General features: G+C 46.1%; 2 protein-coding genes across 5 annotated transcripts; both read left to right on the plus strand.

Annotated features, from left to right (window-relative positions):
• Positions 1 to 17,017: 17,017 nt before the first annotated feature.
• On the plus strand, positions 17,018 to 29,244 carry FBL (fibrillarin). The gene is made up of 10 exons (XM_049902461.1): positions 17,018 to 17,089; positions 17,394 to 17,553; positions 24,032 to 24,205; positions 24,312 to 24,416; positions 24,505 to 24,599; positions 25,643 to 25,813; positions 26,481 to 26,613; positions 27,663 to 27,775; positions 28,883 to 29,028; positions 29,118 to 29,244. Exons 1-10 carry the CDS (start codon positions 17,018 to 17,020, stop codon positions 29,140 to 29,142), a joined length of 1,194 nt encoding a protein of 397 aa, XP_049758418.1. The 3' UTR covers positions 29,143 to 29,244.
• Positions 29,245 to 29,520: 276 nt separating this feature from the next.
• On the plus strand, positions 29,521 to 38,654 carry DYRK1B (dual specificity tyrosine phosphorylation regulated kinase 1B). Of its 4 annotated transcripts, XM_049901356.1 has the most exons (12): positions 29,521 to 30,451; positions 31,741 to 31,904; positions 32,930 to 33,049; positions 33,144 to 33,332; positions 33,672 to 33,819; positions 35,031 to 35,317; positions 36,255 to 36,401; positions 36,491 to 36,631; positions 36,923 to 36,958; positions 37,043 to 37,238; positions 37,571 to 37,677; positions 37,773 to 38,654. In XM_049901356.1, exons 1-12 carry the CDS (start codon positions 30,373 to 30,375, stop codon positions 38,142 to 38,144), a joined length of 1,986 nt encoding a protein of 661 aa, XP_049757313.1. In that variant the 5' UTR covers positions 29,521 to 30,372; the 3' UTR covers positions 38,145 to 38,654. The 4 variants fall into 4 exon arrangements, with proteins under 4 accessions (XP_049757313.1, XP_049757312.1, XP_049757314.1 ...); XM_049901355.1 differs by having other exon boundaries at positions 36,923 to 37,238; XM_049901357.1 differs by lacking the exon at positions 36,923 to 36,958.
• Positions 38,655 to 71,168: the final 32,514 nt, after the last annotated feature.

Genomic DNA, 71,168 nt, shown 5'->3' on the forward strand with positions numbered 1-71,168 from the left:
GCTCCTATGGGGCAGTTCTATTCTGTCCTATAGGGTTGCAACGGGCTGATTGGTCTTAGCACCATCAAAACTGCAACGACCAGATATGTTGTCCCTCTTGGTGTGATACACCAGGGAGAACATAGGAGTACCCATGTAATACCCTTGCCTAAAAAAAGTTGAACCCTAATCTATTCAAGCCTCTAGGCTTAACTATCAGTTTATAGGAAATATGAGGGACATGTTAAATGATACCACAAGGAAGAAATCAGCCTATTTAGAATGTGAAAAATTCTATAGAACAAATGATCCAGTTTCTCCTGAAAAATCAATGGCATAACTGTGGAAAAGAGGAGCAACTGTTTAGAATAAAAGAGACAGAATAACCAAATGCCAGGTGTTGACCTTGTTTAGATCCTAATCTGAACAAACAAACTGTAAGAAATCTCCTTTGAGATAATGGGGAAATTTTTAATATGAATTGTAATATTAAGAAATTAGTGTTAATTTTGTTAGGTGTGATAATGGCTTAGTGGTTATGGAATAAGGATAAGGATAAGAAAGAGGAGAAGGAGAAGGAGAAGGGGAATGAAAAGGAGGAGGTCTGAAAGCCTTTATCGAGATGTGGTGGGAACATATCTTGGTTGGTTGTTAGAGCAGCGATGGGAAGAGAACAGAGGCTCTGAAAGAGCGTTCTTGGCCCTTTACAAGATGACCTGGTCTCCAAACACTTAAAATTGCTATGATTCATGCTGGGGGATAGCTTTCATGTCTGTGGCTGTCTTAGTCATCTAGTGCTGCTATAACAGAAATACCGCAAGTGAATGGCTTTAACAAAGAGAAATTTATTCTCTCACAGTCTAGCAGGCTACAAGTCCAGATTCAGGGCGTCGGCTCCAGGGAAAGGCTTTCTCTCTCTGTTGGCTCTGGAGGAAGGTCCTTGTCATTAGTCTTCCCTTGGTCTAGGAGCATCTCAGTGCAGGTACTTCAGGTCCAAAGAACGCATTCTGCTCCCGGCACTGCTTTCTTACTGGTATGAGGTCCCCCGTCTCTCTGCTCGCTTCTCTCTTTTATATCTCAAAGAGATTGGTTTAAGACACTATCTAATCTTGTATATCTCTTCAATATAACTGCCACTAATCCCTCTCATTTCATCATAGTGATAGGATTTACAACACATACGGAAATCACATAAAATGGTGGACAATCACACAATATTGGGACTAATGGCCCAGCCAAGCTGACAGATATTTTTGGGAAACACAATTCAATCCATGACAGTGGTTAACCTTCAGAATTGAAAGTTGAAGTCATCTTTGGATGTTATGTGTGCTCATCCATTCATTGTTTATATGGCAAATATCATTGATGGCATACTATGTGCTAGATACATTTGTAGGCTCTGGGGATACAACAGTGAATAAATCAGATAGAGCTCCTGCCAGTTTTGGCAGCGCTGCCAGTGTGGCTATAACGGAAGTATCACAAGTGGATGGCTTTAGCAAAGAGAATTTTATTCTCTCACAGTTTCGGAGGCTACAAGTCCAAATTCAGGGCACAAACTCCAGGGGAAGGCTTTCTTTCTGTCCACTCTGGGGGAAGGTTCTTGTCGTCAGTCTTCTCCTGATCAAGGAGGTTCTCTGCACAGGAACCCTGGGTCCAAAGGACACACTTTGCTGCCAGCACTGATTTCTTAGTGGTATGAGGTCCCAGAGTCTCTCTGCTCCCTTCTTTCTTTTATATTTTAAAAGAGATTTACTTAAAACACAACCTAATCTTGTGGACTGAGTCCTGCCTCATTAACATAACTGCCTCTAATCCCACCTCATTAACATCATAGAGGCAGAATTTACAACATATAGGAAAATCACATCAGATGACAAAATGGTGGACAATCACACAATACAGGGAATCAGGACCTAGCCAAGTTGACACATATTTGGGGGGGACAGAATTCAATCCATGACACTGCCTCACATTCTAATGGGGAAGACAAGGAATAAACAAGTAGATAAGATACTTTCAGGTTGTGCTAAGTGCTAGCAGGAAAATATAACAGCATGATGAGATAAAGAGTGAGTGTTCAGGCGGAAGTGGCCTCTTTAGGTAGAGTAACGAGGTAAGCCTCTGATGAGGTTACATGACCTAAGTGTTGAGAAGCCACTGGGGGTCTTAGGGAACAGCATTGCTGGGAGAAGGAAGATTAAAGGGAAAGAACGAGATGGAACTTGCTTGGAGTATGAGGAAAGAACATTAAAAATATTAAAAATAATTGTTCCCATTTATTACGAACTTATTTGTGAGCAAAAGGCAATTATTTCACACCGAGGAGGAGCATGGGCTTTCAGCTCTCTCAGACGGCTGGGGGTTTTTAATCCCAGCTCTATCACTTTTTTTTTTTTTTCCCAGCTGTGTGGTCTTGGGCAAGCTACTTAACCTCTCTGTGCCCAGTTTCTTTAGAGTAAAATGAGGATACTAACAGTGCCTACTTCATGGTGCTGTTCTCAAATTAAGTGAGACCTAAAATGCCTAGGATAGTACTTAACAGAGAACAGGTGGTCAATAAATATTTGCTATTATAGTAACAGTCCAGCTTCTCGTATTATTTGCTCAGCATACAACATTCCAGGTTCCGATTATTAATGGATGTTTGCAGCTGTTTCTTCTCATTTTAAGTCGTGCCACATCAGTGAATGAAGGTCCCGAAAGCTTTACTCCATCCACGTCACTAAGGTCGACTCTACTTTTAGGAGGTAGCTCTTTCGCGGTCATCTTTTGAGTGCTTTCCAACCTGGGAGGCTCATCTTCCAGCACTGTATCAGACAATGTTCCACTGCTATTCGTAAGGTTTTCACTGGCTAATGCTTTTCAGAAGTAGACTGCCGGGTGCTTCTTCCTAGTCTGTCTTAGTCTGGAAGCTCAGCTGAAACCTGTCCTCCACGGGTGACCCTGCTGGTATCTGAACACCAGCGGCATAGCTTCCAGCATCACAGTGACATGCAAGCCCCCACAATACGACAAACTGACAGACATACAAGAAGCTGGACTATATGAAAAACGGGGCATCAGGACTGGAGAAAGACTCATTAACAACCTTCGTTATGCAGATGACACAACCTTGCTTGCTGAATGTAAAGAGGACTTGAAGCACTTACTAATGAAGATCAAAGACCACAGCCTTCAGTATGGATTGCACATCAACATAAAGAAAACAAAAATCCTCACAACTGGACCAATGAGCAACATCATGATAAACAGAGAAAAGACTGACGTTGTCAAGGATTTCATTTTACTTGGATCCATAATCAACAGCCATGGAAGCAGCAGGCAAGAAATCAAAAGACGCATTGCATTGGGTAAATCTGCTGCAAAAGACCTCTTTAAAGTGTTGAACAGCAAAGATGTCACCCTGAAGACTAAGGTGCGCCTGACCCAAGCCATGGTATTTTCAACCGCATCATATGCATGTGAAAGCTGGACAATGAATAAGGAAGACCGAAGAAGAATTGATGAGTTTGAATTGTGGTGTTGGCGAAAAATATTGAATATACCATGGACTGCCAAAAGAACGAACAGGTCTGTCTTAGAAGAAGTACAACCAGAATGCTCCTTAGAAGCAAGGATGGCAAGACTGCATCTCACATACTTTGGACATGTTGTCCAGAGGGATCAGTCCCTGGAGAAGGACATCATGCTTGGCAGAGCACAGGGTCAGCGGAAAAGAGGAAGACCCTCAGCGAGGTGGATTGACACAGTGGCTGCAACAATGACTCATTTCATCACATTATGCTAAGCATTTTTATCTGCATGTTTACATTTTATCTTCATAATATCCTGTTGGAGAACTCTGAAGGTTGGCAAGAAGACGACAAGTTTGGGACCCCAGAACAGCACAGTGGTAGGCTGTATTAAGTTCCCTCACCCAACAGAAGGCCATCCAGACCTGGCATTTCCCTGACCTAGCAGCAGAAGGCAGCCAGGCAGGCTTATTCCTCCCCTGGATCAAATGATGTTGCCAAACCCTAGAAGGTAGGTTCTGTCCAGCACGTTGAGACCTGCTAAGTACCTGGACACTGGCCTTTCAGAAAGTAACTTCATTGCGATGTGCAGAGCAAGGAGACAGGAGGAAGTCCCTCAGAGCTGACTCCCTGAGCTATGGGGAAGCAGGGCTTATGTGTGATTTGGGCAGCAAGATGGCAACGGTGCAGGCGTAATGGAGAGGGAATATTCTAGAAGGAAGACGTAGTAGGAATTATGGCAGCCAGGAAACAAGAAGTGACGTGGCTTTTTCAGTCCTCTCACTTCAGAATGGGGTCCAGGTAATGATTTTGCTTCTGATTCATTCCACCTGTTGCTTCATCCTCTGTTGAGGTCAACTCAGTGTCACAGGCCTTCAGCACATGTGGGGTGGTTTGGGCTAGTTTAAGGACTAATGGAAACTTACGGGCATTCCTAGGGTCGGGTTACAATGGGAGTCACTGCAGTAACATCAGGTGAGCTGGCTCCACCTGCAAGAGCAATCAACAGGGATTCCTGCCAAAAATAAGCAGCCAGGGGAAGCACTCTCCTTCCCAGCTGGGCCTGAGACTTCCCTTCTCCACTGAAAGATACTCAGATGAGTGGATGGAGCCAGCAAGAGAGACCCAGATACAGCAAGTGGCCCTGTCCAGGATGCTTCTTTGTCCCAGTAGACCTGAGACTCTCCTCCCCAACCTGTATGTTTCTATAATGATCTCAAATCTCATATGGTATGAGTCACTACTATGCTTTCAAAATGCATTTGTATAAGCATAATTATAAGCTCATAATATGAACTTGGAAATATGTATAGCTTTGTGAGACTCTGTAACATTAACTATAAGTCATCACCCACTGCTCTTGACCCTATAGGATAGAGTAAAACTGCCCCATAGGCTTTCCAAGGCTGTAATCTTTACGGAAGCAGACTGCCACATCTTTCTCCCATGGAGTGGCTGGTGGGTTCAAACCATCAACCTTTCAGTTAGTTGAGTGCTTAACCAGTGTACCACCAAAAAAAAAAAAAGGCAAACCCATCGTGTTACAGTTGATTCAAACTCGTAGAGACCCCATAGTACAGAGTAGAGCTGCCCCGTAGAGTTTCCAAGGAGTGGCTGGTAGATTCGAACTGCTAACTTTTTGGTTAACAGCTGGGCTCCAGTGTGCCACCAGGGCTCCTATGTTATTAGTAACCTGTAAGTCATTTTTTTTTTTTTAAGTCATGAGAAAGTTATTTAGAAAAATTCTGAACTTAGACATGGAAACATAGAAGCACGAGAAGTATGCAAAGAACGTAAACAATCTTTAAGTTCATTTTGACTAGGCATGCTGTGACACAGAAAAACATGACATAAATCTCAACAACCTCCCTGCTGTGTGATTACTTTTGTGTGTGATCTTTCTAGCCATGGTCTTGCAACTCCTACCCAGGTGATTGTGTGATAGGGTAATTGTGCCCTGCCAAGGGGCTTGGTCAGTTTTGCCTTAAAAGAGAGCCAACTCCAGAGCAGAGAGGGAGAGCCCACCACCACAAGGAATGAGAGACCAGCAGAAAAGACCCGGCAGCAGGAGATGGCTCATTGAGCGTCCCAGACCATGGATGAAGAAAGTTGAGTGCTTTTGGGCAGAGACTGAGGGCCAGGGAGAGGTGAGCCTCAGAACACAGCTGGGGAGAGGCTGTCCTAATGAAAGAACTGTATCCTGAGTGTTCCTGAACCTGAATTTTAACTGTTACTTCCCTTATAATAAACCCCATTATTGTGAGTATGGTCTTTGAGTTCTATGTGGCCATTACAATGAATTATCAAATCCAGCAGAGAAGTAGAGAATGCTGTGTGAGGGACAGTTAGAGTCAGAATTAGTAAAGATGGCAAAGAGGAGGTTTGTCCAGCCTCTGCCTCGTGGAAGTCAGCCCTGCGCTGTTGATCCTGGTTCCCCTTTCCGCTTGTGAGATTGTAGGAGGTCAGACGCTGACCCCAAGCTGTTTTCATACTTTCTAGTCTCTAACCTTAAGAAAAGATGTGTCATTCAGCTATCCTCTAACCCTGCAGAAAAGACATAACAATAGTCCTGTGGAGCCAAGGTGGGAAATTCACATAACCCTAAATTTCTGCTCACTGACTGAGAAAAGGCAGAGATGGAATGGAGATTCTATCCACCGCTGCCAACCTTGGACCCTGTCTTTGTTATCTGGTGCTGTTATAACAGAAATACCACAAGTGGATGGCTTAACAAAGAGAAATTTATTCTCTCACAGTCTAGGAGGCTAGAAGTCCGAATTCAGGGTGTCAGCTCCAGGTGAAGGCTTTCTCTCTTGGTCGGCTCTGGGGGAAGGTCCTTGTCATCAATCTTCCCCTGGTGTAGGAACTTCTCCATGCAGGAACCCCAGGTCCAAAGGACATTATCTGCTCTCAGCTCTGCTTTCTTAGTGGTATGAGGTCCCCCAGATCTCTACTCCCTTCCCTTTCTTTTTGTCTTTTGTGAGGTAAAAGGTGATGCAGGCCACACCCCAGGGAAACTCCCTTTACATTGGATCAAGGATGTGACCTGAATAAGGGTATTACATTCCACCCTATCCTCTTTAACATAATCTAATTTGCCTCATTAACCACAGGCAGAGATTAGGATTCATAACACATAGTTATAGCCATGGTGAAGCCTTCCTTCTTAGACTTCTTGTTAAAGGTAAAAGTCTGAAGCCTAAAGATTTGGATTCTAGCCGTTTAACTAACATTGTAATTGTTAATTCTGATTCTCTGGTTCTAAATGAATGTTGTGAGGTCTTACTTGCATGCCTTGCCATGACTACCTTACAGTAAACTAAATAAGTTCATTCATGATAAACCCAAATATCCCTCTATTAATTTTCTAAGATAAAATCCTATACAGCAGTCGACGATGGTAGGGGGATCCTACCACACCCCTCTTCCACCAAGAGACACCGGTGGCCCAGCCTAACAAAATCCATTCTGCCTGCTGAGGCAGCACCAGCAAAGGCCATGGTAGCCCCAGCAGAAACAGATAAGCCAAATAGACTGGATAAACCAAGCAGGCCCAAATAACACCCCAAAGGCTCTAGGAATTTAACTGCCATTGCAACAATAGCCCAGAAAAGTAGGCCAAGACCCTTGTGCAAACCCTAAACAGGGTGACTGCCTGCTAAAAGAAAAGATTTTAATTTGAGCCAGAGTGCTTAACATAATAGACAAAATGTTCAGGATACTATAGGAAATCACTCGTCATACCAACAAAATCATAATTTGAATGAGAAAAGACCATTGACTGATGCCAATACGAAGAGGAATTAGATGTTGGAATAATCTGACAAGGATTTTAAAGCAGCCATTATAAAAATTCTTAAACATTCAATTACAGGTTCTCTTGAAACAGATGACAAAAAAAAAAAGGATTTTTCAAAAAATATCTAATGGAAATTATAGAATTGAAAAATACTATAACAGGAAGGGAGCCCTGGTGATGCAGTGGTTAAGAGCTCAGGCTGCTAACCAAAAGGTGGGCCGTTTGAATCCACCAACTGTTCCTTGGAAACCCTATGGATCAGTTCTACTCTGTCCTGTAGGGTTGCTTTGAGGCAAAATCAACTCTACAGCAATGGGTCTGGTTTGGTTTTGTTTATGATGGAAAAAAACTTGATGGACTCAGTAGTAGAATGGAAATGACAGAGGAGAGATCAGTGAATGTAAGCACAGAACAACAGAATTCTCCCAATCTGCACAACAGAAAAAAAATTACTGATGAAAGCCAACAGAGGCTCCAGGGACCTTTGAGACAACAGCAAAAGATCCAATATTCATATCACTGGACAGTATTATCCTGATTGGAGTCCCAGAAGGAGAGGTGAAAGAGTGGAACTGAAAGAGTATTTGAAGAAACAATGACTAAAAGCTTCCCTAAATTTGGTTCACTAAAAAACTAAAAACACAACACATACACAAGTCAACAGATCCAAGACGATGAATGAACTCCAAACAGGATAAATCCAAGGAAATCCACACCACATTGTACCTAAACTTTTGAAAACTAAAAGAAATAATCTCAAAAGCAGCCATTCAGAAATTATGCATTAGGGGAACAACAATTCTAATGACAATAGATATCTTGCCTGAAATAAAGGAAACCACAGGAAGTGGTGCAACATTTTTCAAATCTTGAGATCAAAAGAATTGCCAACAATGAATTCTAAATCCGGGGAAACTATCTTTCAGAAATGAACGGGCAACAAAAACATTGTCAAACAAAGGAGAACTAAAAGAATTTGTCACTAGATCTACCCTTAAAGATTGGCTAAAGGAAATTCTTCAGATAGAAAGGAAATGATAAAAGAATCTTGGAGCATCAGGAAGCAAGAAGAAACAATGTAAAGAGCAGAAACATGGGTACATATAGTAGACTATCCTTTTCCTTATGGTTTTTATCAATAATCTTTGAGGACTGAACATTATAACACTATCTAATATGTAAAAACCACCAAACCGTAAGACAATGATATTTAAAAGTTGGGAAGGCAAAGGGATCTAAATGCAAGTGAGATTTCTACATTTCACTTGAAGTGATAATAAAATGTTGTTACCAGTAGACTGTTACAAGTCACATACGTATATTGTAATTCCCAGAGCAAGCTTATGAAATCCTAAAAAATGTTCGAGGAACAGGAAAGCAAAAAAAGAGAAACAAAGGAATGAGAGCCAAAAGAAACAAATAGAACACAAATAATAAAATGGAGAGTTGAACACTAACATTTCAATAATTACCTTAAATGTAAATGGTCTAAACAGATCAATCAAACAGCAGAGATTAGAGATTAGCAAAGTAGACTAAAACAATGACCCAAACTATATGCTGCTTATAAGAAACTTGGCTAAATTCAATGACATTTGTAGTTTGAAAGTAAAAGGATGGAAAGGATATACCATGCAAACACTAAAAAAAAAAAAAAGCTGGAGTGGCTATTTTAATATTAAAATCTGCAAAGCAAAGAAAATTACTAGTGACAAAGAGGGATATTATGTAATGATAAAATGAACAATTTCAAATGTGTATGCACCATACAACAGAGATTGAAAATACATGAAGCAAAAACTGATAGAGCTGAAAAGAAATAGACAAATCTATAATGATAGTTGGGGACTACAAACTCCCCATCTGAGAAACTGATAGAACAACTAGAGAGAAAACCAGTAAGGACGTAGAAGAACTGAACGACACAATTAGCCAACAGGATTTGACTGACATATAAAGAACATTCCACTCAGTAACAACAGAATACACATTCTTTTCAAGCACTTGTGAAATATTCACCAAGACAGATTATATCCAGGAGCATAAAACAAACCTCAATAAATTGAAATCATACAGATTGTGTGAAATAAGCTAAAAATCAAGAACAGAAACACAATAGGAAAATCTCTAGACATGTGGAAATTAACACACTTCTAAATAATCTATGAGTCAAAGAGAAGGCCTCAAAGGAGATTAAAAAAAAAAAGTACAAAGAGTTGAATGAAAACAACACAGCATGTAAAACTTATGTGGGGTGCAACTAAAGCAGCATTGCGAGGGAAATTTATAGCACTAAGTATTTACATTAGATACAAGGAAAGGTCTCAAATCAATAATCTAAGTTCCTACCTCAAGAAACTAGAAAAAGAAGATCAAAATTAACCCAAATCAAGGAAGGAAATAATAAAGGCAATTATTTCTTATCTTTAAAAAAAAAAAAAATAGAGAAAATCAATGAAACAAAAAGCTGGTTGTTTGGGGAAAAATCAGTAAAATTGATAAACCTCTGGCAAGGCTGGCAAAGAAAAAAAAAGAGACACAAATCATCAACATCAGGGATGAAATAGGGACTATCACCACAGATGTCGCATCATTAAAAAGGAAGCTCTAAGCCCAGATGGTTTCACTGGTAAATTCTACCACACATTTAGAGAATTAGCACCAATTTTACACAATGTCTTCCAGAAAATAGAAGAGGAGGAAACACTTCCAAACTAATTTTATGAGGACAATATTATCTTGATTGGAGTCCCTGGGTGGTGCAAAAATGGTTAATGTGCTCTGCCGGTAACTGAAAGGTTGGCAGTTCAAGTCCACCCAAATGCTCCTCAGAAGAGAGGCCCGGAGATGTACATCCAAAAAATCAGCCATTGAAAACTCGATGGAGCACAGTTCTGCTCTGGCGCATGGAGTAACCACGAGTTGGAATTGATTCAGTGGCAACTGGTTTGGTTTTGGTTATTATCCTGATCAAGAAAGTACTCAGACAAGAAAACTACAGACCATTATCTCCCATTAACTTAGATGTAAAAATCCTCCACAAAATATTAGCAAACCAAAGCCAATAAAAGGAATTACACATCATGACCAAGTGGGATTTATTCCAGATATGCAACATTTGAAAATTGATTCACTCACCATATCAACAAGCTAAAGAAGAAAAATAATATGATCATATTAACTGATGCAGAAAAACATCTAGCAAAATCTAACACCCATTCATGATAAAAGCTTTCAGCAAGTTAGAAATCAATAAAGAACATCTAAAAAACCCTAAAAAAAAAAAAACCAAACACACTGCCGATGAGTCGATTCCAATTCATAGCGACCCCATAGGGTTCCCAAGGGTGTAAATCTTTAGAGAAGCAGACTGCCACATCTTTCTCCCTCGGAGCAGCTGGTGGGTTCAAACCGCCAACCTTTTGGCTAGCAGCTGAGCACTTTAACAGATGCACCATTAGGGCTCCTTTAAAAAACCCTAGAGCTAATATCATACTTAGTGGTAGAAGGTTGAATGCTTTTCCCTTAAGATTGGGAACAAGGTAAGGATGTCTGTTCTTACCACCACTCTTATTAGACATCATACCAGAAAGTCTAGTCGCTCCAATAAGGCAATAAAAAATAAAAGGCATACTGATTGGAAGAGAAGATCTAAAACTGCCCAATTTGCAGATGACATACATGGTTGTCTAAGTAGAAAACCTCAAGAAATTCACACACACAAAAAACTCCTACGACTATTAAATTCAGCAAAGTCATAGGATACAAGATAAACACACAAAAATCAATTCACATTTCTATATACTAATAATGAACATGCAGCCAAAAATCAAAATACAATACCATTTACAAACTGCTCAAGAGAAAACAGAATACTTACCTGTACACTTAACAAAGCATGTACGGAATCTGTATGCTGAAAATTACAAAGTGCTGATGGAAGAAATTAAAGAAGACCTAAATAAATATAGAGACACACTGTGTTCATGGATTGGAAGACTCAACTAATGTTCTTGTTAGGTACTGTCGAGTTGGTTCTGACTCATAGCAACTGTTATGGATTGAATTGTGTCCCCCCAAAATGTGTGTCAACTTGGCTAGGCCATGATTTCCAGTACTGTGTGATTGTATACCATTTTGTCATCTGATGTGATTTTCCTATGTGTTGTAACACTATGATGGTAATGAGGTGGGATTAGTGGCAGTTATGTTAATGAGGCAGGACTCAATCTACAAGATTGTTGTTGTTGTTGTTAGGTGCCGTTGAGTCGGTTCCAACTCATAGCAATCCTAGGCGCAACAGAACGAAACGGCCCGGTCCTGAGCCATCCTTACAATCGTTGTTATGCTTGAGCTCATCGTCGCAGCCACCGTGTCAGTCCACCTCGTTGAGGGTCTTCCTCTTTTCCGCTGACCCTGTACTCTGCCAAGCATGATGTCCTTCTCCAGGGACTGATCCCTCCGGACAACACGTCCAAAGTATGTAAGACGCAGTCTCGCCATCCTTGTTTCTAAGGAGCATTCTGGTTGCACCTCTTCTAAGACAGATTTGTTCATTGTTTTGGCAGTCCATTGTATATTCAATATTTTTCACCAACGCCACAATTCAAAGGCATCAACTCTTCTTCGGTCTTCCTTATTCATTGTCCAGCTTTCACATGCATATGATGCGATTGAAAATACCATGGCTTGGGTCAGGCGCACCTTAGTCTTCAGGGTGACATCTTTGCTTTTCAACACTTTAAAGAGGTCCTTTGCAAGAGATTTACCCAATGCAATGCATCTTTGGATTTCCTGACTGCTGCTTCCATGGCTGTTGATTGTGGATCCGAGTAAAATGAAATCCTCGACAACTTCAATCTTTTCTGTTTATCATGATGTTGCTCGCGGGTCCAGTTGTGAGGACTTTTGTTTTCTTTATGTTGAGGTGCAATCCATACTGAAGGCTGTGGTCTTTGATCTTCATCAGTAAGTGCTTCAAGTCATCTTCACTTTCAGCAAGCAAGGTTGTGTCATCTGCATAACGCAGGTTAAGAGCCTTCTTCCAATCCTGATGCCCCGTTCTTCTTCATATAGTCCAGCTTCTCATTTAATTTGCTCAGCATACAGATTGAATAGGTATGGTAAAAGAATACAGCACTGACGCACGCCTTTCCTGACTTTAAACCAATCAGTATCCCCTTGTTCTCTCCGAACAACTGACTCTTGATCTATGTAAAGGTTCCTCGGGAGCACAATTAAGTGTTCTGGAATTCCCATTCTTCGCAGTGTATCCATATTTGTTATGATCCACACAGTCGAATGCCTTTGCATAGTCAATAAAACACAGGTAAACATCCTTCTGGTATTCTCTGCTTTCAGCCAGGATCCATCTAACATCATCAGTGGTATCCCTGGTTCCACACCCTCTTCTGAAACCGGCCTGAATTTCTGGCAGTTCCCTGTCAATATACTGCTGCAGCCATTTTCGAATGATCTTTAGCAAAATTTTGGTTGCGTGATATATTATGATACTGTTCTATAATTTCCACATTCGGTCAGATCACCCTTCTTGGGAACAGGCGTAAATATGGATCTCTTCCAGTCAGTTGGCCAGGAAGCTGTCCTCCATATTTCTTGGCATAGACTAGTGATCACCTCCAGCGCTGGATCTGTTTGTTGAAACATCTCAGTTGATATTCCATCAATTCCTGGAGCCTTGTTTTTCACCAATGCCTTCAGAGCAGCTTGGGCTTCTTCTTTCTGTACCATTGGTTCCTGATCACGTGCCATCTCTTGAAATGGTTGAACATTGACTAATTCTTTTTCGTATAATGACTGTATACTCCTTTCATCTTCTTTTGATGCTTCCTGCGTCATTTAGTATTTTCCCATGGAATCCTTCACTATTGAAACTCGAGGCTTGAATTTTTTCTTCAGTTCTTTCAGCTTGAGAAACGCCAAGCGTGTCCTTCCCTTTTGGTTTTCCATCTCCAGCTCTATGCACATGTCATTATAATACTTTGTCTTCTCGAGAGGCCCTTTGAAATCTTGTTAAGTTCTTTTACTTCATCAATTCTTCCTTTTGCTTTAGACGTTCGAGAGCAAGTTTCAGAGTCTCCTCTGACATCCATCTTGGTCTTTCTTTCTTGTCTTTTCAATGACCTCTTGTTTACTTCATGGATGATGTCCGTGATGTTATTCCACAACTCGTCTGGTCTTCAGTCACCAGTGTTCAATGTGTCAAATCTATTCTTCAAATGGTCTCTAAATTCAGGTGGATATACTCAAGGTCATATTTTGGCTCTCGTGGACTTGCTCTGATTTTCTTCAGTTTCAGCTTCAACGTGCATATGAGCAATTGATGGTCTTTTCCAAAGTCGGCCCCTGGCCTTGTTCTAACTGATGATATTGAGCTTTTCCATTGTCTCTTTCCACAGATGTAGTCAATTTGAGTTCTACAAGATTAGGTTGTGTTTTAAGTCAACCTCTTTTGAGATATAAAACACAGAAGTGAGCAAAGAGACAGGGCGACCCCATACCACCAAGAAATAAGAGCCAGGAGATTAGCATGTCCTTTGGACCCAGGGTCCCGGTGCTGAGAAACTCCTGAACCGGGGAAGACTGGTGACAAGGACCTTCCGCCAGAGCCCATGGAGAGAGAGAAAGCCTTCCTCTGTAGCTGGAACCCTGACTTGGGATTTCAAGCCTCTTAGACTGTGAGAGAATAAATTTCTCTTTGTTAAAGCCATCCATTTGTGGTTTTTGTGTTATAGCAGCCCTAGATAACCAAGACGGCAACCTTATATGCAACACAGCGAAACAATGCCCAGTCCTGCACCACTAATAAAACCAAAACCAAACCAAGCCAAACCCGTTGCTGTCAAGTTGATTCTGACTCATAACGACCCTACAGGACAGAGTAAAGCTGCCCTATAGAGTTTCCAAGGAGCACCTGGTGGATGTGAACTGCCAACCTTTTGGTTAGTAGCCGTAGCACTTAACCATTAGACCAGCACGGTTACCGTGGCACTAATAAAGATGTCAATTATCCCCTATCCTATTGCTGTGCAACGAACTGCTTTTATATGGCCTCTTTCTCCATGGTTTTGTGATGCCTACAAAATGATTGTTGTTGTCAGGTGCCGTCCAGTCAGTCCCAACTCGTAGTAACCCAGTGCACAACAGAACAAAACACTGGGTGATCCTGCGCCATCCTCACAATTGTTGCTATGCTTGAGACCATTGTTGTAGCCACTGTGTCAATCCATCTTGTTGAAGGTCTTCCTCTTTTTCAGTGACCCTTTATTTTACCAAGCATGATATCCTTCTCCAGGGACTGATCCCTCTTGATAACATGTCCAAAGTATGTGAGACATAGTCTCGCCATCTTTGTTTCTAAGGAGCATTCAGGTTGTACTTCTTCCAAGATCGATTTGTTAGTTCTTTCAGCAGGCCATGGTATAAGCAATATTCTTCTCTAACACCACAATTCAAAGGCATCAATTCTTCTTTGGTTTTCCTTATTTATTGTCCAGCTTTCGCATGCATATGAGGTGATTGAAAGCACCATGGCTTGGGTCAGGTGCACTTTAGTCCTCAAGGTGATATCTTTAAAACGTTTTTTCAACACTTAAAGTGTAACCTGCTACTTTGCTAATAAAGCCCGTAAGTGTGAGTATGGTCTGTGAGTTCTGTGTGGCCATTGCAATGAATTACTGAAGCCAGCAGAGAAGTAGCGAGCGCCGTGGGAGGGACAGCTGGCGTCAGAATTGGTACAAATGTTGGTGGGTGGAGGCACGTCTGACCTCCACCTCACAGCCCTTGGCTGTTGATGCTGATAATGATTTACCTGCCTCCTTGTGAAGTCAGACGAGGAGATTTGATGCCCGGATGCCATTCTTACACCTATTAAGGTTTTTTTATTTAAAGAAATAGACAAGTTTACTCTAAAATTTATATGGAAAGGCACCAAAATCAAAAAACCTACTGCTGTCACGTCAATGCCAACTGACAGGAACCTGACGTGTTACAGAATAGACCTGCTTCATAGAGTAATCCTCATGGAAGTCACTCACCAGGCCTTTATTCCATGGCACCAATGAGTGGGTTTGAACCACCAACCTTTCAGTTAGTAGTCGAGTGCAAATCATTTGTGCCACCCAGGGACCTCGCATGGAAACCACAGGCCCTAGAATAACTAAAAATAATTTTTCTGAAGAAGAATAAAATGGGAGGAAGCACTGTACCTGATATGAAGGCCACAACAATCAAGGCAATGTGGTGTTGGCAGAGTGACAGACACATAGATCAACGGAACAGAATAGAGACTTCAGAAATAGATGGTACAGATATGCTCAACTGAGTTTTTGCAAAGGTGCAAGAGCGAGTCAATGGAGAAAAGACAGCCTTTTCAACAACTGGTTTTGGAGCAACTGAACAGACATAGGCAAAAAAAAAAAAAAAAATTAACCTTAAACCTCACACCTTATATAAAAATTAACTCAAAATGGATCTTAAGCTTAAACGTAAGATGTAAATACATAAAACTTTTAGGAAAAAACAGAGGAGAAAATCTTTAGAATGTAGGGCTAGGCACAGAGGTCTTACACTTGACACCAAAATTATAATCCATAAAAAGAAAATTTGATAAATAGGACCACATCAAAATTAAAAATTTTACTCTGTGAAAATCCATGTGAAGAGGCTGAGCAGACAAGCTACAGACTGGGAGAAAATGTTTACAAACCATATACCCAACAGAGGACTAGTATCTAGAATATATAAAGAACTCTCAAAACTCAACAGTAGAAAAGCAAAAACGATGGCATTATAAAATGAGAAAAAGACATGAAAAGACATTTAATGGAAGAAGATATACAGATGGCATATGAACACATGAGAAGTTGTTCAACATCATTAGCCATCAGGAAAAGTATAAATCAAAACTTCAATGAGGTATCATTACACATCTATCAAAATGGCTAAAATAAGAAATAGTACCACCACCAAATGCTGGCAAGAATGCTAAGAAATTGGATTGTTCATACATTGCTGGTGGGAATGTAAAATGGTACGGCCTCTCTGGAAAACAATTTGGCAGTAATTTATAAAATTAAAAATGCAATTATCATATGCCCCAGCAATTGCACTCTTGGGCATTTATTCCAGAGAAATGAAAACGTGTAGGCACAGAAAAACGTGTAGACGAACTGGATAGTAATTTTAGTGGTAATAGCCCCACACTGGAATTAATCTCCATGCCCTTCAACAGGTGAATTGTTAAAGTGCGGTACATCCATGCCTGGAACTCCTTCACCAAACAGGTGTGTCCCTCATTCCTCACCTCCTTTAGGTCCTTACTCAGAAGTCACAGATACATTTATTTCCTTGACCATCTTATAAAAATATTACTCCAACAGTCCGTATTTCCTCCAAGGCATTTATTGCCTGCTAACATTTGTGTTGTTAGCCAAGGCAGGCAGATTTATTGGTAGCTTTTGAAATTTTTGAGATTTGGTAGTGCAGTGCTTAAGAGCTTCGCAGCTAACTAAAAGGTTGATAGTTCGAATCCACCAGCCGCTCCTTGGAAACCCTAGGGGCGGTCCTACTCTGCCCTATAGGGTCGCTGAGTCGGAATCGACTAGACGGCAACAAGTTTGATTTTTGGTTAACATTCAACATGTTTTACTAACTTGTTTGATGTCTGTCCCCGCTCCTTCCACCGCTTCCCACCCCGAGGATGAGCTCCAGGAGGCCGGGGGTTCTGATGTTTTGTTCACTGTTGAATTTCCAGAGCCTGGAACCGTCCCAGGTACATACAAGGATCACAATTTTCAAATATACGAACGGGGGTCCGTGTTCTTGAGGGTGGAAATTGGGCAGGGAAGGCTTTTTGGGTGTCGAGGGGAACCTCAGAGAGTGAGCTAGGAATAGGGGCAGAGGCCACAGTCCATGCGAAGGTCTCCGTTTGAGTCCTGATTACGGAGATGCTCGCCGCGCAGATGGAGCAAGCTTGTTCAGGGAAGTAATCACAGGCAAAGGCTTGGAGAGCAAAGAGCGCGTCGTCGCCAGAAGCCTGGGGAATCCCCGCCCACCGCGCGCGCGCCGGGCCACAGGCGCCGCAGAGGCCCCGAGGGGCGGGGCAGCGTGGTTGCGTCACCACCGTGCGTCGCCGCGCGCCTGCGCTCCTTTCCACGTGCGAAAGCCAGAGACGCGTGGAGTCGGGGTCGCCGCAGACTTGGGAGCCGCGCAGTTCAGCGCTCACCATGAGGCCAGGTGCAGGCCGGGGTTGGGGTTGGGCTCGGGGACTGGGACTGGGCTGGAGTCGGGATGCCGGACCGGAATTGGGGGGCGGGGCCTTGGCGTGGGGGCAGGGGCTCTGAACCTGGGATCCGGTCTCGTGTGGGGCTGGGGTTCTGGTTTTGTGTGAGGCGGGAAGCCTGGTTCCTCCCTGGGATCAATCCTGAGCCCGGGGGGCGGGTTCCTGGTGTGGGGTTTGGGACTGGCTTCGGCGGTCGCGAGCTTGTGTCGAGGGTCTTGGGCCTGGGGTTGGGGGGTCCTGAACTGGGATTTGCCTTATTCGGACCGTCATTAGGCGTCCAGGATGTTGGACCGGGGGCGCCGCTTGGCTCAGTCTGGATGCAGACACCTGAGGTCTTGGCTCTCTCTGGGCGTGGTTTATGGGGATCCGTTTTGGGTCGGGGATGGGCAGTCTCAGATTTTGGGTCCGGGAGCTGGATGTGGGAGGCTCTCCGTTTGCCTTCTCTGTCTGCCCCCACCATCCCCTTGACCCCCCACCCGGCTTCTCGGAGAGCGCCGGGAGTGGATGAGGATCTCCGCTCGGCTTGATAGTCTGCAGCCCGCTCTGAGTCACTTTCCCGCTCTCTAGTCTTCCCGAGAGCCGGTGGCTGGGGATGGAGGGGAGATTGTGGGCCTGCTGATTCCCAACTCCGCGGTGAAGTGAAACTCCACAAGACCAAAACTGGTGGGAGGGGCGGGGAACAGGAGCTAGTCACAGAGAATGGTTTTATTCATTCGGTTTTCCCGAATTCTGATGAACCCATCACGGCTTCTCATGATGGAATGGTGGAAGTCTTGGCTTTGACAGCAGACAGGCCTCAATTCAAGGTTTCATCTCTGGCTCTGCTTATTAATCTCTTGGTGTAACCTTGGGCAAATGGCATTACTTTTTCGAGACTCGGTTTTCTCATTAATAAAATTACGCCCGGTCAGGATTAAGTGAGAGCCTGTAAAATTGAAACAACGCTTGGCATAATTGCTTAGTGTTGGTATCTTGGCTTTCATTGTTACCATTCTCAAGGAGAATAAAATTAGGGTCCTGTCTTAGCTATCTAGTGCTGCTATAACAGAAATACCACAAGTGGGTGGCTTTAATGAGCTCGGCTGCTAACCAAGAAGTCCACAGTTTGAATCCACCGGCTGCTCCTTGGAAACCCTATGGGGCAGTTCTGCTCCTCCTGTAGGGTGGCTATGAGTCGCAATTGACTCCATGGCAACAGGTTTTTTTTTTTTTTTTGGTTAGGAGGCTAGAAGTTCAAATTCAGGGTGCCAGCTCTAGGGGAAGGTTTTCTCTCTCTGTCGGCTGCGGTGAAGGTCCTTGTCTCTTTGAACTTCTGCTCCTGGGCAGTCTTCATGTGGCTTGGCATCTCTCATCCCCCATTTCTGCTTCTCTCCTGCTGAAGCTCTTTTATGTCTCAAAAGAGATTGACCCAAGACACACCCTACACTAATCCTGTCTCAACATAGCAAAGACATCTCATTCCCAGATGAGATTATAGCATTGGTAGAGAGGTTAGGATTTACAACACACAATTTGGGGGGACGCACTTAAATCCATAACAGGTCCTTATGCCTGCTGTCTCAGCTTCTGCCCCTCCCCTCAGGCCCATCCCCCTTCTCCTCCCCCCATGAGAGAACTTGCTTCACTGGGTTTGATCAATCTCCTACCCATGGCCAGAAGGGCCCTTTTTTTGTTCTTGTTGTTTTAAGCACAGGTTTTCCTTTTTGTTTCCTTTTTTTTTTTGGATGTCAAGGAGATGGTGTCATCTGGGAAGGGGGAAATTTGTGGATCCATGCTCCCCTCCCAAACTCCCTTTCTTAGTATTTGGGGATCTGATGGGGTGGATTGGGGGGTGGTGCTAGGCCAGGCATCTCAGTGAGATTCTGGCATGCCTGCAGGCATCCTGTCATCTGTAAATGGTGGATACACTTTCTACCCCAGCCCAGCCTCTTCCGCCTTGTATGGTAGGATGTGAGGCTGTAGAAGTTGTCAGGAGCCAGCTTGTTAGTAAGAGTGTAATCTGAGTGAGAGAGAAAGCCTTTGGTAAACTTTGAGCAGGGATGGGGTACAGTCTGATTAGTATTTCTTAAGGGATTGGCCTTGCTTCTGTGTGGAAGAGAGACTAGAAGGGAGCAAGAGTTGAAGCAGGCACACCAGTGGGAGGTTGCTACTGTAACCCTGAAGGAAGGACATGGTGGCGGCCTGAAGCAGTGTTAGCAGTGGACGTGGCCGAGCAGTGGGACTGATTGGGAATATATTTTCAAGGTAGAAACCCACAGATTGTATGGAGGGTATGAGAGGAGTCAAGGATAGCTAAGGGTTTGGGCCTGTGTAACTGGAAGGATGGAGTTGCTGTTTGCTGAACTGGGGAAGGCTGTGGGAGGAGAGCTGATTTGAAACCAGTGTATTTGTGGAAGGGCCCTCTACAAAAAAAAAACAAACTTCCAGAAGTGTGTGAACATGCATTTTTCTGAGGAGTGTGTGCTTTCAGCCTATTTCCCTAAGCGTACGAAGACCTGAAATAAGTCATGTTTTGAGTCTCTGGGGCTAAAAATTTACACCCATACATACCCCCCTGCACCTTGGTGTGCAAGCCCACACTTCCTGGGTCTCTGGTCTGCCAGGCCTGGTTGAGTTTCATAGGCCCAGTGGCTTCTCCTGACTGAGGAGTGGGCACGGAGGACTCATCCCCCTGAGCTTGAATAATAATATACAAACTGTCTGCCAGGCCGTGTATTAGTGAAGTGCTTTATGGGTATTAAGTCATTTAGTCTTTACAACTCTGTGAGGTGAGCATTGTGTCATTGGAAGCTGAACCTTTCCTGCTGTCAGGGTAGGTGAAGGGCATGACCCGTCTCCCTGCACAGGACACATGAGCTGCTTGAGGGGGAGGACCAGGGCTGTCCTGCTCACCATCCCAACCTCTGCTTTCTGAATGAGCCAGCAGGGTGCTCCTTCCAGGATGACTCGTCAGTGGTCAGTTCTTGTAATATCTACAGAGCCTATTCTTCCTGCCAGGCATTGTGCAGGGAGCTGGGATGCACTGGGGACCACAACGATTAAAAGTCCTTATCCCTTTGGAGCTTGATTGTAGTCAGGGAGACCGACAATAATACATTTTAAATGCCGTGTATGATAATTACTGTGAAGCAGAATAAAGTAGGATAAGGGTATGGCGGTCAGAGAAGGTCTGCCTGAGGAAGTAAAGCGTAATCGGAGACCAGATGCAGGGAAGCGAAGCCATGCAGGTGTCTGCAGGAGGGTGGCCATGGAGCAGCAAAGGTAAAGGCTTAGAATGAGCTGGCACAGGCCTATCCTGCATGAGGAAAAGCTGTTTGGAAGACCCTGGGGTCAGAGAAGTCAGCAGAGGCCAGATCCTCAGGACAGTGGTTCTCAGTTGGAGCTACACTTGAGACTTACCTGGGGAACTTTAAAAAAAAGTCCCTGGACCAATTAAATCAGAATCTCCTAGGGTGTTGGGACTGGATGGTTTCCGGGATGAGCCCAGTGTAAGAGCCACTGATGTCGGTTTTGTAAGCCAGAGAAAGGAATTTGGATTCATTTTGAATGGAAATGGGAATGGGAAATCATTTAGGCAGCGGAGTGAAGAGGTCGGATCTGCTCTTTTAAAGACATCAGTCGCTCTAGCTGCTATGTGGAAAGGAGACTGTAGAGGGAGTGGAAGATAAAAAGTTAATAGCTCTTAGTTACGTTTAGGAGTTTTGAAAACTAAAGTGCTACTTTTTAAAAATCAAGTTAGGAATAAAACAAAACCCATTGCCGTCAAGTCAATCCTGACTCATAGCCACCCTGTAGGACAGAGTAGAATTGCCCCGTTGGGTTTCCAAGGAGCAGGTAGTGGATTCGAACTGCTGACCTTTTGGTTAGCAGCCATGCTCTTAACCACTGTGCCAAAATTTGTAATAAACCAAAAAACCAAACCCAGTGCCGTCGAGTTGATTCCGACTCCTAGCAACCCTATACGACAGAGTAGAACTGCCCCACAGATTTTCCAGGGAGCGCCTGGCGGATTCAAACTGCCGACTCTTTGGTTAGCAGCCGAAGGACTTAACCACTACGCCACCAGGGTTTCCTAAAATTTGTAATAGCTCTTCCTAATTAGGATCCTTGGTGGTGCAGTGGTTAAGCATTCAGCTGCTAACCCTAAAGTCAGCAGTTTGGAATTAACTCAATGGCAAGGTTTGGCTTTTTTATCTGTTATTACAAATTTTACATCTTTATCTTTAACGGCATTTAGATTCACGAAGCATTCATAGGGTGTGAGTACAATGCGCCTTTATAAAAAGTTTAGCAGGCTTACTACTGAATGATTTAGCTCAGCTGAGATCATTTTTTAAAAAATTTTTATTGTGCTTTATGTAAAGGTTTACAAATCAAGTCAGTCTCTCATACAAAAATTTATATATACTTTGCTATATACTCCTAGTTGCTCTCCCCCTAATGAGACAGCACACTCCTTCCTTCCACTCTCTATTTTTGTGTCCATACAGCCAGCTTCTGACCTTCTCTGCCCTCTCATCTCCCCTGCAGGCAGGAGCTGCCCACATAGTCCCGTGTGTCTACTTGATCCAAGAAGCTCACTCCTCACCAGTGTCATTTTCTATCCCATAATCCAGTCCAATCCCTGTCTGAAGAGTTAGCTTTGGGAATGGTTCCTGTCTTGGGCTAACAGAAGGTCTGGGGACCATGACCTCCGGGGTCCTTCTGGTCTCAGTCAGACCGTAAAGTCTGGTCTTTTTTATGAGAATTTGAGGTCTACGTCCCACTGCTCTCCTGCTCCCTGAGGGGTTCTCTGTTGCGTTCCCTGTCAGGACAGTCATCGTTTGTAGCCGGGCACCATCTAGTTCTTCTGTTCTCAGGCTGATGTAGTCTCTGGTTTATGTGGCCTTTTCTGTATCTTGGGCTCATAATTTTTCTCTTTTTTTCTTTGCTATTCTTCATTCTCCTTTGCTCCAGGTGGGTTGAGACCAGTTGATGCATCTTAGATGGCTACTTGATAGCGTTTATCAACTGAGATCATGTTTAACCGTCACTAATTTTCACATTACTGTTTTATAACTGCTGGGATGTGCTGATAGTATTTCAGAGTTTTTCGAACAACTGAAAGGCAGTTTCTTGAGGTCCATCATGCCACTACCACCACCCATTGCTGTCGAGTCGATCCCGACTCATAGCAACCCTATAGGACAGAGTAGAACTGTCACATAGAGGTTCCAAGGAATGCTTGGTGGATTAGAACTGCTGACCTTTTGGTTAGCAGCCATAGCACTTAACCGCTATGCCACTAGGGTTTCCAAGTCCATCACAGAAAGGTCAAATACTGAATGTCTTAGCACCTGACCAGTTCTGTCACAAACATTGTTTTGTAGCTTGTTTACTCTCTCCCCAAGTGTTGAAAATAAAGCCTCACTGAAACTTTTTTTTTTTTTAACTTTGACTCTTGTTGGCAAGCTCTAACTCGCGTCTCAGCTGCTGCATGTTCTTAAAGGACAACTCCTTTTTTATCTTGCCTTTCTACCCCTGCCTGAGCTGAGAGGGACTTGTGCAAGTTGAGGAGAGCAGGGAGATGAGTTAGCAGGGAAAGACATCATGCCAGACCCCTGTCTGTTTGGGGTTGGGCTTTTCTTCAGACACAAGGTCAGGATGGGAGGGTGCAGAGACATTTCTGGGGCCTCGGGGACCCTGCTGCCACAGTGCATGCACAGCAGAGCTCTCTCTCCTTCAGGCAACCTGAATGGTAACGGTGACCTGTGGATTCCCTAGGAGCCCCAGTGGCGCAGCAGTTAAGCATTTGGCTGCTATAACCAAAAGGTCAGCAGTTCGAATCCATCATCTGCTCCTTGGAAACCATATGGAGCAGTTCTCTGTCCTGTAGGGTTGCTGTGAGTCGGAATCGACTTGATGGCAATGAGCTTTTGGGTGGCACAGTGGTTAAGTGCTTGGCTGCTAACCAAAAGGTCAGCCGTTCAAACCCACCAGCTGCACCTCAGGAGAAAGATGTGGCATTCTGCTTCCATAAAGATTTACAACTTGGCAACCCTGTGGGGGCAATTCTCCTCTCTCCTCTGGCGTGGCTGTGAGTCGAAATCCGCTTGACGGCAATGGTTTTAAGTTCATTTTAGTTGTTAGTGATACCGTGTTGGATATGGTTTTCTGGGACTTGTTTTTTTCACTTGACACGATTCTAAGGTTCATCTGTGGTGCTGTGTGTAGCTGTAGATCGTTTTCACTGTTTATTACGAATAGTCCCCATTTTGTTTAGCCATTCTCCCGATGAGCATATGGGTCGGTCTGGGTTCTTCTTTTGCTGTGGATATTTCTGGACACGCGTGCACGTGTTTCTCCAGTTTCTCTCCTGAGTGGAATGGCGAGGTCTGGGATTCTTTAGCTTTCAGGCTTCATCAGTGACACTTGCTTCTTTTTCCACCACAGGCTTCAGTCCCCGAGGGGGCGGCTTCCGAGGCCGAGGGGGGTTTGGTGACCGAGGCGGCTTTGGCGGTGACCGTGGCGGTCGCGGGGGCCGAGGCGGCTTTGGTGGGGGCCGTGGACGAGGAGGAGGCTTCAGGGGCCGTGGTCGAGGAGGAGGAGGAGGAGGAGGAAGAGGTGGTGAGTAAGATTGGTTGGTGTGATGGAGGAGGCTTTCCCTGTACTTGGGGAGCGGGGAGTGAAGAGACCGGGGGCCTCTCTCTCTTACTGCGTCTCTCCTTTATAGGCGGAGGAGGGTTCCAGTCTGGTGGCAACCGGGGTCGTGGTAGGGGAGGAAAAAGAGGAAACCAGTCAGGGAAGAATGTGATGGTGGAACCTCACCGGCATGAGGGTGAGTGAGGAACGGAGGGAAGCAGCTGAGGGGTGGGGCGGAGTGGTGGGGTCCCAGTCCTCACCCTTGTTCTGATCCCCACACCCAGGTGTCTTCATTTGCCGAGGAAAGGAAGATGCACTGGTCACCAAGAACCTGGTCCCTGGAGAATCAGTTTATGGAGAGAAGAGAGTCTCAATTTCGGTGAGACGCGGGCCCCTGTCCAAGGCACCAGGGCCCCAGCTGTTGGTGCAGCCAGCTGTCTGGTCTCCCTGCTTCTGCACCACACCCCATAGCCGTGTGTCTTGCACTTGACAGCCAGGCAATACTCCTAATACGTGAGTCAGGCCTCACACGCCTCTCCTCACATGCCTTCTGTGACTCACGATTGCCACCATGTCATAGTCCCAAGTCCTTACTGTGGCCCTGTGTGTTCTAGCTCCCCTCCACAGCCCTTGGTCTCTCATCTCCTCCCCCTGTCCCTGACCAAGTGCCCTCCAGCTGCACTGATATGCTATTCCCTCCCGCCGGCAGCTCTGCTCGAGGCTGGCACCGGCTCATCATTCGCGACTGTGGTCAAGTCACCTGTCTTTCTGACGGATCCTAGTGTCCCTTGCCATTTCCTTTATGGCCAGGCGCTCTCCTGCCTCAGTGCTTCCCGCCTGCCTCCCCTCTCCCTGGAATGCTTTTCCCCAGATAGCCTGACCGGCTCCTCATCGCCTTTAGGGCTGACCCAGACACCTTCTGCACAATGCACCTTTGGCTCCCCTTTCTCGTTTTCCCCTTCCCTTGCCCTACTTCCTATACTTCATGTCTTCTTCCCGGCTTTGTCCTCTCTCCTTTTCACCTGTCACCATCTTACTGTGCCAGGTGTTTTTTTTTTTAATTTAGTTAGCTCCTTGTATACTTACTCTTTGAGAGCAGGGATCTTTGTCGTGTTCACTGTTGTATTCCCAGTGCCTAGATCAGGGGCTGGCACGCAGCACAGTAAGCGCTTGCTGAGTGGTTTTGCAGGCCTTACCAACCTGAGACAATCTCGGTATCTCTGTGTTTATCGTCTCTTGCCACCCCATCTCCCTGAGTTGTTAACTCCACAGTTGCATCTGTCATGGCCACTGCTGCATACCCACATTCATCACTTGCATAGTCATTAAACGCCCAGTCGCTTTCAAGGCCCCAGGGTAAGGGGCGTGGGGCCTCAGGGAAGAGCCCAGCACTGATTTCCATCCCCGTCTCTCCTGGTCCAGGAAGGAGACGACAAAATTGAGTACCGCGCCTGGAACCCCTTCCGCTCAAAGCTGGCAGCAGCGATCCTGGGTGGTGTGGACCAGATCCACATCAAGCCGGGGGCCAAGGTGCTTTACCTTGGAGCTGCCTCAGGCACCACTGTCTCCCACGTCTCTGACATCGTAGGCCAGGTAAGTGGTGAGGCGGGCAGAGGGAAAGGCTGCCTCCTGTTGGCACTATTGTGGAGTCAGGCATGGGCGCTTCCCCGCACTGTGCATGGAGCCAGGCCCTGCCCTCTGACAGCGCCTGTGGGTAGAAATGGCTGCTTGGATTAGATGGCCACCAAAGCCTCATTCAGCCACACTCCTGGGTTCTTAGCCTTGAAGGAAGGGGTGTGGGAGTCAGGGCAACCAGAATAAAAGGGGCCCAGAGCTGGAAGTGTAGATAATCAGATGAATTGATTGGTCTCTTTAAAAATTCATGCTCCCCCCAATCTGCTTCTCCAGTTTCTCTTGATAGAACAAGAATTCTGACGCTATTGGGCTGCATTGCAGTGTGTGGGTACAGGCTCCATCTAGAGGCCCCTGTACATCTCACTTCATGGCCTCTGCTCAGTCACATGGTTGCAGGCAGTGTAATGTCGAGCTTGGCCACTTGCTGAATAGCCCTTGAGCATTGACTTCATGCCTCTGGACCTCAGTTTACTTGTCTATAAAATGGGCACGATAACAGTAGTCATTTAATGGTAGGGTTTGATTTTGGGGGATTTGAAGAGATGCTGCATGCAGCGCGTGGGTCCCAAGTAGGAGTTCCGTAGATGAGAATTAGTATCGTTTGTTATCACTTGATTTGTCCTAGGATGGTCTGGTCTATGCAGTTGAGTTTTCCCACCGTTCTGGACGTGACCTCATCAACCTGGCCAAGAAGAGGACCAACATAATCCCTGTCATTGAGGACGCTCGGCACCCGCACAAATACCGCATGCTTATTGGTGAGGGCTCTGGCAGTGGCCCAGGTCGGGTAGGACAGGCTCTTCAAGAGCCAAGTTTTCTGGGAGAGATCATCTGAGCCCTGATTCAGATGGAGTGGACGGACAGGCCTCTTGAGTCCGCAGGAATGACAAGGGGTGAGGGAACTGGGTGAGATTGCAGAGGTGGCGGCCCAGCTTCAGGGTCTGGCCTCTCCTCTCTCTGAGCTGCCCCTCCTTGTGCTTCGCACCTCCTTCCAAAACATGGTACCTTTATACCGCCCCTCTTTGTGTATAAACATGGTGCTTTTATACTGCCCCTCACCTGTGACTAAAAGCGCCCTCCAGGGGCCTCCTTGTCTGGTGAGGTCATAACCATAAAACACCAGCTGGGCATGGACCTGACCCGGAGGGGCCTGGTGTGAATATTGACTTCGTTTAAAAAATTCAAAAGAGGTCATTGATGAGAACAATTGGGTACGTGCTTTTCCTGATTCTTCAGAGTCAGTTTTCATTACACCACCTTTTCAGTTTTTTAAGTGTTGTTTTTTCTGTTGCTGTTGTTTGTTTTAAATCACACTGGTTTAAAAACATTACTTTTTCATTCCCTTGTTCTTCTTTCTTTTCCTTTTCCACACACCCATACCATGCCCCTGTCCTGCAACTTTTCATTGACAATGCTGCAGACGCCCTTGCCTGTCAGTGTTCACCTTCACTTGCCTTTTTGATGACTTGTGTGTCCACCTCCCCTACTGCCCCAGACCCAGGAGCGTTTCAAGGGCAGTGCCAGGGTCTAACTCGTCTCTGTGCCCCCCACGCCCAGCCTGGGGCTGGTCACAGAGTAGGTGGCAACCATGGTTTACAAGAGTAGAGAATAAGTGATGTGACCGTGGGTTTTGGACCCACCTTGGGGGCACTAGGGCGGGGGGAGGGGGAGTCAGTGGCAGGGGAGTGAGACTGGAGGCAGGGAAATTGCCAGGTACCTGCTGGCAATGGGGCATAGGCCCCAGGGGGGGATGGGAAGATCTCCCTGTGGGCCCAACATTTAATAACTGCCATTCCTCTCTCCCTAGCAATGGTGGATGTGATCTTTGCTGACGTGGCCCAGCCTGACCAGACCCGGATTGTGGCTCTGAATGCCCACACCTTCCTGCGTAACGGAGGACACTTTGTGATTTCTATTAAGGTGAGAGTCTTGTGGAAGTCTAAGATGAGTGGGAGCATCCCAAGGAGTCTTCCGTGTCTGACAAGCAGCCAGTCAAAACAAAGAGGCCTGCCTCCCCTCTAATCCAGTCAGTCCATTCCCAAACTCTGTTCCTATGCTGGCTTCCCACTCCCCATGAAATAACACGTAGTATAAAAAAAAGTCCGTAAAACTAAAAGCTTTGTATTTTAAGAGGTAATAGAGTATAGTGGTCAAGGGCATGGTTGCTGAGTTTGAATCCCACCATGCTGTGTGACTTGGAGCAAGTCATTCACCTCTGTGTGCCTCTGTTTGTTCATGTGTAGAACAGAGATGTTAGTCTTATCTGTTTTAGGGCTGACGTCAGGATTAAATGTATCAGTATCTGTGAAGTGTACAGACAGAGCCTGGCGTTGAATAAACACTAGGCAAATCTAAATGTTAGGTGCATTTTTTAAAACTTTTTATTCTGAAATACAGAGAACTCTGCTGTGGACCCTTTACTTAGACTCACCATTTGTTACCCTTTTCCTGTATTTGTGTTGTTCTCAAAGCTGTATTATTACTCTTTTTTTAATGGAAGAAGGAAAAAAGCTGGGGTATAAAACTTAAAGCTGGCTTTTAGGTAAACAGGGTTTTGTTTAAAGCCTTGGGTCCAAATTCAAACAAACTACATAGCAACCCTGTAGGACAGAGTAGAACTGCCCCATAAAGTTTCCAAGGAGTGCCTGGTGGATTTGAACCACCAACCTTTTGGTTAGCAGCTGTAGCTCTTAACCACTGTGCTGCCGGGGTTTCCTAAATTTGTTATATAACGGAAATTTTCCCCACGTTTCCAAAACCCTGCCATACACCACAAAATTCAGACCGGTTGCCATTGACTCCGACTCGTGGTGACTCCACGTGTTTCAGAGTAGAACGCACTCCATGGGGTTTTCAGTGGCGGTGATCTTTTTGCTGCAGAACAGTCAGAAATGATACTGGGGTTTTGTTTGGGGCCTGATTTTACCCCGTTTCCATCGGAAACAAGTCCCTGTGGTTGAAAGAGCACAAAAAAGGGGAAACCAGCCCGCAGTCCTGCGGCGGACTCGATTCCGTCTCCTCCTGTAGGCCAACTGCATTGACTCCACAGCCTCTGCAGAGGCCGTGTTTGCTTCTGAAGTGAAGAAGATGCAGCAGGAGAACATGAAGCCCCAGGAGCAGCTGACCCTCGAGCCATACGAAAGAGACCACGCTGTGGTCGTGGGTGTGTACAGGTGAGCAGGGCCCAGTCACCCACCGGATCGTGCAGCTCAGGGCTCCGGGGGCAGGCTATGACCCCTCGTTTTCTCTCTCCCTCTCACAGGCCGCCCCCCAAAGTGAAGAACTGAAGCCCGGTGCTGTCTGCATTGTGAGATAGTGTTGTTGCTGTTGCACGTGTGTTTTTCTATTAAAAAGACTCATCCGTCACCTCAGTTGGCTGCTGGTCGCTCTGTGGCTGCCGCTGTAGACAACTTGGCGCATGCGCCCATGGTCACCTCGTTGGGGGCGGGGGCATGCTCATCTGATCACACAGCGCATGCTCCATTTCTAGCTGCCCTCTCAGGGAGCCCTGGTGCGCAGCCGTAACCCGGAATTCGGCGTTAGGTGGGGTCGGTGGCTCACTGCGCATGTCTGCGGGTAGTGCCCACTGGGCGCAGGCGCGGAGGGCTGCGCTGGTCACGTGAGGGGGAGCGGATGGGGGGGTGGGGGCGGAGTCTGGAGGGGGGCCGGTTTGTTGTGGTCGCCATTTTGCTGGTTGCATTACTGGGTAATCGGGGCCCTGGCTCGCCGCGTCCGACGGGTACCTTCAGCCAGTGGGCAGGTCTGAGCTCGGGCTTCCCGAGCAACTTGAGTCCCCTTGCCCGCGCCCTCAGGTAACGACGCAGTGACTGGCTGGGCGGCACGAGCTGGCGGGGAGGGGGAAGGGCGGGACCCGCCCTGCCCGCGTCGCCTCGAGACTGAGCACAGGGACGCGGGAGGAGGAGAGGAAGGGAGGGGGAATCGGGCTGGTGTGCCAGCCGAGCCTGGCTATTCATAGTCGGATTCCTGGAAGGGGCTGAACCGAGGGAGCAGTCTTGGAAGGGAGGTCGGGAAGGGGTGGCTGGGCCCCGCTCCCGCCCTTTGTTTGGGCTCAGCTCCGCCGGCCGCATCGTCGTCGCCTAGCAACAACTGCCCTGGGCTGTGATTGGTTGAGCTCGTAGCAGCGGTGGCCAATGGTACGGTTGTTGCCATGGCAGGGTGCGGACTGCCAAACTCAGTCTTGCCCCGCCCGCTGGGTCTCTGCAGGCGGGGCGGGCCTCTAGGGTGGGGGGCGGGACGCCAGGGTCCCCAGGGGCGGGTGGCCGCCCGGGGTGGGGTCGGCCTTGCGAGGGTTAACCCGCCCTTCCCCCCATCCACCTGCTTTCCCTTCCCCCGCGTGCCCCGAGCTGACCCTCGTCCCCTCCTCTCCCCGCCCCTGGCGGCGGCTGCTGTTGTCACCCACCGGGCCGCCTGTCCCGCTTGCCCTCCCCGCCGCGGGGCCTGCCGGGCCGCCCAGGCCAGGGACAGGCGGCCGCCTCCTCACTGCCGCCACCGCCGCCATGCTGGCCGTCCGCCCGCCTCACTGGGGGCCCCACCGCGCTCCAGCCCCCCGTGGGCCGCGCACCAGCCCTGACGCGGGTAGGGGTTGGAGGGCCCCGGGAAAGAAGTTGTTTTGGAGGGGGAACCTTTAGGGAGGGAAGCTTCAAGAGACGGGGTGTGTTCATGGAGTGGCAAGGCCTGGGATAGGAGGACACCTGACATGGTTAGACTTGGGGAGAGGGACTTTGGTTTGTCGGACCCCCTGGAACACCCTGCAGTATTTGGGGAATTGAGCTTTGGGAGTCTCCTAAGAAGGGGCATCGCTGTGGGATGACCCCAGTATAGAAAGAGGTGACAGGAGATGGGGCTCCAATGGGAACATTGGGTAGAGGGAGGATTCATTATAGAGGAGAGAAGGAAGATCATCGTAAGCCACTGGAAGAGACACCTCCTCCTTGTTCCCCTCAGGAGAGCGGGCCTTGATTGGGAGGGGGACTTTGCAGCAATGTGGGGAAGAGTTCTGATGTGGTGGGAGGAACTGGGATACGGTGTAGGGAGACTATCTGGAGGAGTGTTTCCTGATGTGGGAAGGCCTACAAGGGGAACAGATCTCAGCATGAAGTACTGAGGGTCTGCTGGGAAAGATGTGCCCTGGCGGGCTGCCACAGAGATAGGACTTTTGTGATACAGTTTCTCAGATAATCTTGGTGTGGTTGGGAGGTCTCCATAGGACCCTGATGTGGATTTGAGGGACCTGCAGAGGACACTACTGTGATTTAGGGGAACTCAGAGGACTCTGGTGTGGTTTGGGTGGACTTCAGAGTTCTCTGGATTGGGGGAGCTACTGGGAACGGTAGATCTTGTAGTGAAGGGACCTTGCTGTGATAATGGGATGAGATCCTGATGGTTGGGGAAGATTATAAGGGGGCAAGATTTTGCGGAGGGGGCCCTGGGGAGGGCCCAAGTAGAAATGGAACGAACAAACCCTACTCCCCATACTGTCTTTAGTTTCTTTTTTTTTTTTCTCTTTTCCTCCCCTCCATTATCCATGTCTTTTTGTTCTCCTTCCCTGTTGTGGCCTATACACCCCCACCACCACTCCCTGCTCTTGCATCGCTCCTCCCCGTTCCTTTTGCATGCCCTTGTCTTTGTTCCACGTCATTCACTTACTTGGTCATTTGTTGAGGGCTTCTGTTGTGTAACCCCTTTCCACCTGTCTGCTACTGCTTTCTGTCTCTTCTCTTCATCGCCACCTGTGTTCTGTGGTACCCTTTTCCTCCTCCGTTTGAGTCCCTGCCTTCTGTCTGTGCCCACCTCTTTCCTGCCTGCCACTATCCCACATATTCTCTTGTTCCATGTTGTTCCCCTGCCTCCTTGCCTTCTCCCAGGTCTCAGCGGCGGTGGCAGCCGAGGTGCAGGATGCGAGAAGGCGCCCCCCGGCCGGGCTCCCGCTCCAGGCCTCGCTCCCCTGCGGCCCTCTGAGCCCACCATGGCCGTCCCACCGGGCCATGGTCCCTTCTCTGGCTTCCCGGGGCCCCAGGAGCACCCGCAGGTACGCGTTTGGCTGGCTCCTTACCTGCCTGGGGTCGGGGATACTGGGGAGAGAAAGGTCTCAGGGCAAAAGAAACAGTATGATTGCCTGACAGTCTCCTTAGGGTGTCAGGGCCCCATTGGGAGTGAAAGTTAATAGAAGAGGCATCGGCAGAGTTAAGGTATGAAGAATTCAGTCCATGTCTTGACTTTGTAGTTAAATTACTTATGTCCCGTACACTTCAGTTTTGTCATCTGTAAAATGGGGCCGATAATGATGATATCTGTCTCACAGGGTTGTTGTGAGGATTAAACAAGTTAATGAAATGCGTGTGCGATGGTAAGAACAGTGTCTGGCACGTAGTAAATACCAAATATTCACTAAGGAAAAAAGTCCTGAGTGAAAGATCTGGAGGGAGTGGGTGGGGAGGAGGGCTGAGACTGAAGGGCTTGGGGACCATCAGGATAAAGACCTCCAAGGGTAGAGGTGGCTGAGGCTCTGGAATGTAGAGCTTGAGCAGGATGGAGTGGGAAGTCTAGGCTGCAGGACCCAGATTCAAGATCCTTGTGAAAGAACTAGGTACAGATGCTCAGTGGGGGGTAGGTGTTGGGGGAGCCCCAGTGGGTGAAGGTAAAGCAAAATGGGGGGAGGGGGACCCAGACTGGGATATCTAGATGGAGAGTCTCAGACTGAAGGATTGGGGGACAGAGGCCTAATTTCCCATATGATCTTTCCCATTGACTCTGAAAGCAATAAAGTTACGGGGTAAAAGGTCAGGGGTAAATAACCATTCGTTCACTCCACAAATCCCTATTGAGCATCCACTGTGTGCCAGGCCCTGCTCAAAGCACTGGGGTATAGCAAGAACAAGACAAAGTCTCTCCCCTTGTCAAGTTTATATTGTAGTGGGCGAGACGGACTATGACCAAATAAATTCCTGACTAGGGGGTTCTGATGAGCCAGTTGCCCATATGGTTCTCCCCCTTGGGGTCAGAGGTAAAGGATTTTGTCTGTTCTCAGTGCCCACCTGACACCCCACCCTGTAGGTATTGCCTGATGTGCGGCTACTGCCTCGGAGGCTGCCCCTGGCCTTCCGAGACGCGACCTCAGCCCCACTGCGCAAACTCTCTGTGGACCTCATCAAGACCTACAAGCACATCAATGAGGTGGGCAGAGGTGGGGAGCCCCAAGCAGGGGACCGGGGGGCCCTGGCCACTGATTCCGGTTGCTCACTGGTCATCTGGTCGCCTGGCTGGGCAGGTATACTATGCGAAGAAGAAGCGGCGGGCCCAGCAGGCGCCGCCTCAAGACTCAAGTACCAAGAAGGAGAAGAAGGTCCTGAACCACGGTTATGACGATGACAACCATGACTACATCGTGCGTAGTGGCGAGCGGTGGCTGGAGCGCTATGAGATTGACTCACTCATTGGCAAGGGCTCGTTTGGCCAGGTGCGGGACACCATACCCCCCCCGGGGATTGGGGTGCGTGGGGACCCACTGACAGTGGCCCACACACCCAGTGGCTTCAAGAGCACTGGGGCCATTCACCCAGGCCCAGTCACTTAGTTTCCCTGTGCCTCATTTTCCTTTTCTGTAAAATGGCACAAATAACAGGACTTAACCACATAAAGTAATTTCATACCTTCTGTCTATATCGCTGCCTAACTGATAGTAAGCACTCAAGTGTAAATGCGTAGTGGTAGTGTTGGTGGGTCCTCTTGGTTGGAGGGAGAAGAGTTGCCTGGCTGTGCCCTGTCGCCTGAGCCCTCCCCGTCTTGTGACACGCAGGTGGTGAAGGCCTATGACCATCAGACCCAGGAGCTGGTGGCGATCAAGATCATCAAGAACAAAAAGGCCTTCCTGAACCAGGCGCAGATCGAGCTGCGGCTGCTGGAGCTGATGAACCAGCACGACACGGAGATGAAGTACTACATCGGTGAGGCCTGGGGGCGTGGGGGCTGGTTAGGGATGGGCCAGCTCCCTGTACCGCACGCGGCTGGTGTCTTCAGGGCAGGGCTCGGTCTGTGCTGCTGCTCTCAGTCATCTGTCGCTATCATTTGTTTCCCTGCGTCAAGTCACGTGATAACGATGGCCAGAGTTCACTGCGTGCTCACTAGGGGCCAGGCTCTGGTGTAAGCATTTTGCATAAATTAAAGGGGAGGGGCAATTATTGCCCACATTTTGGAGGTAAAAAAACGACTGAGGCATACAGGTACTGTCACTTGCATGATGGCAGTTTGTACTCAGCAGATAGAAAATTGGACCAGGCAGTCAGCTCCAGAACCTTTACTCTTAACGCCTGTACTAGCCGTCTTCCTCTCTCCCTTACGTTCTTCACAGAAAAAGCAAGTGGGTTTAAAAATAAGGGGTTTCTTTTCAAAGAAAGTTTCCATCCTTACAGTAAATAGAAAACCAGTACCTCTTGCCACAAGGAGCCCTGGCAGTGCAGTGGTTAAAGCCTTCAGCTGCTAACCAAAGGGTCAGCAGTTTAGACCCACCAGCCACTCTGCAGGAGAAAGATGTGGTAATCTGCTTCTGGAAAGATTGTCATTGTTGCGGGCCCTTGAATCAATTCTGACTCATACCAGCCCTATAGGATAGCGTAGAACTGGCCCATAGGGTTTCCTAGGCTTTACGGAAGCCGACTGCCACAGTTTTCTCCTGAGGAGCGGCTGGTGGGTTGTGGCACCAGGGCTCCTCACGGTAAAGGTGACAGCCTTGGAAACCCCATGGGGCAGCTCTCCTCTGCCCTATAGAGTTGTTAGGACTTGGAATAGAGTTGACGGCACTGGGTTTGTTTTTGGTTTATCCTCTGCCACAAAAGTAAATACAGTCGAGACTAAAACGATGTTAGAAGATTAAAAGAGGAAGCATAGGATGGCCTTAAAGACCTACCAGCACCTCATGGAACTTTGCTTTTGGTTTAATCAGAAGATTTGACAGACTTGAAAAGGCAATTTTCTGTGTGATTCAAATTATGTACCATATAAAGATGGGCCGACTAGCAGGGGGTACCTGTGCACACCCCCCCGTTAGGCTAGCACCTCAGAAGTGGGGCAGAGACCTGCTTCCGACCCCTTCCTTTACTGCTGTGTGGCCCCAGGCCGCCATCGGCCGTCTCTGACCCCTGTCGGGCCTTCCCCGCAGTGCACCTGAAGCGGCACTTCATGTTCCGGAACCACCTGTGCCTGGTGTTCGAGCTGCTTTCCTACAACCTGTACGACCTCCTGCGCAACACGCACTTCCGAGGGGTCTCCCTAAACCTGACCCGGAAGCTGGCGCAGCAGCTCTGCACGGCGCTGCTCTTCCTGGCCACGCCGGAGCTCAGCATCATCCACTGCGACCTCAAGCCCGAGAACATCCTGCTGTGCAACCCCAAGCGCAGCGCCATCAAGATCGTCGACTTCGGCAGCTCCTGCCAGCTTGGCCAGCGGGTGCGGGCGGGCGGGGACCTGGGGTGGGCGGGCCGAGCGGCGTGGGTGTGGCCTGAATGGGCCGGGGCGGGGCCAGGACGGGCGGGGTGGGTGAGCGGGGTCAGGGCAGGGGCGGGGGTGGGGCGGGCGGAGCCAGGACGGGCGGGGATGATGGGGGGGCGGGGCGGGGCGGGGACGGGTGGGGATGGGATGGGCCTGTCACGCAGCTGATGGCCGAGGGTTCCTGCTGAGGGTGGGGCCCGTGGGGGGAGGGGTGGAGGAGAGGGCGACAAGTGAAGGCTGATGGGGCAGGGCCGGTTAGAAAGCTGCAGGACATGGGCAGGGCAGGCACTGGACCGAGTTTTATTTACTTGGGGCTCCTAAAGCTGGGGGTGGAGCTGCGAGAAGGGTGTACTTCAGGTTTGCAGCTTCATGCAAGCAGGCACTTAAGGTGACAATGGTGCAAAGGCTTTAAAAGGGTCAGGATTGGGAGGTTGGGAAGGGCTTGGGCGACTGCCAGCCTGATTGGTGACCAAGAGGAACCCAGGATCAGGACCAGGATGGAGGTCAGGGTCAGATGGCCAGAAGAGACAATCAGGCCTGATGAAGCTGGAGGTAGTGGCTCCTGGAAGGCTGATGCTGATGGCAACAGAGTTTGAGGCCCCCATCTGGAAACCCTGGTGATGTAGTGGTTAAGTGCTAACCAAAAGGTTGGCAGTTCAAATCCACTAGGCGTTCCTTAGAAACCCTATGGGGCAGTTCTACTCTGTCTCGTAGGGTTGCTATGAGTCGGAATCGACTCCACGGCAACAGGTTTGGTTTTTTTTTTTTTTGTCTCTAGGTTTGGGGGGCAGGCGCCTTGTCTGCGGTCGGGTCCTCCTAGCTTCGGGGATGTCAGTGGGACCAGCCAGGGAGGCTGGGGCCTCTGACGATTGCCTCCTCCTCCGCACGCCCTCAGATCTACCAGTACATCCAGAGCCGCTTCTACCGCTCCCCTGAAGTGCTCCTGGGCACCCCCTACGACCTGGCCATTGACATGTGGTCCTTGGGCTGCATCCTTGTGGAGATGCACACCGGAGAGCCCCTCTTCAGTGGCTCCAATGAGGTGGGCCCCTGGGGAACGGGTGTGCTGGAGGCACGGGTTGGGAGTCTGGCTGGCCAGGTGACTCTGACCACTTGTTTGTCCCCTTGCAGGTGGACCAGATGAACCGGATCGTGGAGGTGCTGGGCATTCCACCGGCCCCCATGCTGGACCAGGCACCCAAGGCTCGGAAGTACTTTGAACGGCTGCCTGGGGGTAGCTGGACCTTACGAAGGACAAAGGAACTCAGGAAGGTGCGGTCCCTGCCCTGTGCCCCTCCCACCCCGGGTGGCCCCTCACTCTCTCACACTTGGGGCTCCCTCTCTCCTTGCTTCCCCTCCCTTGTGTCTTTCCTGTCTTTCCTCCACGTCTGTCTTTTCCTTCCTCCCCTACCCACCCCATTTTTCCCACCCATCCCACACTTCTTCCAAGCTTCTCTCTTTCCACTTTTTCTCCTGTGCCTCTGTTCCCCATGTGTGTTTCCCTGCCCCTCCTGCCCACTGACGGCCACTCTCTTGCCCCCCCTCCCACCCCCTCCCTGCCAGGATTACCAGGGCCCCGGGACACGGCGGCTGCAGGAGGTGCTGGGCGTGCAGACGGGCGGGCCCGGGGGCCGGCGGGCGGGGGAGCCGGGCCACAGCCCCGCCGACTACCTCCGCTTCCAGGACCTGGTGCTGCGCATGCTGGAGTATGAGCCGGCCGCCCGCATCAGCCCACTGGGGGCCCTGCAGCACGGCTTCTTTCGCCGCACGGCCGACGAGGCCACCAACACGGGCCCGGCAGGCAGCAGTGCCTCCACCTCGCCCGCACCACTCGATACCTGCCCCTCCTCCAGCACGGCCAGCTCCATCTCCAGCTCTGGTGGGTGCCCAGTGCCGCGATGGGGTAGAACCGGGATGGGAGAGCTGCTCTGGCTGGCCTGACCTGGGGACCTTGCACTGGGCCCTCACCCAGCCCTCTGAGACAGCTTGATGCTCAGCTCCAACCTGGGTTACAACAGTGGAGCCTGGCTTGATCTCTGAAACGGAGTTTGGGCTCACACACCTAAAATTGGTTTTGAGTCAGGACACCAAAACAGAACCCTGATCCCAAATTTCAGGACTGGGCCTGACCTTTTATACCTGGGTCTGGGTCCTGAACCTCTGGGTCCCCTTTCCTGAGGCATCTCTTTCTTCCCTTCCCTGGCACTCCAGGAGGCTCCAGTGGCTCCTCCAACGACAACCGGGCCTACAGATACAGCAACCGATACTGCGGGGGCCCCGGGCCCCCAATATCTGACTGTGAGATGAACAGCCCCCAGGTACTGGGGCCTTGGGGCCTTTGGAGGTGGGTGAAAGGGGACCTGGGTCCTGGGGGCCTGAGTGTCCATTACCCACTCGCTCTTTTCTCCTTTAGGTTCCACCCTCCCAGCCGCTACGCCCATGGGCAGGGGGTGATGTGCCCCACAAATCACACCAGGCCCCTGCCTCTGCCTCATCACTGCCGGGAGCCGGCGCTCAGCTACCCCCCCAACCCCGATGCCTTGCCCGTCCCCTGTCACCAACCTCGCCACCACCCCCGGAGCTGATGGATGTGAGCCTGGTGGGCGGCCCTCCGGACTGCTCCCCACCTCACCCAGCGCCTGCCCCCCAGCACCCGGCTGCCTCAGCCCTCCGGACTCGGATGACGGGAGGTCGTCCACCCCTCCCACCTCCCGATGACCCTGCCGCTCTGGGACCTCGTCTGGGCCTCCGTGGTGTACCCCAGAGCACGGCAGCCAGCTCATGACCCTGCCCCCTCCCTGGGGCCCCCCTGAAGCCATACCCCCTCCCCGCCTGGGGGCCCTGGGCTCCCATCCTCATCTCTCCCCTCGACTGGAATTGCTGCTACCCAGCTGGGGTGGGTGAGGCCTGCACTGATTGGGGCCTGGGGCAGGGGGTCGAGGAGAGGGGTTTGGCCAAACCCTCCCGACTAAGGACTGGACCCTTGCCCCCTCCCCTCCACCTTGTTTTCTATTTATTGTACCAAAGACAGTGGTGGTCTGATGGGGGTGAGGAGGAGACCCTCCTCACCCCGGGACCCTAGGAGGGGGTGGGGGCAGGTAGGGGGAGATGGCCTTGCTCCTCCTCGCTGTACCCCCAGTAAAGAGCTTTCTCACATGCCTGCCTGAGCGTTTGCAGGGCCTTGGCTCCCCTTATCCGGCCCACAGAAGCATGGTTGGGAACGGTGCCTCTGGGGAGGGTGTGCTGGAAAAGCTTTGTGGTGCTGGGTACACCCCTTCTGGAGTACTTACGGTTGTCAACCTAGACGTGGGGCTGCAGAAGGTCTGCGCTGCAGAATCTAGACAGGGATTCCCGAAGACCGTAGCCCACGTTTGCTCTTTTTATCTGGGCAAACGGACCCTGAAAAGGGGGTAAGGTCGCAGCTTGCCTGTCCCTCGGAAGCATCAGGTTCTGTCCTAATAAGCCTGGGCTTCCACTGTCTTCGCCGGAGTGGCTGCTTGGGCCAGACAGGCACCCTGTAGGTGCTCTGTGCTCAGCAGGCCTTCTTGGTACCATCTGTGCAGTAGGTAGGCGGTGGGTACAGGCTTTCCCCACGGAAATGCCCCCTCCCACCTTCGGGAGCCAGTGTGGAGCAAAGCATTTTGAGATTCTCACGGAAAAAAATTCCAGGGGTTCCAGGGAAGTGGAGCTCGGGTCAATTTCCACGACAACTGGGAAAGCTGTTTCCCACCTGGCCAATCAAGAGCCGTCTGGTTCAAAGAGTACTGCTTCCCACCACTGGCACGCGGCGCTTCATGGGCGATGGAGTTCTGCGTAGTAACCTCGTTTCTTCCTGGCTTCATTGCTGTGGAACTACAAAGACCAGAGTTCTTTTCGCCCACGTGGTCGGGGGGCGGGTTCTCAGGAAAGCCAATCGGCAGTCAGGTAGGGTCCGCGTGTTTGAGGTTGGCGGGGTGGGAGGACAGGGCCGTGATTGGGTGGCTCTGAGCGTGCTGTACGCAGGTGCAGGGTTTTCCCGGCGGTGCGGGGGCTGGGTCGCTGGGCCGTCGTCCAGCCGGAAGCTGCGTCCCGCGGGAGAATGCAGGTCGGGCGTCCGTGCTTACGGAGCAGGTGGTGGGCGCTGAGGCCTGAAGCGGACCCATCACGGGGGCATCACTAGCCGCTGTGCCCGGCCGGGCTCGCAACAGACAAGGGGCCCATTACCCACCTCTGTGTTCACGTATGGTGGCAACGCGGAATGCGGTGGGAACTCAGAGGAGGCACGGGTAGGAAAACAAAAAGGAAGTGTCTGAGCTGAGACCTGAAGACGAAGGGATGATGAGGGGTGGCGGCGTCGAGATGGAATGGTTTGTGCAAAGGAAGCGATGAGAAACAGCCTGGTGTGTGAATGTGAACTGCAGGTGATCTGGTGTTGAAGATGATTTTGAAAGTTTCGTATGAATTAGGTGACGGAGCATTCTGTTGACCGCTTAGGGATCTTGGACTTTGTCCTGAGGGTAATGAGGAGCCATGGGAGGGTTTTTAGACAGGAAGGAACGTGGCCCAATTTGCTGCCATGTGAGAATGGATTGATGGAAGAGACTGGGACCTGGGACCCCAGGGACAGAAACCTGGGCAGGAGTTGTCGCTGCTGGACCAGGGTACGGGCCTGGGTAAGGGGACAGAGGAGAGAGACATTCAGAAGGCTGAATGGACAGACCATGGGACTGAAAGGTTTTGAGCCTGACAGGCTGGGAAGTGGGAGCGGGGCTGGAGATGGAGACACCCTCAACACTTGGAACAGTTTTAGTGTGTTGTAGATGCTCAAGAAAAAAAAAGGTTTTTTGGAACGAATAATCTCTGAGGCAGGTATTATTATGTTCTCCCTTTTGCAGGTGAGGATTTCAGGGGTGGAGAATGTTAAGTAACTTGGCCGAGATCACACAGCTGAGACGTGGAGGGCTCAGGATTTGTGTGTGTGTGTTTGTGTGTGTGAAAGAGAAAGAGAGAGACAGAGAAACCCAGTGACTCAACAATGTGTGAGATGAGCCCAGAGACATCAGCAGGGGCCAGATGACATAGGTCCTGTGAGGAGTTTGGGGTAGATAATGGAAATTTATATCCCAAATTTCTATTTCTAGCCCAGAACCTCTCCCCTGAACTTCTGATTGCCTACTTGCTATCTCCTTGTGGATGTCTAGAGATACCTTGAGTGTAATCTTTGGCAAATGGAACTCCTGGTCTTTTCCCCAAAACCTGCTTCTCCCATATCCTCAGTAAATAGCACCTCCACTCTTGTAATTGCTCGAGTCCAAAACCTTGGAGTTGCCGTTGACTCCTTTTTGTCTTATATGCCCATCCAGTCCATCTGCGAATTCCTTAAAAGTGTATCCAGAACATGGCCTCTTGTCCTCACCTCCACTGCTGTCACTCTGGTCCTGTCCTCCTTCATCTCCTGCCCAGACCACCATGGCAACCTCTTCAGTGGTCTCCCTGCTCCCCACACCCCTGCTTCCCACAGTCTGTTCTTCTCATGCCGCCAGAGGGACCATGTGAACACCTGCATCAGGTCACTTCCCTCACCTGTGCAGAACCCTCTGACTCCGTCCAAAATCACCAAAACTGAAAGTCTTCACCATGGCCTGGAAGACCCTGAGTGACCTGCCCCGGTTACCTCTCTGACATTATCCATCTACTCTCCTTTCTCACCCTGCTTCAGCCACACTGACCTCGGGGCCTTTGCACTTGCTGTCGACTTTGCTTGGAACACACTTCTTCCAGATAGCCAAGGCTCACTCCTTCACCTCCTTCAGGTCTTTTTTCAGATGTCACCTTCTCAATGAGACTTTCCACGACCGCCCTTCTAAAATTGTACTGCCGACATTCATAATTCTTTTCTTTAACTTTCTCCTTAGCATTGATGTATCACTGTCTAACATGCTATGTAATTTGCTTACTTATCTTGCTTATTGTCCGTCTCTCCTCAGGAGACTGTAAGCTTCATGAGGACAGGAGCTTTCTTCTACTTCATGCATTAACTCCAGCACAGAGAAGAGCACTTTGCACATAGAAGGAGCTCAATAAATAATTTATTGAATGAAAGAATGAATGATTGCAGAGCACACATCCTGATTCCAGCCCATCCCTAGAGACTCCACAGTTCTCCTTTCTACAAAACTTGAAAGGACTGCCTTCAAGGTTTTTGAGAGCCCACGATATTCCACATGTATTTCATTTTGCCTCTGCTTTGTGCTCAGCACTGGGGACACAGCAGAGAACAAAATCATTTCCATGTCAACATAGAGCCCACGGTCTTGAGGGTGGGAGTTCAGACTGTCAAATATGCACCAAAAAAAAAAAAAAACCAAACCCAGTGCCGTCGAGTCCATTCCGACTCATAGCGACCCTCTAGGACAGAGTAGAACTGCCCCCATAGAGTTTCCAAGGAGCGCCTGGCGAATTTGATCTGTTGACCCTTTGGTTAGCAGCCATAGCACTTATCAACTACGCCACCAGGGTTTCCTCAAATATGCACACAAATATGAAATTACAAAGACAGGTAGAGGGCTAGAAGAGCATTTGACGGAAAGTTTAATGTAAACTAGGAAATGAGGTTTGAGGTGATGAAGGAGTAGGCATTAACTGGATGAAGAGGGGGTGAGTGTGTGTGTGTGTGTGTGTGGTGGTGGTGGCTTTCACGGAGAGGGAACTGCATGGGCCAATGCCTTGAGGTGGGGTGGGAACGTAGCAATTTGAGAGGCATGGTCGTTGGAACTTACAGGCCATTGGGGAGCAAGAGGCCAGACCACGTCAATCCTATAAGAAGTTTGGGTCTTACCCTATGTCAGTGGGAAGTTACAGAAGAATTTCGAGCAGTGGAAGCGGGGCATGGTTGGTTATGTATTTTAAAAGATCACTGTGGCTGCTGTGGGGAGAATTGACTACAGGGAATTAAGGATTGAAGCAGAGAGACCAGTGAGGAGGCTTCATCCTGACATTAAAATAAAATGAAACCAAAAAAAACCACTGTTGTCGAGTCGATTTTGACTCGTAGCGACCGTATAGCACAAAGTAGAACGGCCACATAGGGTTTCCAAGGCTCTAATCTTCACGGAAGCTGACTGCCACATCTTTCTCTTGTGGAGTGGCTGGTGAGTTCAAACCGCCGACCTTTTGGTTAGCAGCTGAGCACTTAACTACCACGCCACTAGGGCTCTGTCTCTGTCAGCATTACAATAGCTGCAATTAAAGATGACCACAAATTCTTTGTTGTTTCTCCCAACAAAAGGTGGCGTCACCCTTCCCTCCCCTTGAATCTGTGATGTGTTTTGACCAGTAGGATGCAGCAGAAGTGACCTGTGCCATTGGGGGACCTTAGCCGTAAGAGGCCTCGAAGCTTCCATTTTCACTTTCTTGGAGCCCTGAGCTGCTGTAGTAAAGTGGTCCAGCCACCTGTCTGGAGAGAGATGTGGAGAGAGGCCCAGCCAGCCCCCAGCTGTTCCAGCTATTCCAGTCAGACATGTGAGTGATGTCGTCTCAGATATTCTAGCCGCAGCCCAGCTCCCAACTGACATCACCCGGAGTAGAGATGATCTGCTCTGAATCAGCCGACCCACCAGGCCCTGGCCAAAGAGCAGAATCACAAGCAAGTGAATGGGTATTCTTTTAAGCCACTATGTTTTAGGCTGATTTGTTATGCAGCAGTAGCTAACTGAGATGAGTTAATATATTTTCAGATTTTACCACTTGATATATTCACTCATTTAATCTTCATAGTCATTCTTTATGGTAATATTATTCCCATTCTACAGATGAGGAAACTGGGGCACGGTGAGCACTGAGTATGTGATAGCCATTGTCATCAGCCTCATGCACATCATCACCAAAAGTTCCTGAAGTGTTAAAGAAGTGGCAATCAGCGAGATGAATGAAAGCAGTCTTATCCCCCTAACAAATGGTGTGATTTTAGGTTAGTGACTTTGCCTCTCTGAGGCTCAGTTCTTTCAATGTGAAATGGAGATTGTAGTAATATTCAGTACCTCACAGGTTATCGTGAAGAGTCCAGGGTCTGACAGAGGAGACACCTCCCACGCGGGAGGGATGCTAATCTTTATGAAGCGTGCAGCCCGGGTTGTTGTTGGCAGTAATCTGAGGACCGCAAGGATGGAGGCGGTTCCTCAGAAAGCCTAGTGGTTGATGCAAAGGCATCAGGCCCTTGGTTGCATAGCTGACGTGCTGGATCAGGCCTCACCTGAAGTGAGATTACTTCTGGACTTTCCCATTAGTCCAAGAAATCTTTATTGTTTAAGCCAAGTTGAATTGGGCTTTCTGTTACTTGGAACCAACAGCATCCTGATTGATTCCAGGGTTTTATTCACTTATTTGTTCATTCAGCAAATAGATATTGGGTACTTAGTACATTCCAAACACAGCTTTAGGTGCTGATATTGTAATAGTAAACAAGACCTGCAAAATCCCTGCCTTCAAGGAGCTTACATTCTAGTGGGGAAGGTGGATGATAGAGTGGTGATAAGAGCTCCAAAGACTGAGAATTGAAGAGCTCAAGAGTGACAGCTGTTTTAGGTGATGAGGTTAAAGAAGGCGGCTCTGAGGAAATGGTGGTTGTTAGCTGCAGTTGAGTTGGCGGCCCCACGTGCAACTGAACAAAACACTGCCCAGTCCTGTGCCTTCCCCACGACCAGCTGTGGATCAGATCGGTGTAATCCATAGCGTTTTCACTGGCTGGTTTTGCAGAAATAGATCTCCAAACCTTATTTCCTAGTCCACATCGGTCTTGAAGCTCTGCTGGAACCTGTTAAGCATCATAGCAACACACAAGCCTCCACTGAGAGACGGGTGGTGGCTGCACATGAAGTGCAGAGGCCGGGAATCGAACCTGGGCCTCCCACGTAGAAGGCAAGAATCCTGTCACTGAGCCACCAGTGCAACTGGTTCTCGGAGGAGAGACCTGAAAAACGCAAGGAAGCCAGCTGTGCATGTATTTTGGAAGGAAGGACATTTCAGGTGGGAAAAAACAAGTTCAAAGGCCTGGACACATGCATGGTGTGTTGGAGGAGCAGAAAGGAAGCCGGTGAGTTGGACAGGAATGGACCAGGGGCAAAGAGACAAGGGCAAGGCCTTGCAGGACCTGGTGAGCCATGGCAGGGGCTTGGATTTGTTGCTGACTGAGGGGGGAAGCAGTTGGAGCACTTTGAACTGAAGAATGATGGGATCTAACATTTTAATAGGATTGCTTTGGCTGCCATGTGGGGACCAGGATGGAAGCAGGGTCCCCAGCAAGGAGGCTGCTGCAGTAGTCCAGCCCTGAGACAGTAGGGGCGTAGCCAGGGGGCAGCAATGAAGGTTTTGGATAGAGTTTAAAAGGGGAGTTAACAGGATATGGGGTGAGAGAGAGGAGCCCTAAGGTTTAGCCTGAGCAGAGAGAAGAAGGAGGGAGTTGCTGTTAAGTGTATGGGTATGTTGAAAAAAACCCAGTGGACTTGCTGAGCAAGCAGTGGGATAGGAGGGGCGAGATGTGGGCTGGAGATGCAGATTTGAGCATCGTTGGCATATCTGTGGTGTCAAAGCCCAGGATGAGGTCACCAGGGGAGGAGTGTAATGGAGAGGAGGACTGAGAGAGCAGGGAGGCAGTGAGGAGGTGGCTGCCATAATCTTGGAGAGAGAGGCCCAAGTGAAGGGGCAGGAGGAGTGAGCAGGCCTTGGACTCCAGACTCTGGAGACATTTGAAGGCAGAGCCTGCCGCCCTTGCTGATGAATTGGTTGTGGGTGACGACAGAGAGAAAAGCATCAGGCATGAGGAGAGAAATGGACAGAGGCCTCCTGAGAACAGACTAGAATCAGAATGGGGCAGTGGCTCTGCGTTCCTCCTCCTGCGGCCCCGTGGGTTCTGCCTCTTTTTGCATCTGCTGCTGGGCTGGCTCTGGGTGGACCCCTGCCTGGACTGTGCACGGCCTTCTTTCCCCACAGCTACCCCTCCCCCATTCCAAATTGGCCAGATTGCCAGGGTCAGGCTGGAGGGTTTCTACAGTGATGTCTGCCTGCTGAGAGGGGCTGGGAGCAAGGCAAACCAAAACCAAACCTGTTGCCCTGGAGTCAATTCCAATTCACAGCCACCCTATAGGACAGAGTGGAACTGCCTTACAGGGTTTCTGTAAATCTTTACAGAAGCAGACTGCCACATGTTTCTTCCACAGAGTGGCTGATGGGTTCAGACCACTGACCTTTCCATTAGCAGCAGAGCTCCCCCTGGGCTACTTGGGGGCTGGGCAGGTGTCTTAAGTAGTCATAGTTACAATGTGTTTCTGACAGTTGGTGCTTTGGGGGGTGGTGGGAGTGGGGGACGGGGGTAGCATTTGACCCAGTTTTGGTAGGTGTGTTGGACAGACTGTGTAGCCTTGGATGTGTCCTGGTTGGGAGATTGGGGTAGCGCGGCCAGGAAGATAGGATCTGAGAGGCTGTGGATTCAGAACGGTTAAGGGTCAGGATGCTCAGGTTGGGAGAAGTGCTGGGGCTCCTGGCGTGTCTCCTGCCTGCCTTCAGGTGTTCCCAGAGTAGTCAGGGGCACTCATTGCTCTTTGGTAGAGATGCAGCGGTGACTGAGCCAGCCCTTGCCCCGCCCTCACAGAGCACGCTGTCCAGTGAGGAGACTGCACAGCGGTCAGGACGGAGGAAGCAAAGGGTGGGCTGGCATGTGGGGGCGTAGGCAGAGGGGCCCGGATGGGGTGGGGGGGTGCAGGCAGAGGGGCCCGGATGGGGTGGGAGGTGCACAGGGAGAGGGACCAGGGTGGGGGAGGGGACATGGGCAGAGGGTCCGGGACGGGGGGCGCCCACAGGCATAGGGGCCAAGATGCAGGGACGGGTGCAGGCAGAAGGACCGGAATCAGGAGGGTGGGAGGGTGTAGCCAGAGGCCGTGGGCAAGAGGGGTGGGGATGGGGGAGAATGGGTAGAGGGGTGGGGATGGGGGAGAATGGGTAGAGGGGTGGGGATGGGGGGGCGCAGGCAGAGGGGCTGGGGTGAGGGGGCGCAGAAGCCCAGAACTGGCACCTGACCTAGCCTGGGGAGCTAGGGAGGACTTCCTGGAGTGGGGAACACATGAGATTTGCAGGAAGAGTGGATGAAGCGTAATTAGGGACTTTACTGGTGACTACCTGTAGCCAAGTTAGTGGACACTAGAATTTTTTTTATTACTTTTATATAAATAATTTTAGATTTACAGAAAAGTTGCAAAGCAATTACAGAGACTTCCCCTATACTCTACACCCGGCTTTCTCTAATGTTAACATCTCATAAAATTATGGCAGACTTGTCAAAACAAGAAATTAACATCGATTAGTGTTCTAATTGGTCTAAGGAAGACCGAAGAATTGATGCCTTGGAATTGTGGTGTTGGTGAAGAATATTGAATATACCATGGACTGCCAGAATAACGAACAAATCTGTCTTGGAAGAGGTATAGCCAGAATGCTCCTTAGAAGCAAGGATGGCGAGACTGCATCTTACATACTTTGGACATGTTGTCAGGAGGGATGAGTCCCTGGAGAAGGACATCATGCTTGGCAGAGTACAGGGTCAGTGGAAAAGAGGAAGACCCTCAACGAGGTGGACTGACACAGTGGCTGCAACAGTGAGCTCAAGCATAACAATGATTGTAAGGATGGCGCAGGGCCAGGCAGTGTTTTGTTCTGCTGTGTGTAGGGTTGCTATGAGCCGGAACCAACTCAGTGGCACTTGACAACAACAACAAGTGTTCTGTTGACTAAATTCAAGACTTTATTCGTATTTTGCCCGTTTTCCCACTAATGTTCTTTTTCTGTTCCAGAATCCCATCCAGGATCCCATGTTGCTTTTGTTCATCAGGTGTCCTTGGTCTTCTCCAACTGTGACAGTGTCTCAGTCTTTCCTTGTTTTTCATGGCCTTGTCAGTTTTGAGGAGGACTGGTATTTTGTGGAACATTCCCAAGTTTGGGTTTGTCTGGTGGTTTTCTCATGGTTAGACTGGGATTATGGGTTTGGGCTAATACGGTAATACTGAGGTAATATGGGTCAGTTGAGCACTTGGCTACGGGAGTGTCTATGAGGTTTCTCAGCTATAATGTGATTGTTTTTCCTTTTTATACTCCATTTGTTAGAACCCAAAACCAAACCCAATGCCGTCGAGTCAATTCTCACTCATAGTGACCCCATAGGGTTTCCAAGGCTGTAAATCTCTACGAAAACAGATTGTCACATCTTTCTCCCTCCAAACTGCTGGGGATTTCTAACTGCCGACTTTTTGGTTAGCAGTCGAGCGCCTTAACCGCTGCACACCAGGACTCCTTCCATTTCTTAGAAGCAAGTCACTGAATCCAGTTCTAAATCCAAGGGAGGGGGATTAAGCTTTACTTCCTGGAGGGACAAGTATCAGAGAACGTGTCTTCGTATTTTCAAATCACTTCAGTAATTAATACTTTGGGGAGGATACTTTAAGGCTATGCAAATTGTCCTGATTCTTCTTCAAATTTCACCTTCTTTCTGTTAGCACTCATGAGTGGAGCTTGCCTGCAACAGTCATTGCTGGGATATTCTAATGATAAATTTCCTACTGCCTTCATTTCTTTTATATTTATTATTTGGAATTCTTCTTTCTGGAAGATTTGTCCATCCTGCCCCACTTATTTGATTTATTCAATTATTAATTCATATCACTATGGACTTGGAAAGCCTGGTGGCATAGTGGTTAAGTGCTATGGCTTCTAACCAAAAGGTTGACAGTTCAAATTCACCAGGCACTCCTTGGAAACTCTATGGGGCAGTTCTACTCTGTCCTATAGGGTTGCTATATGTCAGAATCTACTCAACAGCTATGAGTAATGGGTTAGTATGGACTCATATTTACTTTATTCTTTGGGTATAACCAAATACTATTGTAATTACATTTTGTGTTCAAGTCTTCCAGCGTTGGCCATGAGGGGTTCTTTCAGATTGATAAACCAGAAAAACCAAACCCACTGCCGTCGAAATGCCGACCTCTTGGTCAGCAGCTGTAGCACTTAACCACTACGCCACCAGGGTTTCCTTCAGGTTGATGTTTATTTTATTTCCTTCTCTTGAGTACTTCCTTATTTCCTGACACTACAGGATGCTCCAGGCTCATCCTGTGTTTTCCCCGGCCGAGCCCTAGAATTGGCCATTTCTCCAGGGAGCCCTGGTTCCTTTTATTGGAGAAAGGTATTTAGAAACAGAGTGTGGGCACGGGGTTGCTCATTCCTACCGGGCTATCGTTGCCTCTAGGCCCCCTGAGGTGACAGAGGTAGGAAGTGTAGGTAGGCACACCAGCCCACGTAGACACACGTAACTACTTAGCTGTGTCTATATATCAGTGTATAAAAATAAACATGAGTTCGTACTGATGTCTCCAGCTTGAATTCAGCACCATGGGGTTCATTCTTACAGTCTTCCCTTGATTTCTTTGTGACTTTTCTCTGACAGTGAGAGACCTGGCTCTATGGACACATTTTAGCGCTCATCTCATTGGCGGCTTGGCGGGAATTAGCAGGGCAGACCACTCCCTCCTTCCACAAGTACACTCTCCCTTTGGTTTCTGTGATGATTCTTCTCCTACATCTTGCTTCTTTGCAAAAAGTTCCTCTGTTTTCACCTGTCCCTTCAATGTGGATGGCCTTCAGGGCTCTGTTCTCTCACCTCCCTGAGCCATCTTACCCTCCTTTATGGTCTGCTTCCTGTCTCTGTCTGTTGAGGCCCACTCTTTCCCTAGCCCTGACCTCTGACCTGAGCCAGACCTGAAGGTCCTGTGGTCTTATGGATACCTTAGTCTGGGTGAGTCCCTAACACCTGGGCCCCTAACACCCACTGTATCCCAAACTCCAAACCTGCTCCTCCTCTCGGTCCCTGTCTCAGGAGTGGCCCTCCATGCCCAGGGCTCCCACATAGAGCCCTGGGACTCCTCCCCACCCCCCAGCCCAGCCCTTCTGTGTCCACAGCTTGTCTACTCGGACTCAGTCCTGCCTGCTTCTGCCCTTTCACGGCCTTGCCTTGGTCCAGCCCTGTCCTCTCCCACCTTGTCTCAGTCCTGGCTCCTCCCCACCTCAACCTTCAACCTTGCTGTCCTTGGCAGTCAGGGGTCTTTGTGAGGCATACCTTGGACTGCATCCTTGTGTTCCAAGCCTTTCCATGTTTCCTCAGTGTCTTTTGGACAAGTCCAAACTCTTCAGCCTGATAATAAAGGCTCAGTGTGGTCCAGTCCTTGACCTTCACCTCACCACTTCTACCCTGACTGCCTAAGCTCCAGACACACCGAATCTCTTATTTCCTTGGACGTGACCAGTTTTCTCACCTGGGCCTCTGTTTGGATCCTGTCCAGGCCCAACAACTTCAACCCAGCCCATCCTGCCCCATCCAAAGCCCCCCCCAACCAACTTTCTTCCTACTCTTATTATTTTGAAGCAAATCTTGGATCTCATTCTCTGTAAGGATAATGACTAAAGTAGCCTGTTAAAAGCCCATTGCTGTCAAGTCGATTCTGACTCATAACGACCCTAGCTAGTGATCATTTCTGAGTGTTGGGAGTAGAGGTGAGCTTACACCACAGTGAACTTTTAAGGAGTGCTCGGGGGCTTCCATCACCTGAGGGGATTTTTAAACTATCATTAATTGTCACAATTATTATAGGAAACAGGACTCGTAATTTTTCTGAACAGTATTTCATAAGCACTTGAAACAACTGAATTATATACAAGGATTCTGTGCGTTTAAGGGCAAGGTTATTAAAGTACATTGGCATTGGGAGAATTCTGGTTTCGTGGAGCCCTGGTGGTGCAACAGTTAAAGCGATTGACTGCGAACCGAAAGGTCGGCAGTTCAAAACCACCAGCGGCTCCGAGGGAGGGAGAAAGACGTGGCATCTGCTTCCCTGCTTCGGTAGAGATTACCGCCTTGGAAAGCCTGTGGGGTCGCTGTAAGTTGGAATTGTCTCAGCGGCAGTGAGCGGGTTACTCTGATATTGGTGGCTGCTGGGACGGTGAATTCAGTGTTAAAGGAACTACAAATATATCCACTTTCAGACATTGTGCAGTCTCAAATCTAGCCAGCAATCACCTTGATGATTACTGCCAGTATTTATATGGCGCCTTCTTGGTGTCTTCTTGCCTTAATTCAGTAGTCCTTACATAGGCCTTAGGATATGGCTACTGTTTTACCACAAATTTTCAGTGAGGACACTGAGGCATTTAGAGTTGAAATAAATTTTTTCAAGAGCCATAGCTAGTACCTGGCAGCACCCGGATTTGAACCCAGGCCTCCCAGTTCCACAGTTCCTGCCTTAAACCAATAAGACGCACACATTCCTGCCCAGTTCCATTCTTCAAGGGGTAGCACGTGTTTCTGTTCTTGAAATTTCAGGTTACAGCGGGGTTACTTTCTGACAACTGCATCGGAAATCAGTTCTGACCTAAGTCTAGTACGTCATTTTTGTTTTTTTAGTTTTTATTATTACTGCCTTCTATTGCCAGTATCTTTATAAATCATAACATTGAACATCTTCTAGTGAACATCTGAGAATGGTAACATCAACAAATTATGGACTACAACATCGTATGTAGTACATGTTACTAATGATAAGATGTACAAAAAAGAAAAGAAAAAAATAACGGTGCTCACAAGTGCGGTTCGAGGTAACGAATACCTTGTAAGCTAGGGACTACCTGTACTTTTTTCTCCAGCTACTGAAAATCTTTTTCAATATTCCCAGTTATTTGTAAAGAAAAACATTTTCACTTTTTTTTTTTTTTTTTAGGGAAAAGTTTACACATATACAAAAGCAAAGAGAAAAGTCTATACTGAACGCCCATGTTTCCTTCACCCAACAGTCATCAACACCTGGACGTTCTTGTTTCGTCCATATCCTGTACACGTTTCTCCCCTACGCAGTCATTTTAAAGCAAACCGAGATATATTTTATTAAAGGAAATTTCCCATTAAAAAAAAATTGTGGTGAAAATAGTGACATAGTGGTTAAGAGCTCAGCTGCTCACCAAAAGGCTGGCAGTTCAAATCCACCAGAGGAATTAGATGTTGGAATTATCTGGCAAGGATTTTAAAAAGCAAACCCGTTGCTGACGAGTTGGTTCCAACTCATAGTGACCCTAGAGGACAGAGTAAAACTGCCCCATAGAGTTTCCAAGGAGCGCCTGGTGGATTTGAACTGCCGACCTTTTGGTTAGCAGCTGTAGCTCTTAACCACCACGCCACCAGGGTTTCCAAGCAGCCATCATAAAAATTCTTAAACAGTCAATTACAGGTTCTCTTGAAACATTTAAAAAAAAAAAAAAAAAACTGAGTAAAGAACTAGAACTTTTCAAAAAGAATCAATGGAAATTATAGAATTGAAAAATACTATAACAGGAAAGGAGCCCTGGCAGCGCTGTAGTTAAGAGCTTGGCTGGTAACCAAAATGTCGGCAGCTCGAATCCACCAGCCGTTCCTTGCAAACCCTGTGGGGCAGTTCTACTCTGTCCTGTAGGGTCACTGTGAGTCAGAATGAACTTGGCAACAAGGGGTTTGGTTTTTTTGTTCGTTTGGTGGGGAAAATACACAGAACAAAACCGTCACCGGTTCAACAGTTTTCACATGTACGGTTCAGTGACGTTGATGACATTCATGTACAACCTTAATCACCATCCTTTGCCAAATTATTCCACCACCATTAACATAAACTAATGCCCCCCTAAGCAAAACTCTCCCTTTTTCCCCTCGATCCCACCCCTGGTAACCACTAGTAATCCTTGGTTTCTATGTATTTGCTTACTTCATATAGTGTGATCACACAGCATTTGTCCTTAAAGGAAATTTCTGGAAGAAAAGATAATCTACAGTTCCTGGCCCCAAGGGCTTCCCCTGCTGGCAAATCAGCTGCCTCCCTAATTCTCCATTCCCTTTCCCCTCATTTTCCCAAGGCAGGCAGCTCGGCCTGGTGCGATACTATCAGCACCGCTCTCTCCCTGGCTGGTTTCCTGTAACTCCGCATGCCACGCATTTCTCCACGTGGCTCTGCAGCCTGAAAATGATCCCTCTCAGTGGCCACGGACAGGCCGGTGTTGCCTTAACGGCAAGCCCGGCCCCTTCAGTGGGACATTTAATCTGCCATGGCCTGTTGCCAGGATCATGGCCTCTTCCCTTATTTGGGCTATTTTCTGGGTCCCATCTCCACTCCAAACCAGGTCAGGCCTCCTGTGACGCTCCTTGGACGTTGCAGCTTCACTTCAAGCACCATTATGTTTATCGTAGTTGAAATGATGTGTTAATTTGGGTATGAATAAATTGGAGCCCTGGTGGCGCAATGGTTAAGTGCTCAGCTGCTAACCAAAAGGTTGGTGGTTTGAACCCACTAGCCACTACACAGGAAGAAGATGTGGCAGTCTGCTTCCATAAAGATTGCACCCTTGGAAACCCTATGGGGCTGTTCCCCTCAGTCCTATAGGGTCACTATAAGTTGGAATCAACTTGGAAGCAACGGGTTATTTATGAACTACCTAGGAGCTCCGGCAGGGCAGGAGTCAGGTCTGTCTTCATCCCAGCTGTATCCCCAGGAGCACTGAGCACAAGACGTGGCACTCAGCAGGTGCTCAGTAACGATGTGCTGAATGGATGAATGAACGAATGCCAAGTTCAATAGCTCGGCTTTTATCAAGAGAGCAATAGGAAGCCACAGGATTGTTTTAGGCAGAACTGAGTATGGTCAGACCTAGACTCTGGACCCGTATTTTTTCTTAGACTTCAATGTACACACAGGCCCCCTGGGAACTTGTTAAAATGCAGATTCTGATTGGTCTGGGGAGGGGCCTTACGAGCTCCCAGGTGATGCCAGTGCTTTGGGTGGCAAAGGTCGTTCTTTGTGCACCGTCCTAAATGGCCGCCGTTGGCTACAGGTGGCTGTTGCACGCTTGGGATGCGTTAGAGTGAAGTGCAATGTACTGTAAATGCGAAATACCCGCCAGATTTCAAAGACTTTGTAAAATAATCTCCTTCATCATTTTTGTATTGACCACATGCTGATATGGGAGTATTTTGGATATCTTCGGTTAAATAAATATATTATTAAAATTAATTTTGCCAGTTTCTTTTTTTAATGTGGGAACTAGGAAATTTTAAATCACATTCATAGCTCACGCTTGTGGCTCCCATTAAGTTTCGGTTGGATAGTGCTTACCTAGAACACTCCAGACTTCTCACCTGTAAGCATTTCCACATGCTGTCCCTTCTTTTTGGACTGTCCTTCTTTCTCCCACCCGTCCTCCCCACAACCAATTCCGTGTATCTTTCAGGTCTCAACTTCAATGTCTCTTCCTTCAGGAAGTCCTCCCTGAGCCTCCAGGCTGGGCCAGGTGACTCTTCAGGGCTTCCCCCATCCTGGTCTGACCCCTCTGCCCGTGCCTTCCCCATCCCGGCCCCGACCACCACACACACCCCTCTGTAGGTGCTTCCTCCTTCTAGCCCTGACCATCTGAACTGTCAGCCTCTGTGTGTCTGTCTCCCCCTTTAGACTGATAAGTACCTGAGGATGGGGACAAAGTCTGTCTTGGTTACCACTTTATCTTCAGAACCTGGCACAGAGTTAATCTGTTAACTGAATTAATAAATGACAAGATGTGGGCCATGAATATTTCACCATCCTTGAGCTGGTCTGTGAAACCAACTCGAGAGATCTTACCTTGATGTGCTCTGAAACAAGGGTAGCACTTTTGGACGGCTCTAAGTACCACCAGGTGCACAGCAGCCATGCTGCACGGGTCAGCACTCCCCAGGGAAGAGACCAACAATAGAATACGGAGATACCTGTGTCTATTTTCAACTACCTCATATGCATGTGAAAGCTGGACAATGAATAAGGAAGACCAAAGGAGAATTGATGCCTTTGAATTATGGTGTTGGCAAAGAATATTGAATATACCATGGACTGCCAGAAGAACGAACAAATCTGTCTTGGAAGAAGTATAGCCAGAATGCTCCTTAGAAGCAAGGATGGCGAGACTGCATCTTACATACTTTGGACATGTTGTCAGGAGGGATGAGTCCCTGGAGAAGGACATCATGCGTGGCAGAGTACAGGGTCAGTGGAAAAGAGGAAGATCCTCAACGAGGTGGAGTGACACAGTGGCTGCAACAATGGGCTCAGGCATAACAACGATTGTGAGCACTGCACAGGACCGGGCAGTGTTTCATTCTGTTGTACAGAGGTCGCTGAGTCAAAAGGTTGACAGTTCAAATCCACCAGGCCACCAGGCGCTCTTGGAAACCTTATGGGGCAGTTCTACTCTGTCCTGTAGGGTTGCTATAGGATCACTATGAGTCAGGATTGACTTGACAGCAACTGGTTTTTTTTTTTACTGTAGAAAAAATGTTTTATTGTAACTAGACAAAATTAAAACAATCTACTAAAATCCCACAAAATACTTTTTCATTTTTTAAAACATTTTATTGTGCTTTAGGTTTTTTTTTTTTTTTGACTTATTATGGTCAATTATGACTCCTCACCGAGGACTGCTAGCATCCAAGGCTTCTTTTCTTGCTTCCCTCTCTCTCCATGACACCACTCGCTCTCTGGGGCCCTTGGCTGGAACCTTCCTCTGGCATCAAGCTTCTTTTGGGAGTGCCAGTGGCTTGAGTTTCATGCCCCTTCACTACATGCTGACTGTTCTCTGGTATCCTGCAGCTTTGAAAAGTTTACTTTTGTGTGTTAAGTAAACTTTATTGGTGTGTAATAACGCATGCTGCAAAGTGCACAAATCATAAGTTTGGCGTACAGTTGAATAAATGTTCAAATTCACATCCAGCGAAGTGACTGGGGAGATGGGGGTGAGCAAGACAGACTGTTTCCTGTCCTTGCGGAACTCACAAGGTCACAGCACTGGTCTCTACAGCGGGTTCTGGTTCTCTAGAGGATTTCAATACAAACCTTTTAGGTGCAGAAAAATATTACTACGTCTCTAATCACCTTTCTGTCATCCCTTAAGCACTTCTATTTTAGTATGTTTTATATTGTATATATTAATGCAGTACAACTTATAAAAAATATGTATATATACTGGTGATGCATGCTTATAAACTTTTCACTAATGGGGTGTGTGTGATCAAAAAAGTTTGGGACCCTCTGGCCTAGAGAGGGGGACAGATACAAACATAAACAAGACAATTTTAAGGTAAGGTGATGTGAACTATAAAGGCAGCATCACTAGGACCTAGAGGAGCTGAAAGGACCAGAACTGGGGGGAGAATGTAGGATGTCCATAGTGGTTTTGTGGAGGAGAGAACAGTAAAGCTAAGGTTTGAAGGGTAAGCAGAAGTCTGGAACTGCATATGCAGAAATCTCAGAGATGACACCGTGGTGTAGTTCAACAGTTACGCGGCGACTGGTTGTAAACAGCACCCAGATCAAGAGACAGAGCAATAATAGCGCCCCTGAAGCCCTCCGCCTTGCCCCCCCCAGTTATCATGTCCCTGTGGCATATTGTATTTTGACTATGACAATCTCTCCGGGCCCACATGCTCTTCTTAATGATGTGCCACGCCCTCCTCAGGAGGGTACCACTCTCTTTGATCCTGGGTAGGCATTCATGACCGTAATGACCCCGAGTATGGTGGAAGTGACACTGTGTGACTTTGGAGGCTAGGTTATAAAAGATGATACAGTTTCTGCCTGGTTCTCTCTTGGAATGCTCCCCCTTGGAACCCAGCTGCCATGCTGTGGAGGAAGCCCAGGCCACATGGCTAGTCGATGGGTAAGTATTCTGTTGAGCCAGCATTAACTGCCAGGCGTGTGAGTGAAGAAGCCTTCAAGATAAGTCCAGCTCCAGCCACCATCTGACTATAACCACATGAGAAACCCCAAGTGAAAACCATCTGGCTAAGCCCAGCCAAATCCCAGAAACATGAAATGGTAATAATAATAAATTATCACTGCTATTTTATGTCACTAAGTTAGGGAAGTTAGGTATGCAGCAATAGATATCTGATACACCCCATCTCCCCAAGAGTAATCACCACACTGACTTCTAACACCATAGATTAATTTTGCCTGATTTTATACTTTATATAAATGGGATAAGAAGATAAGTCAACCTCTGCGTTTTCTTTTTGACTCTGATCTCTTGTGGTTGAGGCCATGCTATGAGAGTTTAATGAGTGGGCACACATTTTGGATTCCTCGTGCTCTGGCCTTTGAGGATGGTATGGTGGAAATTGGTTATATTGGCCTGTCCAAAATCCATTCTCTTTTCTGTTTACGGCACCTCAATTCTTCTCCCCCACTCTCGCTTTGGGTGCAGCTAAGCCTACTTGCTGGCTCTCTAGGGGTGAATGCATAACCCAGACCTGGCTAGTGAGAATATTCCATCTCCCTGACCACAGTGATTGTTCGGAAATGGGCTAATGAGTATCAGGGTGGGCTTCTGTTGGGATAATAGGAAAGGGAAATTCCTTTTATGATGTTGTTGCCCAGCTGGTAGAATGTTAAGTCCAGAGTTGCTGGAGGTCACTGTGAGGGGAGAGCTTGCCTGAGAATGAACAGAACACAAATAGGAAAGCAGGGCTGAGATGGAGAGAAAGCATCCTGACCACCTCCTTGGTTCCTGGGTCCAGCTGCGCCTGAAGGCAGGCTTAACCTATGTCAATTTGTTGTTGTTAGGCGCCATTGAGTGTTTTCCAAGTCATAGCAACTCTACGTACAACAGGACAAAACACTGCCAGTCCTGTTTCATCCTCACAATCGTTGCCATGTTTGAGCCCATTGTTGCAGCCACTGTGTCAATCCATCTTGTCCAGGGTCTGAGCCTGTTGTTGTTGTTAGGTGCCGTTGAGTTGGTTTCAACTCAGAGCGACTCTATGCACAAAAGAACGCAACACTGCCTGGTGCTGCGCCATCCTCACAATTGTTGCTATGCTTGAACCCATTGTTGCAGCCACTGTGTCAGTCCATCTCATTGAGGGTCTTCCTCTCCTTTGCTGACACTCTACTTTACCAAGCATGATGTCCTTCTGCAGGGACTGATCCCTCCAGATAATATGTCCAAAGTATGTGAGACACAGTCTCGCCATACTTTCAAGGAACATTCTGGTTGTACTTCTTTCAAGACAGATGTGTTCATTCTTTTGGAAGACCATGGTATATTCAGTATTCTTCACCAACACCACAATTCAAAAGCATCAATTCTTCTTCAGTCTTCCTTATTCATTGCCCAGCTTTCGCATGCATATGAGGCAATTGAAAACACCATGGCTTGGGTCAGGGGCACCTCAGTCCTTAAGGTGACATCCTTGCTTTCCAACTCTTTAAAGAGACCTTTTGCAGCCAATTTGCTCAATGCAATGCATCTTTTGATTTCTTGACTCCTGCTTCCACAGGTGTTGATTGTGGATCCAAGTAAAATGAAATCCTTAACGACCTCAGTCTCCTCTCTGTTTATCATGATGTTGCTTATTGGTCTAGTTGTGAGGGTCTGAGCCTATAAACACCTATTTTGCTTAAGCTAGTTTGAATTAAATTTTCTGTCATTTGCGGCTAAGAGAGTCCAGCAAGGAGCTATGCACATGGCGGTTCTCAAAAGCCCCAGGCAACATTTCCTCTGTACTTCTCTGTGGAGAAGGCAGTACAGCATAGTACAGTGGTTCTCAGTGCGTGGGGCCCTGACCAGGAGCGTCAGCATCGCTGTGGGCCACCTGAGAAATGCAGATTCTTAGACCCAACCCTAGTGAATCACAAATTCTGGAGATGGGCCCCAGCAATAGTGTTTTCAGAAGCCCTGCAGGGCCTGTGTGCTAAAGTTTGAGCATCACTGCATAGAGCACGGTGGTGAAGACAGAACACAGGCTCTCGAGGTTCAGGTCACATCTCTGCCTCTGTCTGGCTCTCTGGTTTTAGGCAAGTGACATAAATTATACTGCCTCCCATTTTTCATATGTAAATGGTGCTAATTTTCAAAACAACGAGGATATTATCTTACAAAATCACCAAACCAAAAAGATCAAACCTGTTGCCATCGAGTGGATTCTGACTCATTATGACCCTATAGGACAGAGTAGAACTACCCCATAGGGTTTCCAAGGAGCAACTGGTGGATTCAAACTGCCGACCATTTGGTTAGCAGCCTTAGCTCTTAGCTGCTGCACTTTTAGCACAATTTTATAGTGCTGTTACGTGGATAAATGCCTTTATAGGGGTAATACACTGAGAATAGTCCCTGTCACACAGACCACACTCAATTAACTTAGGTCCATAGTTCTCAGACATTATTATCGCCCTGGGGGGCTTGTTAAAACCTTGATTCCTGGGTCCCACCTTCCCCTCAGAGATTCTGATTCACCAGGTAGAGCCTGAGAATTTACATTTCTAACAAGCTCCCAGACCAGGCTGATGCTGCGGATCCAGGGAACCTCACTTTGAGAACCATTAGTTAGATATTATTGTAACTGCTCTCCAGCTGCCTTTCTGGTGGATTTGCAGTCACCTCAGGTGCTCTGGAATCGTTCTTTCCGCTGACTCAGGCCTTCTGTCTACTCGCCTCCCTCACCGCTGGCATCAGCTTTGATACTTGCATTCTCCGTGGTTAGTAATTGGAGCTCTGAGCCCAGCTTTACCCTGAGAGTAGCCCTAGCCTCCACCTGTTCAGGCCACCTGATTGATGGTTCATTCAACTACAACTGTTCCTTTTTGGGTAGCCTTCAGAACTATTTCCAGATCTCTTACATAAGCAGACATCTTTCCTCCTAGCCTCTGGGCAGGGGTGAATTAACCAGTAAGCAAGGTAAACGTGGGCTTACTTGTGCTTACTTACTAATCTGTAGCAACCAATTTCATGTGTAGTGACCAGCTGCACATGAAATTGGTCACTACAGATTAGTAAGCACAAGTAAGTCCATGCTTACCTTGCTGCTGGGTCATCTGCCCCTGCCAGGGATTGTAAATTTGAAAAGAGGCTTAGATTCTGTAGGAGGGTGCTGTGGGCTTGGGAGAGAGACAGATGCCAGCCATCTAGAAGCAGAATCTTTGATGTGGTGAAAAAAAATGTGACATTGTTTGCTACAGATGACCTGGTAGGCAAGGTTAAGTACCATGCTTACCTTGCCTATTGGATAACCTGCTCCTGCCTCTGGGAGGTGGCAATTGCCAAATCATTCCTGACACTGGTTGCCCCCTCCAGTCCCCACTCAGCCCCCATCACAGAGACATTTTTTTTTTTTGCTTTGTTAATACAAATGGCTTTAAATAGAAGGCCAATTAAGCCTCCTTCAACAAATTCCTCTGTAAGTTGGCCATGCTGTTTGGAGCAAGAAGGTAAGCGTGGCTGGAGCTGAGAGTGAGGGGGAGAATGGCAGGAGATCAAGTCAGAGAAATAAATAGGAGGTAAACTGTACAAGGATTTGGGGAGAGTTTAGACTTTATCCTGAGGTAAAAATTTTAAATCATTTTTTAAAAAATTGTGATATATGCAGAATATATATGTGTGTGTATAAACACACACACACATGCACTATACATGTCAGAGTAGAACTGGCTGTGAGAGCAACCAGATATGACCCATAAACTGGGAAAAGAGCAGGCAACATAACTGCCTGTGAGGATGACCAGATGTTAGATTTGACAAAGCCTTCAAAGTAGGCATTATAAACATGTTCGAATGACTAAAGGAAGCCATGATTAAAGAAGTAAAAGGAAGGTATGGAGACAATGTCTCATCAAATAGAGAATATCAATGAGGAATTAGAAATTATAAAAAAGCACCAAATGGAAAATCTGGAGCTAAAAAGCACAATTACTGAAATGTAAAGATCACTAGAGGGGTTCAACAGTAGATTTGAACTGAGAGAAGAAACAATTAGCAAACTTGAAGACAGATTGACAGTAATTATGCTAGCTAAAGAACAGAGAGCAAAAGGAACGCAAAAAAATTAACAGGACCTCAGAGAAATGTGTGATATCATTAAGTAATACAGTCTATGTATAATGGGAGTGCCAGAAGGAGAGAAGAGACAGAAAAGGAGCAGGAAAAAAAAAAAAAGAAGCAATGGCTGAAAGCTTCCTAAAATTATTGAAAAATAATAATCTGTATTGAGGAAGCTCAGTGAACTCCAAGTAGGATAAACACAAAGAGATCCACAAACAGACACATCATAGTTAGAAATGAAAGTCAAAAACAGAGAAAACCTTGAAAACAGCAAGAGAAAAATGACTCTTCACCTACAAGAAAACCCCCAGAAGATTAAAAGCTGACTTCTCAGCAAAAATAATGAGGCCAGAAGGCAATGCGGTAGCATATTCAGAGTACTCAAAGGAAAAAACAAAAACTGCCAACCAAGAATTCTATATGCAACAAAGCTATCTTTTAAAAATGAGGGTGAAATACATTCCCAGATAAATAAAAATGGAGGGAATTTGTTCCTAGCAGACTCACTTTACAAAAAAAAAAAAAAAAAACTGAAGTAGTTGTTCTTCACGCTGAAACTAAGTGACCCAAGATGGTAATTTTAATGCACGTGAAAACAAAGAGCACCAGTGAAGATAATTATGTAATTATAAGGTATAACATAAATGCATGTTTGTCTTCTTTTTTAACTGATTTTAAAAAGCAATTTATAGGACAACATGTGTATAACGTACTGTTAGGTCCATAATGTACAGAGATATATTTGTCAATACCAGCACAAAGGAGGCCTGTGGGAGCAAAACGTTATTGGGCTTATGAAATGACTCCAGATGGTAACTTGCATTCACAAGAACAAATGAAGAGAACTGGAAATTATAAATAAGAAGATTATATAACAGAAGCTATAAATATATACTTGTTCTACTTTCCTCTCTCGACCTCTTTAAAAGACATAAAATTATATAAAGTAACAACTATAACAACACATTGCTGTGTTTGTAACATTTATAGATGTAATGTGCATGACAATAATACCACAAAGAGTGGGAAAAGGGACTAGAGCTATATAGGAGTAACATTTTCTATATCTCACTGGAGTTTGTACAAATCTGAAGCTGATTCTAGTAAGTTAAGGTGTGTACGGTAAGCCCTAGAGCAACCACTAAGGAAATAACTAAAACATTTAGTGAAAAAATTGTTAAGTAAATTTAAATGCTACATTCAAAAATATTCACTTAATGAAAAAGAAAGCAATAATGGCTAACAAGCACATGAAAAGATGGTCGACATCATTAGCCTTTAAAAAAAAATGAAGAGAGGTGCAAATCAAAACTACAATGGGGTATCCCCTCATCTCTATTAGAACAGTAGTGATCAAAAAAAAAAGGGGGGGGACCAGATGTTGGCAGGGTTGTGGAGAAGCTGGAACCCTCATCCATTGCTGGGAGTAATGTAAAATGGTACAACCACAGTTTGATGGCTCCTAAAAAAGGTGAACACAGAACTACCATATGACCCAGAAATCCCAATCCTGGGTATATACCCAAGGGAAGTGAAGGCAGGAACACAAACAGAAGCTGAACACCAGTGTTCACAATATGCAAACGGTGGAAACAAATGTCCGTCAACAGATAAGTGAATATACACACAATGGAATACTACAAAACCATAAAGAGAAATCAAGTCCTGATGCATGCTACGACATGGATGAACCTTGAAAACATCATGCTGGATGAAGTAAGTCAGTTGCAAAAGGACAAACACTATGATCTCATTTATATGAAATAAGCAAAAACATAGAAACCAAAGATTATTAGTGGTTACCAGAGGTGGGAAGGAGGCGGAAAGGGGAAGTTTTTCTTTGGGGGGCATTGAGTTTATGTTAATGGTGGTGGAATGATTTGGGAAAAGATAGTGAAAATGGTTGCATAACTTGAGGAATGTAATCAATGTCACTAAATTGTACATATAAAAATTGTTGACACAGGGCTGGGCAGTGTTTCTTTCTGTTGAACGTGGGGTTGCAATGAGTCAGAATGGACTTAACAGCACCTAACAACAATAACAGGAGTAGTAGGGAGGCAGAAAGGGGCAGATAACACTGATGGAAATACTGTGCTAATTAAAGGTAGGGTTGCACAGCTGATTATTGTAATTGCTGTAAAAAGGTAGGGGAAAAAAGCCAGAACTTTGTTCACAGTCTTCTCTTTACTCAGAATGCCTTTTCTTATTTTTCACCATTTTGAAGCCTCCTCAGGCAAGAAGAAGACTGATCTTAAGTATCGGATGCTGGACAAAACTTTCCTAACTCCTCTTGAAGTCAGTTTCCTTCGTCTGTGGGCTGCATTGTTAATAGCACATATAATTGCATTAGAAACTGTTCACCACAGAAAATGATCTTCTAGAGAGCTGGGCATCATTTTAACCTATTCTGTGTCATAAAATTGTGCATGAGGGGTGGTCCATAGCTGGCTTTAGTAAACATTTTGAATGACTAAATTGGTAAATGAAATGAGGAAAAAAAAAAAAAAAAAAGAACCAGTATAGGTTTCGCTGAGTTAAGCTAGTGCAAATTAAAGAACTACAAATACATTTCCCATTTTTTTTTTTTTTTAAAGACTGATGAAAAAGATTCTCCCTGGATCATTCATAAGATTGCATTTTTAAACTTTTATAAAACTGCCTCCATTAGAAGCAAATGTCTTCAAGAAGCTCAAAAAAGGAAGCATATCTCCAAAAAGGAAGCACAAACCCCCGAGCATGTGACTGCCCACGATGGACTGACTGTGATTCCGGAAGGAAATGTCAGGGGAGATTTAACTATGTTAGTACCTGTGTCAGGATTGTTACTGTTTTTGTCGTGATTCTAGTTACAAAGTTAAGAAAAAAAAAATTGTTGAGATGGTATATGTCTTGTTATGTATATTTTCACCACATAATTTTTTTAAAAAAGCAGTAAGAGAGGAATAGAGGCACAAAAAAAAGATACGCGAAACATGGAAAATAAAAAACTAAAATAAGAAACATGGAAAATAAAAAACTAAAATGGCAGATATAACTAACCCAACCCAACTAAATCAGAACATTTCTGTCTTTTAAACTTATTGAAAGTGGGATATAATTGGACAGAATAGGAAATCAATAAAGAAATAGAAAACTTGAGCACTCTAAACCAACTAGACCTAGGAACAGCAGAATATACGTTGTTCTCAAGTACACATGATACATTCTCCAGGATAGACCATATGCTAGGCCGTAAAACAAACCTCAATAAATTTAAAGGATAGAAATAATACATTATATGTTCTCTGATAACAATGAAAAGAACATAGATATCATTAACAGGAAGAAATTTGGGAAACACACAAGTGTGTGGAAATTAAGCAACACAGTCCTAAATAATCAGGGGTCAAAAAGAAATTAGAAGGGACGTTAGAAAATATTTTGAGAGACATGAGAATGAAGACACAATATACCAAACCTTGTGGCTGCAGCTAAAGCAGCGCTTAGAGGGAAATTTTAGCTGTAAATGCCTATGTTAAGAAAGAAGGAAGATCTCGTATCAGTAACCTAAACTTCCACCTTAAGACACTGGAAGAAAGGGGAGCAACTAAACCTAAAGCAAGCACACAGAAAGAAATAATAAAGCATAAACAGAAATAAATCAAATATAGAGAATAAACAATACAGAAAATCCACAAAATAGAAAGTTGGCTTTTTTGAAAGATCAACAAAATTGATGAAACTTAACCTAGATTGACCAAGAAAAAAGACTCATATGAATCATAAATGAAAGATGGGACATTACTACTAACCTTACAGAAATAAATATGAAGGAATGCTATGATCAATTGTTTGCCTATAAATCAGATAATTTAGATGAAAAACAAATTCCTAGAAAGACACGAACTACCAAAACTGACTCAAGAAGAAACAGAACATCTGAATAGATCTATAACAAGAGGTAGAATTAGTAATCAAATAAATACCCACAAAAAGTACAGGCCCAGGTGGCTTTACCACTGAATTTTTTTTTTTTTTTTTACTTAGAGAGGTATTAATCCTTCGTAAACTCTTCCAATAAATAGAAGAGGAGGGAATACTCCCCAACTTGTTCTATGAGGCCAGTATTACCCTAATACCAATACCAGGCAAAGACAGCAGGCAAAGTAAATTACAGACAAGTATCTCTTATGAATGTGGATACAAAAAGCCTCAACAATCAATTTGACAGCAGCAACTCAAAAGATTAGATGGAAAGCTTAGGGGGCAGTGAATTTATGTTAATGAGGGAAGAACAAATCTGAAAAGGAGGGTGAGGATGGTTGCACAACCCAAAGAATGTAATCAATGTCTTTGTACATGTAGAAATTTGATATGGCATATGTTTTGCTGTGTACATTCTCAGCAACTAAAAATAAGGAAATTTTTAAATCATCTGTATGAGATCAAATGATCAATATTTACTTTAAAGCAAAGATGAGAAGGTAAGAGGGGCAGGGAAACTAGATTAACTAGAATGGAAATAATGAAAATGTTGACACATTGTGCAAAAATGTAACCAACACCTGAACAATTTGTATAGAAACTTAAATGGGAACCTGATTTGCTGTGTCAACTTTCACCAAAAACACAACTAAAAAGGTTTTTTTAATCTTCAACAAAACATCAGCAAATCAAATCCAGCAATATATAAAAACAGATATACACAATGACCAAGTGGGATTTACCCCAATAATGCAAGATTGCTTAAACATCTGAAAATGAATTAGTGTAATACATCATATCAATAGAAAAAAACCAAAAACCACATGACCATCTCAGAAAAAGCATTTGACAAAATCCAACATCCTTCCGTGATAAAAACACTCAACAAACTAGGAATAGAAGAGAACTTCCTCAATGTGATAAACAGCATCTACAAAAAACCCATGGCTAACGTCATACTTTATGGGGAAAGAATGGATGATTTCCCCCCTAAGATCCGGAACAAGGCAAGGATGTCTGCTCTCACTACTTCTACTCAACATTGTCCAGGAACTTCTAGCCAGGGCAATTAGGCAAGAAAAAGAAACAAAAGACATACAGATTGGAAAGGAAGAAGTAAAACTACCCGTAGATGACATAATATTGTGTATAGAAAATCTTAGGGTAATCACTAAAAACTACTAACCCAGTAATCCAGTGACGTCGAGTTGATTCCGACTCATAGCGACCCTATAAACTAATAAATGAGGTCAGTAAGGTTGCAGGATACAAAGTCAGTTAAAAAAAATTGCATTTCTATACACTTTCAATGACAATCAAAAAATGAAAGAAAACAATTCCATTTGCAACAGCATCTAAAAGAATAAAATACCTAGAGAATGAATTTAAAGTGAACACTGTAAAACATTGCTAAAAGAAATTAATGAAGGCCTAAGTAAATGGAAAGACATCCTGTTGTTACAGATTGGAAGATTTAATATTGTTAAGTTGTCAGTACTATCCAAAGTGACCTACAAATTCAGTGCAATCGCTATCAAAATCCCATTGGTGTTATTTACAGAAATAAAAAAACCCATCCTAAAATTCATATGGAACCTCAGGGGATCCAGAATAGCCAAAACAATCCTAAAAAAATTTGGAAGACTCATACTTTCTGATTTCAAAACTTACTATAAAGCTACAGTAATCAAAGCAATGCAGTACTACATAAGGATAGACATATAGACCAATAGACTAGGATAGAGACCCCAGAAATAACCCTCGCTTACCTGAGCAATTGATTTTTGACAAGGACGCCAAGATGGGGCAAGGAGAGTATTTTCAACAAATGGTGCTGGATAGTCACATGCAAAAGAAGGACGTTAGACTCTTACCTGATACCATATACAAAAATTAACTCAAAATGAATCAAAGACTTAAACTTAAGGGCTAAAACTATAAAACTCTTAGAAGAAAACATAGGTGAAGATCTTCATGACCTTGGGTTGCCTATTGCACAGGCAATAAAAGGGAAAAAAAAAGATTAATTAGACTTCATCAAATTAAAAGCCTTTGCACATCAAAAGGTAGATGAAAAGACAACCCATAGAATGGGAGAAATACTAGCACATCATATGTCTGATAAGGGAATAATACCCAGAATATATAAAGAATTTCCACAACTTAACAAACAAAAATTTCAAAAATGGGCAAAGGACATCTCTCCAAGGAAGATATATGAATGGCCAGTAGGCAAGCGTGTGAAAAGGTGCTCAACATCATCAATCATTAGGGGAATTCAAAGTAAAAGCACAATTAGATGGTAGTTGACTACCGCAAACCAAAAACCAAACCCGAAGAGCCGATTCTGACTCATGGTGACACTATAGCCACTGGAATGGATATTACTTTTTTTAAAAAAAAAGAAGAAAATAGCAAGTATTGGCAAGGATGAGGAGAAATTGAGATCCTGCTACATTGTTGGTGGGAATGTAAAATGGTGCAGCCGCTGTGGAAAACAGTTTGAAAGTTCCTCAAAAAAGTTAAAAAGAATTGCAATATGATCCACCAATTCCACTCCTAGGTGTACAGCTCAAAGAGTGGAAAACAGAGACTCAAACAGATACTCATATACCAGTGTTCATAGCACCATTTTTCACAATAGCCAAAAAAGGGAATATATGTATATATATATATATAAATGGAGTATTATTCAGTCGTAAAAACAAATGAAATTCTAATACATGCCACAACAAGGGTAAACTTTAAAAACATGCTAAGTGAAATATCAGACACAAAAGGACAAATATTATGTGATTCCACTTATACAAGGTATCTAGAATAGGCAAATTCATAGAGACAGAAAGTAGAACAGTATTTACCAGGGCTGGAGGGAGGGTGGATAGGAAGTTATTAATGGGTACAGATTTCTGCTTGGGATGATGAAATTCTGGAAATTGACAGTGGTGACAGCTATACAACATTGTGACTGTTCTTAATGCCGCTGAATTGTACACTTAGAAATGGTTAAGATGGTAAATTTTATATTGTGTATATTTTACCACAATAAAAAAAAATGTGAAGCAAATACTGATAGAATTGAAAAAAGAAATAGGCAAATCCACAGTTATAATCAGAGATTTCATTTCCCCTCTCTTGATAACTGATAGAACAAGTAGGCAGAAAATCAGGAAGAATATAGTAGAATAAACACTATCAACTAACTGTACCTAAGTAACATTTACAGAAAACTAAGGTTTCTGTAAATGTTAGTCAACATCAGCAAAATACACATTTTTCTTTACTGCACATGGAACATTTACCAATATAGACCATATTCTGGCCCATTAAAAAAAAACAATAAATTCAGAAGAAGTCATACAAGATATGTTCTTAGACCACAATGGAATTAAATTAGAAATTAATTATAGAAAGATTTTGGGAAATTTTCTATGTATTTGGAAACTAAATAACACTTCTAAATGACCCTGGATCAAAGAAGAAATCAAGTAGGAAATTAGGAAATACTGTGAACTGAATGAAAATGAGATCACAACATATCAGAATTTGTTGTTGTTGTTAGGTGCCAATGAGTCGGTTCCGACTCATAGCGACCCCTATGTACAACAGAAGGAAACACTGCCCGGTCCTGTGCCATCCTCACAATCATTGTTATGCTTAAGCTGATTGTTGCAGCCACTGTTAATCCATCTTGTTGAGCGTTTTCCTCTTCTTTGCTGACCCTCCACCTTACCAAGCATGATGTCCTTCTCCAGGGACTGATTCCTCCTGATAACATGTACAAAGTACCTGAGACATAGTCTTGCCATCTTTGCTTCTAAGGAGCATTCTGGCTGTATTTCTTCCAAGACAGATTTGTTCGTTCTTCTGGCAGTCCATGGGTACATTCAATATTCTTCGCCAACACCACAATTCGAAGGTGTCCATTCTTCTTCAGTCTCCCTTACTCCTTGTCCAGATTTTGCATATGAAGCAACTGAAAACACCATGGCTTGGGACTGTTGCACGTTAGTCTTCAAGGTGACATCTTTGCTTCAACACTTTAAAGAGGTCTTTTGCAGCCAATTTGTCCAATGCAATGCGTCTTTTGATTTCTTGACTGCTGCTTCCATGGGTATTGATAGTGGATCCAAGTAAAATGAAATCCTTGGCAACTTCAATCTTTTCTCTGTTTACCATGATGTTGCTTATTGGTCCAGTTGTGAAGATTTTTGTTTTCTTTACGTTGAGTTGTAATCCACACTGAAGGCTGTGGTCTTCGATCTCATCAGTAAGTCCTTGGAGTCCTCTTCACTTTCTGCAAGCAAGGTTGTGTCATCTGTATAACGCAAGTTATTAATGAGCCTTCCTCCAATCCTGATGCCCATTTCTTCTTCATATAGTCCAGCTGCTCATATTATTTGCTCAGCAAACAGATTGAATAGGTATGGTGAAAGGATACAACCCTGATGCACACCTTTCCTGACTTTAAACCATGCAGTATTCTCTTGTTCTCTTTGGAAGACTGCCTCTTGGCGGTTGTGGGATGCCACTAAAGCTGTATGCAGAGGAAATTTATAGCACTAAATGCCTATACTGGAGCCCTGGCAGCTCAGTGGCTAACTAAGCATTCCACTGTTAACCAAAAATGTCAGCAGTTTGAATCCACCAGCCGCTTCCTGGAAGCCCTATGGGGCAGTTCTACTCTGTCCTATAGGGTCGCTATGAGTTGGAATTTACTTGGCAGCAACTGTTTTTTTTTTTTTTTTTTAATGCCTGTATTAGAAAGGAAACCCTCGTGGTGCAGTGGTTAAGTGCTATGGCTGCTAACCAAAAAGGTCAGCAGTTTAAATCCACCAGGTGCTCCTTGGAAACCCTATGGGGGCAGTTCTACTCTGTCCTGTAGGGTTGCTATGAGTCAGAATTGACTCGATGGCAGTGAGTTTTTTTTTTTTTTTTTATGTTAGAAAAGAAGAAAGATCATAAAAACAATTACCTGAGCTTCTACTTCAAGACACTAGGGAAGAAAGAGAAAATTCAAACCAAAATAAGCAGAGGAAAGGAAATAGTGAAGTTCAAAGAAAAATCCAATGAAGAAGAAAACAAAACAAAAATAGAGAAAATTAATAAATCCAAAAGCTGGTTATCTGAAATCAATAAATTAATAAGTTTCTAGTCAGAGTCATCAAGCATAAAAGAAAAGAAGACACAAAGTATCAATAGCAGGAATAACAGGTGACATCACTATGGATTCATTAACATTTAATAAAGGAATATTATAAATAACTTTATGCCAATAAACTCAACAATTAGATAAAGTGGTCAAATTCCTTGAAAGGTACAAACAACAAGCTCACTCAAGAAGAAATAAATAACGTGAATAGCCTTATATTTATTAAATAAATCGAAATTGTGTTAAAAACCTTCCCACAAAAAAAAAAAAAAAAAAAAAGCCCCAGCCCCAGATGACTTCACTGGTGAATTCTACCAAATATTTAAGGAAGAAATAATTCCAATTCTACACAAAATTTTCCAAAAATTGAAGAGGAAGGAATACTTCCCAATTCATTCTATGTGGTCAGCATTACCCTCTTACTAAAACTGTACAAAGATGTTAAATAAAAAGAAAACTACGGACCAATATCTGTCACAAACAGATGCAAAAATTCTAAAGAAAATTTTTGCAGATCGAATCCTGCAATACATTAAAAGAATGAAGTAAGGATTATTCCAGGAATGTAGTGTGGGTTTAACCTTTAAAAAAAAAAACCAATCAATGTAATTCACCATATTAACAAATGGGGAAGAAAAAAGCATATACCAGTAGTTGTAGAAAAAGCATTTGACAAAATTCAATATCAGCTATTGACAAAAACTTTCAGCAAACTATGAATAGAAGATAACTTTCTCAGCCTCATAAAGAGAATCTATGAAAAACCTACAGCTAACATAATTTTTATTAGGGAAAGTCTGAATGCTTTACCCGTAAGATTGAGAACAAGACAGGAATGTCTGCTCTCACCACTTCGGTTCAATATTGTACTGGAGGTTCTAGCCAAAGCAGTCATGAGAAAAGAAAAAGAGTGAGAAACAAACAAACAAAAGGCATCCAGATTTGAAACAAAGAAGTAAAAACTGTATTTGTAGATAACATGATTATCTATGTAGAAAATACGATGAAATTGACAAAAAAATCTATTAGAACTAGTATGTTAGTTTACAAGGTTGCAGAACACAAAATCAAGATATAAACATCAGTTATAGCTCTATATACTAGCAAAAAACAAGCATAAATTGAAATAAAAACAGTACCGTTTACAATGCTAAAACCATGAGGTAAACCCCATTGCCGTCGAGTCGATTCTGACTCATAGCAAGTGACCCTATAGGACAGAGTAGAACTGCCACATAGGGTTTCCAAGGAGTGGCTGGTGGATTTGAACAACCAACCTTTTGGTTATCAGCCAAGCCCTTAACCACTGTGCTACCTGGGCTCCAAAAATATGAGATACTTGGAATAAATGTGACAAAAAGTGTGAAAGACTTGGCCACTGAAAACTATGAAAGACTGCAGAGAGAAACTAAAGAAGGCTTGAGTAAATGAAGATATATACCTTGTTCGTGGGTTGGAAAACTCAGTATTGTTAAGATGTCAAGTCTCCCCCAGTTTGTCTATAAATCCAATGCAATAACAGTCAAAATCTCAGCAAGACTTTTTTTTTGTAGAAATTGATGAGCTAATTCTAAAATTCATATGGAAATGCAAAAGACCTAGAATATCCAAAACAACTTTTAAAAAATAGGGACAAATTTGAAAGGCTAACACTACCAGATTTCAAGAATTATTATGAAGCAACGATAATTAACGCCCATGGAAGCAATGGTCAGGAAATCAAACCACATATTGCATTGGGCAAATCTGCTGCAAAAG

This window comes from Elephas maximus, chromosome 11 (assembly GCF_024166365.1).
Source record: "Elephas maximus indicus isolate mEleMax1 chromosome 11, mEleMax1 primary haplotype, whole genome shotgun sequence".
NCBI lineage: Eukaryota > Metazoa > Chordata > Mammalia > Proboscidea > Elephantidae > Elephas > Elephas maximus.

Coding starts and splice junctions, on each gene's coding strand:
- DYRK1B (XM_049901355.1), top strand. CDS start 30,373: ATGCTGGCCGTCCGCCCGCCTCACTGGGGGCCCCACCGCGCTCCAGCC. Junction 30,452..31,740: donor GCGCACCAGCCCTGACGCGG/GTAGGGGTTGGA, acceptor GCCTTCTCCCAG/GTCTCAGCGGCGGTGGCAGC. Junction 33,333..33,671: donor GCAAGGGCTCGTTTGGCCAG/GTGCGGGACACC, acceptor TGTGACACGCAG/GTGGTGAAGGCCTATGACCA.
- FBL (XM_049902461.1), top strand. CDS start 17,018: ATGAGCTCCAGGAGGCCGGGGGTTCTGATGTTTTGTTCACTGTTGAAT. Junction 25,814..26,480: donor TCTCTGACATCGTAGGCCAG/GTAAGTGGTGAG, acceptor GATTTGTCCTAG/GATGGTCTGGTCTATGCAGT. Junction 29,029..29,117: donor GTGGTCGTGGGTGTGTACAG/GTGAGCAGGGCC, acceptor TCCCTCTCACAG/GCCGCCCCCCAAAGTGAAGA.